Source organism: Dromiciops gliroides, chromosome 2, assembly GCF_019393635.1.
Source record: "Dromiciops gliroides isolate mDroGli1 chromosome 2, mDroGli1.pri, whole genome shotgun sequence".
Lineage (NCBI taxonomy): Eukaryota > Metazoa > Chordata > Mammalia > Microbiotheria > Microbiotheriidae > Dromiciops > Dromiciops gliroides.
The window spans coordinates 176,346,165-176,417,852 of NC_057862.1; the positions used below are offsets into that span (position 1 = coordinate 176,346,165).

The following is a 71,688-nucleotide window of genomic DNA, read 5'->3' on the forward strand; positions in this document are numbered from 1 at the left end:
GGGCAAGTCACTTAACCCTCATTGCCCTGCAAAAAAAAATTTAACTGCTCTTTGATGTCAGAAATTCTTAATTTATTTAACCTAATACTGAAATCTGAGTCCTTATCATCAGCTTTCCTCACTGATAGCCTTTCTTATCTTCCTTCCTTGCTTTTTTCCCTTAGAAACCTGTTATTCTCTCTCTTTTCCCTGCAATACAAGAACACTACTCTTTGACCTTTCCCATCTTTCCAGATCTCAATTCTCTCATCTGATTTCTTTTTCCATGTCTCTGGGCCTGATCCTCAGTAGGCTCAGGGGTTCCCCTCCACTAAAAGTTCAAAAATGCTCTCAATGTCTGTTATTGAGTGGCTGTCAGATCCAGTTTTAATCTAAGTAAGTTACATTTCATTGTAAAGGAAAGTCCTTCGGGATTGTACTGAACAGAAGCAGCTTAAAACGAATAAACCTAGTTTATTCAAAGTCAACTAAGCAGCTTTTCCTTATTCAAAAATCATCTCTGAAGCCTAACATTCAAAATCTCAGACCTTTGAGAACAGAAATCTAGTAATTTTAAAAAGTGGAATGAGTATTTTCTGTGATATTCTCATTATTTTATAGGATGAAAAATCATTGCTCAAACTTTCCACCAAAGATTCCCCTTGGGTTCTGTCCAACTCTGAGATTTCAAAGGAGGAAAAAACTTGGAAAAGAAATAGCTTTGCAAACTTAAACTGTGACTTCTGCTGTCATGGGACTATAATTAAATTACATCCTAGGGATCCTTGAAATGGAGCTTATAGACATTCTCTCTCTTAGTCACCAGAGCAAAGACAAAGCTTTTCTTAGTATATGGTGTGTGAACTCATAACAAGAAAAAGGACAAGTGAACAGCACAGCAAGGTGTAACTGATTTTAATTTCTATCTTTCTTTTTCTCTTTTCACCTTACATTTTTTAAAGTCTCACCACTTGAGTTTTAGGAGTTCTAATATCCTGTAATACACTATGTTTTTCCAATCTTAAAAGTATTTTTTCCCAGTTACATGTAGAGAGAGTTTTCAACAATTGTTTTTATAAAATTTTAAGTTCCAAATTTTTCTCCCTTTTCCCTTCCCCCTTCCTTCCCTCCTCCCCAAGACAGAAAGGAATCTGATATAGGTTATATATGTACAACCACATTAAATATATTTCTGCATTAGTCATGTTGTGAAAGAATCAGAACAAAAGGGAAAAACCTCAAAAAAGAAAACAAAAAAAATTTGAAATACTATGGTTCAATCTGCATTCAGATTCCACAGTTCTTTTCTCTGGATATGAGACCATTTTCCATCCTGAGTCCTTTGCAATTGTCTTAGATCATTGTATCACTGAGAAGAGCTAAGACTATCACAGGTGATCATTGCACAATGTTGCTGTTACTGTGTACAATGTTCTCCTGGTTCTGCTCAATTCACTCAGCATCAGTCCACTTAAGTCTTCCTGGAATATACTATTAACTGCCATTTACTAAGCAAACACACTAAGCACAACATAGCATATATCACAATTTATGACCAAATGTGCTATGGGGTTTTTAAAAATCATGTAGAAAAAAAATACAGAAAATGTACAAATTTTAGAAATAGAGAAAATACAAATGCCTTTTATGTTTCAGGTAAAGAGTGGGACTTGTATAGATTTTAACATGGACCAGGGTTACTGTCACATAAAAAACCAACAACAATAATCGCAATAAGCTAGTTCTAATTGAGCAGGATGAATAGCTTATTCTGGGCTTCCTTGACATTTCATCATATAAGAAAGTTTATAAGAATCTACATATCTGGACTAGGAAGGATGCTGGATACTAATATAGAAAGATGAAGTTTGCTTTCTTCCTTTGAACATCTCAGGGCTTTTAGACACAGTTTGGGACTTTTGGCTGAGAAAAAAATTAATCAACAAGGATTTACTGATCATTTACTATATGTGCCCAGTTTTATGTTAGGAACTTTGGGAGAATGAAAAAACAATTAAATAAAATAAATTATGTATTGAAAAAAGCAGAACTAACACATGAAATAAGCAGAATAAAATCCAGGGATAAATTATAATACAGAGTATGTGTAATTTAAGTTCAGAGAAGAAATAGCTCAGTATGGGTTGGAGTTGCTGGAGAAACTAGGATGTGAACTGGATGAACTGGACCATAAAGGATAAGTAGAATTTAGATAAATAGTAGAAGAGAGAAAGTCTTCTAAGTAGACACACACAATAAATTCAAGAGACAGTGAGACCGTCTTCACTGAATTAAAATACACGGACATTCCTTGTTTTATTGGACTTGGCTTTTCTGAGCTTCACAGATACTGCGTTTTTTACAAATTGAAGGTTTGCGCCAGCCCTGCATTGAGCAAGTCAGCTGGGGCCATTTTTCCAACAGCATGTACTCACACTGTGTCTGTGTGTCACATTTCAGTAATTCTCTCAATATTGCAAACTTTTTCATCATTGTTATACCTGTTATGGTGATATATGATCAGTGATCTTTGATGTTACTATTGTAATTGTTTTGGGGCACCATAAACTGTGTTCACATAAGACAGAACTTAATCGAAAAATGTGTGTCTTCAGACTGTTCCACTAACAGCTATTTTCCTGTTTCTCCCTTTCTCCTCAGTAAGCCTCCTTATTCCCTGAGACACAACAATATTGAAATCAGGCCAATTAATAAATCTACAATGGCCTCTAAGAGTTCAAGTGAAAGGAAGAGTCAATCCAAGTGGCAAATTTCATTGGTGGCTTATTTTAGGAAATTGCCACAACCACTCCCAGCTTCTGTAATCACCACCCTCATCAGTCTGCAGTCATCAACATTGAGGCAAAACCCTCTACCAGCAAAAAGATTATGACTTCCTGAAGGCTCAGATGATGGTTAGCATTTTTTAGCAATAAAGTATTTTTTAAATTAAGGTATGTATTTTTAGACATAATACTATTGCACACTTAATAGACTACATTATAGCATAAACATAATTTTTATATCTACTGGGAAACAAAAAAATTGATGTGACTCAATTTATTGCAATATTTGTTTTATTCTGGAACCCAACTTGCAATATCTTCAAGGTATGCCTGTATTAGAAAACTAGACTGGATAGCTAGGGTCAGGTCAAATCAGAGAAGAACTTTCATTTGGACCTAATATAATAGGCAACGAAGACATTACAGGTTCTCTAGAAAGGAAGAGGAGGAGGGACAGCTAGGTGGTGCAGTGGATAAGACACCGGACCTGGATTCAGGAGGACCTGAGTTCAAATGTGGCCTCAGATGCTTGACACTTACTAGCTGTGTGAACCTGGACAAGTCATTTAACCCCAATTGCCTCACCAAAAAAAAAAAAAGAAAGAAAGAAAGAAAAGAAAGTAGGAGGAGTAGAGAATTCTGAGAACAGGCCCAGCAAAGATTTGAGTAAAGTTCATGTTCACTCTTCCCTTTGTTGCATTGACTCAATAAGAAATATGATCAAGTGCACTGTCTCCATTTTGTCATTTAAAATGTTATGGCCCAGAGGTGACTCAAGGTCATGCTCAAATCAGTAATGGATGTGAACGTACACTGTGTCTTCCTACTCAATACTTGCTTATAGTTCTATTTGACTAGTTAACCAGCTTAGCAGGTGGAGGTAGTCCAGTTGATTAGTTGATGACTGAGGCCTAGTTACTTCTGATGAAGAGAAACAGAGAAGTTGTTTTTTTAAGGTGAAATATGTGAAGGGCAAAAAAGGAATGAATGTGAGGGATGGATATCAGGGTCCAGAGAGCAGAGATGAGTAGTGCAGGAGGTGGCAGGGCCAGCCAGCACGCTGGCTGAGACGGCCCCTAAAGGAGCCCTCTTCAGGAATGCACCTCCCGGCTGGTGCGTGTGCTCGCTGGCTGAGATCCCCAGCTCACCACCCCACCATCCAATCGGGGCTCTGCAGAGGGGGTGGAGTGAGGCGGGGCTTGCTGGCTCTGGGCTCAGCGAGTCCTCGTTTTTGCACACACACGAATACAAAGAGCCATACGACCTTCGGGTATCCTTTTTCCATTTTTTTCCCTCCTTAATCTTGTGTGTGTGTATTCAAAATTAAAAGAAAAAAAATAGAAAGTTTTGGCAATGCTGGGGTGAGGAAATTGTTGTTAGGGGGAATTTGCTCTTTTCCCCATTTCTCTTTCTTTCTCTCTTTTCCTCTCTCCTATTCTTTCTTCTCTTTCCTGGTGAAGGTTTTAAATATACCACTAAATTGAGAGAAGCAGGACTACCATGTACAACTGTTTGCAGTCAAATTTGGAGGCATTTTTTTCCTCTTGAACTATCACACCTTAGGGTTGAGGATTTTTTTTTCCTGGTTGAAGGGAAGAAAAAAATGCAGTTGAAGTGTATATGGTGTTTGTATATATACATATATGTATAATATATACACATATGTTATATATACATAGTCTACTGAAAATTATCTCAATTTTCATCCCAGGTGAAGTCAAATTCAGAGATGTGAGATTCCCTAATTTCCAAAGCTGTTTGGTGTACATCTTACACACTCCCCAGTCCCCTAGCAACAAAATTAGGTGGCAATAGTCCAAGGTCAACAGGTTAAAAATACTGGGATATTTTTGTATCATAACTGAGATACCCTTCCTTTATCCCTTGGGAAAAGGTGAGGTGACTCTGCTTCTTAGAATGGGAGTGCTGCATATGTGTTCTCTTTAGAACATTTGTTTCTCTGTGTTTTCTTGGAGCAAGAATATTTTGAGGTTATGTGTTCTTGTGTATATATGTTCAGTCTGTGTATATGTGCTGTATAGAGAATATTTTATTTTCAGAAGTGTCCATCTTTTGGTTTTATGTATACAGATTGGCCTTAGGGATACAAGGTTGTCCATGTTGTGATCCCAAGTGTAATCATAACAGAATTTCAGTAGGCAAATATAGCTAAGAAATTATATGTTTCTTAAAGACAGACCCTTCTGTGAATTTGAAATTCATAAGTTGTTTTCATGTGAATGTTAAGTCTTTTCTTTCCATTTTCTAAGGGGTCTGATTAGTGAGTAAATAATTGGGGGAAATGGAAGGTAACCAATGATTCAATGGTAGTAATCAAGCAATTGAATCTGTGGTTCAAAACTTTCTTTAAGGAACTGTTCTGCCTTAAGAGAAGTTTTTCCTTTTATTTCTCATTCTGAAATGTACAGCTGTGCATATTTTGGCCTTTATATGTGGTTTGGTTGGTGTGTTATGAACGGAAGTACTCTCTGGGTGATTTGATGAAATGGTCGTTTATAGATTGGAATTTAGTTTGAAAGGCTCTGCAGTTGGCAGAATTTCAGGAAAATAATCCAGGCCAGTCCAATTCTCAAAAAATTCTCATATGGATGGAAGGAAGAACCAAAGGCAACATAATGAGAGGGGTGAGAAATGTATTTTAGTTATGGTGTCACATTTTTGGAATGAAAATTCTTCCTATGTTGAATATTCCCAATGAGGAATATGTGAATTTGGGAAGGAGGAAGGGACTGGCAAAACAGAGTTATATTGGTAAGATGGAAAATGCACACAGCCTTCTAGGTATCACAAGAGCCCTATCCACGTCACTCTGTTAGAAAAGAGGGAAGAAGCTTTCTTAAGCAAAAAACTGCCCTTGCTCTTAGTTAAGCAGTAAGAGCACCACCTGAATTGGAGAATTCACATGCCTGAGAGGAGATACAATGTATCCTCTGGGTGATGAAGAGGGAATCGAAATGTCACAATTGTAGGAAAGCCAGTTAGGCAAAAACAGGTAAACAGGTCAGATCTCATCATGATGAAAAAGATTTCCAAGCCTCTACTAATGGCTTCATTAATACTTAACAAAATTCCAGGAGAACCCTTGAGAATCTGGACAAGCCGCTGGAATTTATGATGGTATTTGACCCGTATGACTTTCCCAAACTTCATTTTCCTATGTCCTCCTAGGGGCATATCAGCATTTTTAAAAAATGGCTTTTTGGCATTGCCCCCTCACATGCATGCCAGAATAGTATTTGAAAAGCACATCAGTGCACGCCTGGGCCTGAATGTCTTAAGAGAGCTGCTCTGTCTGTGGCTCAGATCATTACTGCCACCAGTCTTGGGATGATGTTGGTAGTGGGAATTAAAGAGCTTGGTTACTCGTATATTAATTCCTTCTCTCCCTCCCTCAGCATGGCATGTCAGGTCACCAAATTAAACTCAGGTCTGACATTAGCTTTGCCATGGCTTGTCAGAAGGGAGATGTAAGAAAGGAGGGTTCTGCACAGCTGGGCACTTGCACCCTGTCCCTTGACTCGAGAGGGGGCTGGCACCTATCCTTCCTTCTAGACACCTGGAATCTTCCACCGGGGCCTCTCCCACAAGGTTTCCCGGCCCAGGGCCGAGCTGATTCTGTCTGGAGATTCTCATGGTGACCAGAGAGCTCTTTTTTGCTCTCAGGGAGGCTCGCCTCTTTGTTAGGGAATTATTAGGGAGCTGTGCGATCGCAACCGTACAGAGACCCAAATTATTTCACGGCATTCAGCCAGGATTTGTTAATGGTATTCTCCAGCCACCACCCCCTCCCCTTTTGTTTGGGGAGCCACAGACAACAGGAGCGCGTAAACAAACACTCAGATTCAAGATGGCGCCGGGCGGCCATGAAAAAGCCGTCGCCGTCGCATCCCTCCCTGAAGAGGCCCCCTCCCCTCCCTGGCCTGTTGAGTGACTGCGAATCGCAGCCAATTGAGTCCCTTCCTGCCTCCTTCCTTTCCCTCCCTCGCGCCCCCAGCCACCTAACTGCCAACCAGCGGGAGACAAAGGGAGGGGCTTCTCCGCGTGCGCGCCTAGGTACACGAGCCGGCGGCGGCGGCGACAGGCGCGCGCGGGCCGAGGGCCCTTCCCCTTCCTTTGCCTGGCGGACCCGGCGCGCTCCTGGGTTCTCGCGCGCGCGCGCAGTTTTCTCCGGCACACGCCGTGGAACACTGCGGGAGCGGGAGCTGGGCCTGAGTCCCTCGCGGCAGGCGCTGGTAATGAGCCTTTTAGCAGCCCGCCGACCCACACCGCCGGCCTCCTACCCGCCATCCCTGGGTCTGTCTGGCCGAGGTGGGGACCCCGGACCCTTCGGTTCATAACCCGACCTTTCTGGGAGGATTTAGGTCGTGCGCGGCCCTCGCTGCCCCCGGCAGCCTGGCCGGCAGCTTCGTCTCCGGCCTCACCGTTGTCAAACTTAACTAATATTTAATCGTCTAACATTTACTGCCCCCCCCCCCCCCCCCCGCCAAGGGACTACGGCACCAGGCGCCATGTGCCAAGAGCTAGGATTTCAGTTTCTCTAGTAAACAAAAAAGGCATATCGGTAGGAAAAACTCAAACCGAAATTTAAGTGAATCCTAAATTACTGTATTTTTAGCAAATCCTGTTTTGGGATTTTGGGGGGGGGGCGGGAGTAGGAGACAGTCTTTTACTGCAATGAGTTCAATACTGTATCATAGTTAAATATGCCCCAAAAAATGAATTTCTCAAGTCATATTGCAATTCTTTCTCCCTCCCCCCATCCTCGAAGTCTACCCCTTGTCTTCCTAGTTTCCCAGGTTTTATGTCTTTTTGCTAATCCCAAATATAAATGAGTAAGTATACTTTTTTCAAAAATTTTAATCCAGTAAACAATTATTAAGTGCTTACTACGTGCCAGGCGCTGTGCTAAGCTCAGGGCATAGAAAAAGAGGCAGAAGAAAAAAATCATTTTTAAGTATCTGTACACTGTAGAAAGTATTTTACGGTAATATTTGGTCATCTGCTTGTGGTGTTAGCATCTCCATTCTGACAGAAAAAGACCTTTGAGCTGTCTTAATGTAATCTATTGAGTCATTTTACACCTGTAAATGGATCAGCAGCAGGAGCTCAGAAAAACAGTTTGTAGACTCAAATGTCCATTTGCTTATTTTAATAAGGTTTGAGGTATAAATGTTCTCTGCACATTTAAAAAAGTCCATTGCCAGCTTGACCCTGAATGACTAAAGGACCCAAGATATATTATCATGGCTTGAAAACTTTTATTTTTCATAGTTTGGAGGTGAAATCATTCGTGCAGAAAATGCAGACTCAAAATGGGGAAAAAAGTGAGGGAGCTGCCAAGAGTGTGATATATTTAGTTCTAATACTAGACCTGTGACTGGTGGAAAAGGATGGTTAAAGTTAGGGGCAGTCACACCCTGAACCACTTAAAAAAGATGAATTTTTTTCCTTTTTATCTAAAATAGTATTTATGAGAAAATATAAAAATAAAATGTTGAAAAATATATTGAGTTGCTAATGCTGGCCTGCATCAGTGAAGGGAGTCTTCACATAGGAAGCTCCTTACACTGGACAAGATTTAAAAAAAAAAGATAGTATCTGTATTTAGGGGCTGGAGCTATGTGGAGTTCATAGCTTGGAGAGAATTTGCCTAAGAGTCAGAAGATGTGTAAGTCATGACTACCATTTCCTAGTTTTATCAACTTGGAACTTAACCTCGGTTTCCTCACCTATAAAAGGGGGAATAATATCTGACTTACCTACTTAACAGGCTTGTTGTTAGTATCTAGTGGGACAAGCTATGTTAGAAGTGTCTTGAAAATTGTAGAATGCTGTGCAAATATAAGGTACTAAAGTGGAAGATCTTTTCCATAGCATCTGAGCTAAAGACAAATATATGACTTTAGGGTGATCAATTTTCTTAATTCACTTTTTTTCTTAAAACAAATTATATCTTATAAGAGAATTGCTGATTTTAAATTACCTATAAAATCAGTAAGTACAGAAATTAACGTTTTACATGTTAACTAAGGGACCCAGAGTTTGTCTCAATAACTAGCTTTACCATTGTCTTACTCAACACTTCATGGTTGGTATAGTGTGGATGACTTGACTATGCTACAAAAGCTAGACCTACACATATTCCATATGCCATAAATTATATATACATACACACACAAACATACACACACATATACACACACACACATCAGGCATGTATGTATATGTGCATACAATAACAATAACAGTAGCTGGGTGGTGCAGTGGATAGAGTGCTGGACCTGAAGTCAGAAAGACTCATCTTCCTGAGTTCAGATCTTCCCTCAGATACTAGCTGTTTGACCCTGGGCAAGCCGCTTAACCCTGTTTGCCTCAGTTTCCTTATCTATAAATGGCAAACCACTCCAGTATCTTTGCCAAGAAGATCCCAAATGGGGTCACAAAGAGTCAGCCATTACTGAAAAAAGACTGAACAACTGAGACCAAGTTTTGCAAGGAATTTTACATATATTATCTCATTTTATCCTTAAAACAACCCTGGGAGGTAGGTGTTATTATTTCCATTTTACAGATGAGAAAATTGAGGATGACAGAGGTTGTGACCTGATGAGATTTACACAGCTAGTGAGTTTCTGAGGCAGGTTTTAAACTCAGGTCTTCTTGACTCCAGGTCCAGTGTTCTATCCACTATACTACCTGATTCCTCATATATAAATATATGTGTGTATACTCACATATCATACATACCACATACACATTACATACATGCATACACACATACATATATTTTCCCAAAGCATATCCATCGGCTCACCTCTGCAGGAAGCATCTGTGTCAGATGTAGCATTCCCTTTGCTTGGTTTTTCTTCTCTCTCTGCTAGGTCATGTACCTTAACCTGCCCTTTCATCATCAGGTCTATGGTATTTTTACAGAAAGGAGAGAGGGAGTGACTGACCCCCTCTCAGAATGTCTATGACTAAATTGTGTGTGTCAGGGAGGGTGGGGAATTCATTCCTATACCTGACACTTTATTTCCTGAGTTCTTGTGAGTGTGCTTCCCATTTATACAGTATCACTAACAGTGACTCTATTGATTCAAACATAAAACATTTACTAAACTGTAAGGCAAAAACAACAATAATAACATTTGTTAAATTGAAGACAATAGTAATAATATATAGCATGGTTCCTCAAAAGACAAAAAAAAGGGCAAGAATAATCAAAACATTACAACCCATCCACAAACTTTGTTTAAATTGTCCCACCAATGTATGCAGGTTCTGTGGGAAAAGTGAGCATTCACTTAGAAACCTAGGAGAGGGACATATGTGTAGGGAAACTCATGCCTGGGACAAGCCATAACTCTAGACTTCAGATTTTGCTTTCTTTTATCCCTTCAGGAGCCATTTGTGCCGCCCAAAACCACTTCTGCAAGTTGCTATCCTTCTGGTCTTCACTACTTTCAAAGCAAAGAAACTCTTCTATTCTCAAGCTTATGAAGCAGTTAACAATTTCATTTTTTAACTCACAGTCTCCCTTAGCAGAGTGCTAAGAAAGTGTTAGCACTTTTTAAACAAAAAGATATATCAATATTGAACTTGTTCAGTAACAAGCAGTTCCCTTAAGCCAGATAACTGCAAAGTTCCTCAACTTGACTTTCTGGGCAATGCAGACAAGCCCAACTAGTTCTTCATTTCACAAGATTCTGCTTTCTCCACTTAGCCTCTAGCAAAACCAAGCCTTTTTTAAAATACGAACAGCTCACAGCAAAACAGATGCAAAACCTGTCTTTCCCCTTAAATGTTTCTCCCTCATACTTAGAGCCATAGAGAACAACCAGGCACCCTGCAGAGATTTTCCTTACTCAGGCTCTAGATGGCACTAGAGAGCAATAAGCAAAGCCATCTCCTCAGAAGTTAGATTTAGCTCTCCAATCTCCATAGCAGTTGTATTAGTAATGTCTCTTTTTATTTCAGCAGGTTCTCTCCAAAACAATTGAAGAGTCAGCTTTCTCAGCTGGATGCAGTTTCTCTAGTAGTCTTTATGGCCTCTATCCTTGGCTTCCTGTGACTCTCCCTGTTTTGAGCTCACTCTCTTGCTTTAGCCTAGGTCTTCTCTGACTTCCTATAATCTTATAGGAATCTTATTGCCTTGTAACTCATTTTTACCTTAAATATGAATCAAGAAATTCACCTCTCTATCACTTCTTATATAATCTTCCCATAGTCTCCAAACAAGTTATTTGATTTATAGTTTCTCAGTTATAAATTTCAAAAGTCTAAAAGCAGTCACGTGCAAACAAACCAATGTACCACAATTCCTGCAACCATCATTTACTCAGTTATTGCTCCACCTTCAAACTGGCCCTCTGAGTATATTCATCTGAGAAGAAGCTCAAAACAATTTGTGTCTCATCCACATTTTATTAATTTCTTTACAATTTATCAGTTTCCCTTACACAAATGTTCTTTTTCTGCCCCTTTGAGTAACCAAAATGTCCTTACACAAAAGGGGCAATACCACACGCACACACACACACACACACACACACACACACACACACACACACGGTTGATGAGTTTGTCAGTGTGAGCCTTTGGAACTCTCCCTACCAGTACAGGCCAATAACTACCCATTTGTGACTTAGTAGGTAAGTAATAGGGAATTGTTTGAAGCACATAGAGGTTATGATTTGCCCAGGATCACAGGGATAATTGTCAGAAGTGAGATTTGAATCCAGGTTCTTCCTGATTGTAAAGCCAACACTATCTACTATGCTGCACCACCTAGCTGCCCCCATAACTTTTTTAGAAGGAGATTATGTGTAGTGTATTTTTTTTGGGGGGGGAAGGTGGGGAACATTATGTGAAGAAGAACTTCTGGTCTTCCTTTCACAAGTTAACTTCTCTACCTTTGCATTAGATCCTAAACCCTCCTATGTTTGAAGGAATCTTGCTCCCATATTTATCTCCTCTCTAATGTTTTTATTCAGTCCCTTCTTCCTGGCTCCCTTTCTTCTGCTTTTAAGCATGTTCAAATTAGTAACATAATGTTAAGTGGAAAGAGCTCTGGATTGGGATTCAAGGGACCTAGATTCTACCACTGGTTCCATCACTGACTCACTATGTGACCTTGGCAACCCTCTCTGGGGACTCAACTGTAAAATAAAGAAGCTAGATTAAACTATCTCCAGGATCACTTTCAGTTCTAAAATTTTAACTCTTTAGCTTTATTTATGCTGCCTCTTTAAGATACTTTCAATTTCTGTCCTTCCTTTCATAGTTAAACTTGTTGAATAAATCATTTATACCTTCTGCCCCTGTTTCTTCACCACTCACTCTTTTTAAACACATTAGAATGCACTTTAATGTCATAGAAATGTCTTTGTAAAGCATCCAAGACCCTCTCCTTAGCCACTTTAATTCATTTCAGTATCTCTGTTGTGTTTGTCATCATTCATTAGCCCTTCATTCTTGAAACTTTTTCTCCATTCGTTCCTCTCATTGCACTTATCTTTTACCTCCCTGACTACTGTTTGTCTCTCTTATTATTAGTTCATCCTCCTTCAGCACAGTGGATAGAGAGCTGAGCTTAGAGTCAGGAAAATCCCAGAGTTCAAATCCAGGTTCACACACATATTAGCCCTGTGATCCTGAGCAAGTACTTAGGCACATAGTAGGCACTATATAAATCCTAGTTATTATAATAATAATAATTATTATTATTCTTTACCCTTGTGCCACTCAAAGAACAATTCTTCCTTTGCTGTTTTCCTTTGGAGACCACATTCGTCCTCACAGTTTCAATTCACACCTTCAAGTCTAGCATTTAATGCACTTCACAATCTGGTTCCAATCTACTTTTCCAGCTTTCAGCTCACACTTAGTTCCTTCACATACTCTATAATCCTACTAAATTGGACTCCTCGTCATTTCCTGAATTCTTCTTGCCCTTTTCTACCTTCCTGTATTTTTGTTCATGACATCCACTATGCTTGGAATGTACTCACCTTTCCCCGCATCCCCACCACTCTCCCCTCCAGCCATCTTGATTAATTGAAATCTTACTCATCTTTCAATGTTTAGCCAAAATGTATCCTCCTCCCTGAGGCTTTACCTTATTACTCTGTCCAAAATGTTTACCTCCATGGATCTCTTATAAGATGACCTCCCTATCCATCAGTCTTAAGTGGCAATGAAGCAGTAGGTTAAGATCTGTTGAGGTCTTCCAAAGAAGCCCACATATAAGGACTTTAAGTGATCCTGGGATTTAGATACATCTTTGGAATTACCCCCCTCCCTGCTTTTCCAGGCCATTACCCCTCCCCTAGCCTCTTTCTTCAATTCCAAATCCGAACTCTTGAGTTAACCAGTTCAACTTTACACTGTTTTTGACCCTTGAATTCCTTGCCACGTTGTTTTATCTCTGCTTATCTTTTTCCAAATCCTAACTATGGATTACTTCTACCATTTGACTTCTTTGTTCCTGCCGAAGGCTGCTGCAGAAAGTCACACAACTATACTGACCTGGTATGTTACAAATTCATGTAATCCAGACTCAGCTGAGCTGAGCTTTCATTACAGCATGACACTCCTTTTACTCCTCCATGACTGAATGACTATCAAATTCCAGGCATTTGGTGGTTCAGTGGCTAGAGAGCTGGATCTGGAGTCAGGAAGCTCTGAATTCAAATGTATCCTTAGACACTTGCTAGCCATGTGACCCTGGACAAGTCACTTCACTTCTGTTTGCCTCAGTTTCCTCAACTGTAAAATAGGGATAATAATAGCACCTACTTTGCAGGGTTGTTGTGAGAATCAAATGAGATAATGTTTGTAAAACCACAAGAGGCTTAGTGTAGTCCTTGGTACATTATATTATTCTCTTACTCTTCTTATTTCTTACTCTCTTTTCTTCCCTCACCACAGAGTGTTCCAAACCTTTTCTTCTTTCTTCTAGTCAGCTATACCACAACTTCCTCCTTTCTTCTTATCAGAGGAATTCATTTCATACTTCACTGAAAAAATGGAGGCTGTCTATTGACCCTCCATCATCCCCAACTCCACACTTCAAAAACCTCGACATGGTCCCTTATCCTTTCCTCCTTTCCTCTGGTCTCAGCATATGAGATGGCCTTTGCCACTGCCAGTCCTTCTACTTATGTCCTTCATCCCATTCCCTCCCAGTTTTCAACCTCTTCTTATCTACTGAATCCTTTATTGCATCCTTCAGTCATGCCAGATCTCTCCCATTTAAAAAAAAAAAATCTTCACTGGACTCTACTGCCTTAAGCTATCACTTTCTGGCTCTCTTCCTTTACGTTGTTTAACTAGAAGAAGCTGTCTATGGTCCTTGTCTGCACTTTCTCCCCTGACACTCAATTCAGTCTGGCCTATATAACTTGATGGAAACTTCTCTTCAGGGCCACCAGTGATCTCTTTTCTCCCAAACCCAATGGACTTTTCTCCTTCTTGACCTTTCCTCAGTATTTGTCTTTGTTGATTCCTTCCTCCTTGAATTTTCATGATATTGATCTGTCATGGTCCTCTTCCTACCTGTAGGACTTATCCTTGTCCATCTCTTTTGTAAAGTCATTATCCAGGAGGACCCCAGTTAAAGTCCAGCCTCAGACACTTGACACTTACTAGCTGTGTGACCCTGGGCAAGTCACTTAACCCTCATTGCCCCGAAAAAAGAAAAAAAAAAAAGAAAGCAGCCTCTCTCCTCCTCACACAGGGATGGATGGGGCCTTAGAAGAGGGACTATTGGGGCAGCTAGGTGGCGCAGTGGATAGAGCACTGGCCCTGGGTTAAGGAGGACCTGAGTTCAAATCTTGCCTCAAACATTTGACACTTACTAGCTGTGTGACCCTGGGCAAGTCACTTAGCTCTCATTGCCTTGCCAAAAAATAAAAAAATTAAAAATAAAGAAGAGGGAAGTAAAGTCATTATCCATGTCTATCTCTCTGGCTATCCTTCAAAACTGTCTTGGATCCTTTCCTCCTCTCTCCATACTCTAAATGATCTCATCTCTTGTAGATTCAACTATCAAGTCTATGCAGATGACTTCAAAATTTACACAATCCAATGCTCAGCTCCCTTCTGAGTATCAGTCCTACACCTATATCTGCTTACTAGACATTTCAACTTAGATTTCGTGTAGATATCTCAAAACTCAACATGTTCAAAACAGAACACATTATAATAATAACACCTATCTCCCAGGGCTGTGAAGTTAAATGAGATAGTACTTGTAAAGTGCTTTGCAAACCTTAAAGTACTTTATAGATGCAATTATAGTTATTATTTCCTATTTCCGTTGAGGGCAGCACCATTCTTCCAATCAGTCACCCAAGTTTGTAATCTATGCATTGTCTTCAACTGTTCACACTCCCTCACCACAACAGACAAGTTTTTTTGGTTCTACTTCCTCAACAAGAAAAATCCATACTCTTGATATAAAGCCTCGAGGAACTTAATTCTAGCAGAAGATGACATTGTTGAAGTTATGGAGGAGACGAAAGAGTGAGATACATTGGGAGTGTTAGTGTACTGTACCCCCACACACACTTTGATTTTATTATGTATTATCCTGTATTTACTCATCTCTGAACCTGTTGTATTTTTAATTCCTTGAGGGGTAGAAATAACTTACTCTTGTTAATATATACTCAACACCTAGCACAGTGCCTGGCACATAGTAGGTACTTATTAAATGTATTGATTGATTAGTTGACTAATGGTCTGTTCATTTTAGAAATTCTATTTTGTTTTCTGGCTTTTAACAAAACTTTATTCTGTAAAAAACTAAAAACAAAAACCCTCATAGCTCTTAATTCACTCTTTTTTTTTTTTTTTGGGTGAGGCAATTGGGGTTAAGTGACTTGCCCAGGGTCACACAGCTAGTAAGTATTAAGTGTCTGAGGTCGGATTTGAACTCAGGTCCTCCTGACTCCAGGGCCAGTGTTCTATCCACCACACCACCTAGCTGCCCCTCTTAATCCACTCATGCACTTGATCTTATATTTTGTATTAGTTACTTGTCCACATGCCTTGTCTCCCCTATTAGATTATAAACTCTTTGAGTGAAGTATATTTTATTCATCTTCATATGCTCTAACATTTAGCACAGTGAACCTTATACACAATAGGTGCTTTGCAAATGTATATTGAATTGATTTCAGAGATTTCAGAGCTACATCTCTAATTCTGACTTGTTATTCAGACCTTTATCTATAACTGCCTATGGTACATATCCCCCTGAACATCTTGTCATCACTTGAAATGCAGAATGCATAATCCTTTCTAGAATACTCGAATCTTTATTTAACCTTTTCATTTTTGTCAATGGTACCACTTTTCTCCTGTTCTCCTGGCTCACAGCCTTGGAGTCGTCAGTGGCCTCTTCAGCTTTTATTCCTGTCTTCCCTTATGGGGTACCATTGTCCAGTAATCACCAGATCCCACCAGTTCTGCTTCTATAATGTCTCTGTCAATCCTTGTTTCATTAAATCCAGATCTTTCACATGTGCCCAAATTCAGTCCCTTGCCACTCCCATCTGAATTACTTGCAATCATTGTCCAGCTATTTTTCTTACCTCCAGTCTCTCTGTTTGAATTCATTCTATGAATTGCTACTAGATTAATCTTTCTAAAATAGTTTTCATTACATCTCCCAGTTCAGAAACCTACAGGGGCAGCCTGTTGACTTATTAGATCAAATTCTAGTTTAAGGTGTTACTTATTATACCTTCCTTATCTATCTGATTCACTCTTTCACAGCTACCTAGCAAAGCCAAGTTGGTCTATCCATCCATTTCTTTCTTCCTTCCTTCCTTCCTTATGTTAGGATCTTTGCATCTCAGATTTTGTTTTGTTTTGTTTTTTGGTGAGGCAGTTGGGGTTAAGTGACTTGCCAAGGGTCACACAGCTAGTAAGTGTCAAATTTCTGAGGCTGGATTTGAACTCAGGTACTCCTGACTCCAGGGCTGGTGCTCTATCCACTGTGCCACCTAGCTGCCCCTCTTTCTTTCTTTCTATCTAATCTACCTCTCTATCCACATGCACTTATGTACTATCTGAAATTTTCACAATTATGAAAGATACCTTGAGTGTAGAAACTTTGTTTTCTATTTCCTTAATCTCAGTAGGTACTGCATAAATCCAGTCAATGTGTCACCATGTGTACACCTCCTTTTCTCCCTCAGTACTTCAGTAGATCCATTGTTTAATGGATCACTCCAACCAATACAGATCACAGTTGCTAACCCCCTATACCATACTCTATCATCCAGACTTTTGGTCTAACTTTGGTTAATTAACCACCACAATATATGGTTTCTTAAGTTACTAGTGGTCAGCCTTTTGAGCCTCTCTATACTGAACTAGGCTGGTCCTTAGAAAGCAGGCACGGGGGCAGCTAGGTGGCACAGTGGATAGAGCACCGACCCTGGAGTCAGGAGTACCTGAGTTCAAATCCGGCCTCAGACACTTGACACTTACTAGCTGTGTGACCCTGGGCAAGTCACTTTTTTTAAAAAATAATTTTTTTTTCGGGGCAATTGGGGTTAAGTGACTTGCCCAGGGTCACACAGCTAGTAAGTGTCAAGTGTCTGAGGCCGGATTTGAACTCAGGTACTCCTGAATCCAGGGCCGGTGCTCTATCCACTGTGCCACCTAGCTGCCCCCTTGGGCAAGTCACTTAACCCCAGTTGCCTCACTACAAAAAAAAAAAAAAAGAAAGAAAGAAAGAAAGCAGACACGTACCCCATCACTGAACTTGTACTCAAATCTTTTTCAGGACAATAGGACAGAACTCATGTTCCTGGAATACCCTTTGGGAACCTAGAATCAACTTCTAGGAAGTATCCACAATGAAGCATCAGAGTTGAAGCCCACCCTGTACATAGCCATATAAGAAAAGGCCAGGGGCAGCTAGGTAGCACAGTGGATAAAGCACCAATTCTGGATTCAGGAGAACCTGAGTTCAAATCCAGCCTCAGACACTTAACACTAGCTGTGTGACCCTGGGCAAGTCACTTCACCCCAATTGCCGCACCAAAAAAAAAAAAAAGGTCCAAAATGTATCAATCCATGTTATTTAATTTGCCCATTCTCTAATGGGGATACCCAGAGAATATAGTATACATGTATGTGAGTATCTATATGTATAAATAGATAAATATATATAAACATAAATGTGTGTATACACACATACGTATATATACATACATACACAAACACATAGTATTGCCAAACTACTTCCAATAGAGTAGAGAGACAGTTAGAATGACGATGAGGAATTCAAAAGGTAAGGAACACTCAGCTCAAGGTGCAGAACTAGAAAGGAGTAGAGTATATAGGAATCAAGTGGGAGAAGTGAATGCTGTGATAGACTGCCTGGGAAGGCCACTTTAGTGGAGGGCAAGAGCTGGAGGAAGGGACAACACTGGAAAAGCGAGAAGTGCTCTGGGGTGAGGAGCAAAATCACCAGATGTTACAACTGTCAGGTTGGGACCACAAAGGGGTTTGACAGCCCATGAAGCCAGCTGGAAACTAGGAGCCACATGGTAGCCTGAGCTGATTGAATGTTAATTCCTGGTTCTACCAGGGCTGTACATAGCCAACACAGCATTTTGAAGCCACTCTCTACTCTGTCAAAATGCAGAATCCAGCTTTTTCTCAGAACATTTGTGTCTAAGGGTTTCCCTGCTCATAGTATACTTTATTAAAATTCTGAGAGAAGGAGGTTATTTAGGAGGAAAGAGATAAGAACGACCACTATAGGAACTGACAAAAAAATCATATAATGTCCTGTTTTAACCTTTCGTTTTAATTTTGCTTTAACCTTTCATTTTAGGTTTTGTTGTGTCTTTTGGTGACTAATGACAAATGAAACAGTAAGTGGATTTGGGTTAAGCTCTTTCAAATGCACAGAGGCTGTTTCTTTGATATGGAGGTAGAAAAGAGAAAATTAAAAGCTATTCTTTAATAACCAAATGTAATTAAAAGGAGTCATCAAATTAAGTTTTAGTACCTCAGAGGCACAGACATGTTGGCTGTTTCAGAGATGGGTTGGTGGAGTCTAGAAAACTAGATCTACAAAATATTAGCCAAATTGTCTCCCGTCCTTTTAATTGTGATTCTATGATAAAATTAACAGAGTAAGATAAAAGTATATCTCTGGAGGATACGCTAAACCTACTTAAATTTTTGTCACTTGATGAGTTCAGGTAGGATTTTTCTTAACTACAACCCAGTATCATGTAGAAAACAATAATATTTATGATGTTCCTTGAGATTTTCCCAGTTATAGGGACTGGAATTTTTTTTGGGTGGGGTAAAGGTTTATCTACTTAACTACCATACTTAAAAGACTATAAGATTTTTCAGTAATATGCTCTCCTTTTTTCAGAGGGGTCAAGGATTATGTGAAAGGAGGGAACTGGTTTTACTGTTGGTTATACAGGGAACACTGATAAAGGGATTGAGGAATTCATGAACATTAGTTCTCTGTGGTGCTAGAACTAATGGTAGCAGGGACTGCTAGGTGGCGCAGTGGATAAAGCACTGACCCTGATTCAGGAGGACCTGAGTTCAAATCTAGCCACAGACACTTAACATTTACTAGTTGTGTGACCCTGAGCAAGTTACTTAACCCCAATCGCCTTACCAAAAAAAAATCACTGGACTACCTAAACATAAATGAATGAATGAATGAAAAGATGTTGGTTTTGGGTTTTTTTGTTTTTTTTTTAAAAGAACTAATAGTAGGAAAGATTTGACAGCTACCTGGATATATACAGCAGCAGGGAGGATGGCCATTTTTTCTTTTGGCGGGACAATGAGCGTTAAGTGATTTGCCCAGGGTCACACAACTAGTAAGTGTCTAGTGTCTGAGGCTGGATTTGAACTTAGATCCTCCTGAATCCAAGGCCAGTGCTTTATCCACTACACCCACCTAGCTGCCCCCAGTTTGCCATTTTAAAATAAATGCAACCATCCTATTTTTTAAAAATAAGTTTTTATTGATATTTTCTGTTTCTTAAATCACCATAGTATTCCATCTATCCCTCCCATTCTCTATCCCAGAGAGCCATCCCATGTGAGAAATAGTATTTATGAGAGATGAAAAAAAAAGTTAGCACAGCTGATCAATATATTGAAAAAGTCTGAAAACATGTGCAATGTGTTATAGCTGTGGCCTTCCCACCTCCACAAAGGGGTAAGATGAGCCTTTCCTCTCATATGTCTTCATTCAAATTCCTTTTGATCTTTATAATTTTGTAACATTTACTTTTGATATTTTTGGTGTGTGGTTGTTCTTTCCATGTGAATTGTTTTCTTGGCTCTGCTTACTTTACTTTAAATGCATATATTCTTTTTTTTTTTTTTCCGTAAGGCAATTGGGGTTAAGTGACTTGCCCAGGGTCACACAGCTAGTAAGTGTTAAGTGTCTGAGGCCGGATTTGAACTCAGGTACTCCTGACTCCAGGGCCGGTGCTTTATCCACTGTGCTACCTAGCTGCCCCTAAATGCATATATTCTTAATGCCTGAAAATTCTTCACCTTATGACACACTTTTATTTGTTTTATGATAAATCATGCTGCATCATGTTGCAGTGAAGAATCTAAGCCTTTGCTAGATGGTAATTCAGTTCGATTCAACAAGCATTTATTAAGCTCCTACTATGTGCTAGGCACTGGAGCTACAAACACAAAAAATGGGGAAAAAATCCTTGCCTTCAAGGAGCTTACATTCAACTGAGTTGGGAGGGGTGGGGGGAGAGAAGCATATGTATAAAAATAAATAAATACAAATATATACAAAGTACTTGGTGGTAGGGGTGAGTAACAATTGGCAGAATCAAGAGGTAGCACTTATGCTGGATCTAGGAAGGATTCCAAGAGAAGGAAATGAGGAAGGAGAGCATTCTGGTCACAAGGTATGCCCAGCAGATGCAGTTCTCAAACCTCATTTAGGATACACAAATGCTGCCTTGGTTCTCTGGCCTGTTGTTTCATCCTATCACTTTGAAGGGTTTAGAGGGACAAAAAAAACCTTTAAAAAGGGGCAGCTAGATGGCGAAGTGGTAAAGCACCGTCCCTGGATTCAGGAGTACCTGAGTTCAAATCCGGCCTCAGACGCTTGACACTTACTAGCTGTGTAACCCTAGGCAAGTCACTTAACCCTCATTGCCCTGCCAAAAAACAAAAAAAAATAAATTAAAAATAAAATATAAAAAAACCCCTAAAAAAGCCAGCTCTCTGCTCTAACTTCTCATTTCATTTCTTTATTATCTTCTCATCTGCATGCCCCCAAAAGAATTATTGATAGGGTGATTTCTGTTATGATATGAGAAACACTAGGGGCAGCTAGGTGGTGCAGTGGATAAAGCACCAGCCCTGGATTCAGGAGTACTTGAGTTCAAATCTGGCCTCAGACACTTGACACTTAACTAGCTGTGTGACCCTGGGCAAGTCACTTAACCCTCATTGCCCTGCAAAATAAATAAATTAATTAATTAATTAAAAAAAAAAGATATGAGAAACACTATGTGTTTGTGGTATTCCTAAAGTCTGAATACACCTTTAATGTCTAAATATACCTTTAATTTATGAAAGGGCTAGTGTTTCTGACTCCCCATGATACTAGGAAGCAGTAGTAACAATAATGATAAGAATAAGAATTAATAAAAAATAATTAACATTTATTATTCACTTTAAGGTTTAGGGTTGGAAGGAATATATTCTAGATCGAGAGGAACAAAACCAGAGTTCTGTTGGCCAAGCAATGCTCCCTGAAAGACACTTAACTTCTTTTCTTTTCTTTCTTTCTTTTTTTTTGATGAAACTGTTTCATTGTGAACCTTTTTGGTTCAACTTTGTCTTTTCTTTTAATTATAAAAGTATTTTATTATTTTCCAGTTACATGTAAAGATAGTTTTCAACATTTGTTTTCATAAGATCTTTAATTCCAAATTTTTCTCCCTTTCTTCCCTCCCCCTTCCCCAAGACAGAAAGCAATCTGATATAGGTTATATATGTACAATCCTATTAAACATATTTCTGTATTAGTCATGTTGTGAAAGAAGAATCAGAATTTAATTTCTATTTGCCTCATTCATCTAGATTCGGGGTAAATGTGTCTTATAGGCAGGACTCTGAAGATAAAATAACCTTTGTGAGGTATTTTAAACTCTTTAAAGAATGATGTTGGGGGCAGCCAGGTGGCGAAGTGGATAAAGTGCCGGCCCTGGATTCAGGAGGACCTGAGTTCAAATCCAGCCTCAGATACTTGACACTTATTAACTGTGTGACCCTGGGAAGTCGCTTAACCCTCACTGACCCATCAAAAAAAACAAACAAACAAATAAAGAAAGAAAGAATGATGTCATGGCTATAGGAGATATTACTGTTGTTATTACAATGATGATATTAAGGAGACAGTCCTATATTTTCTTCCTTAATCTTCCAAATTTTTCAGATGATGGTGGATCCTCTTTTCTATTCTATAGTCAGGTTTTTGGCAAGGTTCCATGACTGATCCAGCAAGAATCCTTCTCATCCCTTGAAAAGTGAATTCATCAGAAAAGTTCCTGCAGGCCTTATCCTTATATGTAATCAGTGTTTGTGATACACTGTGGTGTGTTCGGAGACTGTAAAGTGACCCAAGAACAGGCAGCCCAGGGGCTGCAAATAGAAGATAAAGACATCTTTCACACTCCTGGCCAAGCATAGGCAACAGAGGGGCTAAGGAAAACACTCTCCCACCATGGACCTACTTCTTGCTGGCTCTTTCTTTACAGAACTGATTGCTTGGTGCCCGAGTTCTTTCTGACTGCTTTTGAATGAGACGGGGAAACGTTTCCAGAGAGCCCAATGTTTATTTTCAGTCTTGTGAAGCCAGGCTTGACCCTGGACAAATTTTGGAAAGCCCTATTGGTATAAACACAAAGAACTATAACATTGTGTCAGTTAGACATGTCCTTCAGCGCCACCATCTTGTTTTCCCCACCTAATGGCAGTGAAGCCAAGTGTTGCTGTTGTGCCTGTAAAAGTGAGCCAAATGGGGGCACCTCAGGGCCTCCAGGGGGTGAACCTCAACCTTGTACCCCAATCACAGTGACAGGACATGGCCTAGCCGTGCAGAACTCAGAACAGCTCTTACACATCATATATCAGCGGGTGGACAAGGCAGTGGGATTGGCCGAAGCTGCCCTGGGCCTTGCAAAAGCCAACAATGAGTTGTTAAAGCGCCTCCAGGAGGAAGTGGGTGAACTGAGGCAGGAGAAAGGCCCTTCTACTGAGGAGGGTGCAGAAGATGGGGCACACTGTACTCCACCTGAGGAACCAGGATCTCTCAAGGGGAGTCCAGGAGAAGCCTGCAAGGCACTGTCTGCTGTGGAAGAAGAATGTGACAGTGTGGGCAGTGGTGTGCAGGTGGTGATTGAGGAGCTAAGGCAACTGGGAGCAGCCTCTTCTATTGGGACTGGATCCTTGGGCTTCCCATCAACTCAGAGGGACATTCGGCTACCTGGGTGTGCCTTGGCTTCCAGTGAGGTAGCCCCACTGCTCAATCCTGTATGTATGGCAACAAGGGAAGGGACAATATTACCTTTCCCCTACATACTTTCCATGCCCTCTTTTCTCTCTTTCCTTCTCTCTTTCTCTTTTTTCTAACCCCAAACCTTTCTTCTGGTTCTGACTGTAATAGAATGGAGAGCAGTGTCATGTTTCTCTTACTCCCAGGGGAAGTCATCCCTAGAGCTCATGCTTTCTTCCTGAACCATGGTCTCTTTGGCAGGAGGCATTTTTGGTGTGTGCATGGTGATAGGGTGTCCTTCCCTCCCTCTCAATAGCTCCACATGGCACATTCTCCTCAGCAGCTGTCTCTGCTGCTCCATAGGCTCTGCCTTTCCTGGCGAGAGTGCCTGCCGTGCACAGACGGCTCATTCATATTTTATCACGGGCCCTCTGCTTGCCAAGAGGAGTTCAGTAGAGAGAGGGGGATGTAAAGAAGAGGAGAGGGAGACAGAGGTGGAGAGGAAAGGTAGACAGAGGAGAGGGAGGAGACATTGCTTACAAATTAAGAGAAGATAGAATGCGGAAGGGGGAAAAGTTGAAAGTAGATGAGGGTGAGTGAAGGGAAATAGTGAGGAAAGAAGAAAAATGGGGAGGAAAATCTAGATGGGATGGGGAGAAGAGAGGAATTGGGGGAGGACAGGCAGGAGTGGTAGAGTTGGAAATGCAGAAATATTGAGGAAAAGAGATGAGAATAGGTGGGAATCATCAACAGGTGTAGGGAGAGAGAAGGGAAGAAGAAAGAATAGGACAATGACCTAGAGAAACATCAAAGTGGGATGGGGGGGTGGGAGTTGGGGAGAGGAAGTCTGTCCAGATTTCTTTCTTCCTTCTTTTCCACTGCTCATGGTTACATGTAGGTAAATCTGGGCTGGGTAGAGGAAAAGAAGAAAAAAGCAAAACAAAACCCAGCAAAGATATGCCACCTTATTCTACTGAGAGATAGGAAATATATAAAACTGCCCTCCTCTCTGTCCTAGCTCCACCCCACCCTCAGCTTATACATTCAGTAATGAGTGAGGGTGAAGGAACAAAATATACAGGCTAGATGGGAAGAATGAAACTCCCAGACCATCTGCTGGTTCTGACAAATGAAAATATAAACTCCCTTTATCCCCCTCCCGTATGACACTGCCACTGGCCGGCTCCCTGGTCACAGCTTTGTCCTAAGTATGGAATTGTGGATAATGGTCAGTTACCTGAACCTGCTCATGACCACCAATGAAGTGGGAAGGTAGTAATGGACTGAGCTGGGAAAGTCAGGGAGGTGGGGAGGTGGGAGGGGGCCAGACCAGGCAGTGCCCCAAGCTGTGTGTTTTCTTTCAGGCAGGGAAGGCTTCCAAGCCGACAGGATGGAATTAGATTTCACAGCGCAGAAAGCAGCTCACAGGTCTATAAATCTCAGCCTCCTCCCCCGCTTCTTTCTGTGCTTTTTTTCCCCCTCACTTTCACTGTTTTGTTTTCTTGGCTGCAGAAATTCCCCCCTCCTTTCTCCTTCCCTCTGCCTCCCTTCCTGCTCTGTATGTCCTTGGGTGAGGGCACAGGCAAGTCAAGTGGATGTCAGGGCAGTGACATTCGGATGCTGCCAGGTCAGGCTCCAGGTGAGAACACAGTACTGGCCTAACAGGGAATGGAGGGCAAGAGAATAGAGCCTTCAAATAGCTTCAGCACTATTCAGCGTATATCTCCTCTAGAGATTTCTGTCTTTAGCCCTCCCTTTTTCTGTCTCGTTTATCTTATTTCTCCCTCTGTCTGTTTCTGTCTTCTCTTGCTCCCTCTCCTGCTTAGTCTCCTTCTCCCACCACCCCACCCTCTCTTAGACAAAACATTAACCTAGATGCATTCTTATGCCCAAGAGCAACCATCCACAAATAAGTACAAGTAAATAAATGCTTTAAAATATGCCCCATCCATATTACTGATGTTACATATATAACAGGAGAGACCCTCAATACACACAAGGCATTTGCCAACCTGCTTCTGCTGAAGTCCCAGGAGAAGCAAGCTAGTGGTCATACGAGACCCCTGTGAGGTGCCTCTGTGACAAGGCCACTCCAACATTACAACTGCATGTTCATTATCCTTGCTTAGGGAATAATAAATAGGTGATGAACCCACTTCCCTGCCTATTCCTTGCCATCCCCTCTCCCCCGCCCCATTCCTCTGGACCCTGATTGCCTAACAAACTCTATTTTTCTGTTGTTAGCTGGATGACTACGTGGCCTCTGAGGGGGCAGTACAGCGGGTGCTAGTTCCTGCTTATGCTAAGCAACTCTCTCCAGCAACACAACTGGCCATCCAGCGGGCATCCTCAGAGACAAGCCTGGAGAATGGGACCAAGCTTCCACCACCTCGACCAGAGGATGTGCTCAGTGCTGCAGCTGCCTTGGACAGTGCCTTGGACGATTCAGTCCCTAGTGGGACTGGGGAGCTGAGATTATCCTTGGGGTTTGCAGCTTCTCCTGGCAGGGCCAGAGGTGGGGGGCAGAAGAATTCCAGGCGCAAGCGGGATCTGGTGCTCTCTGTGAGTGTAGAACTTCGACAGTTCTCTTTAAACCTGAAAGGGCAAGTGTAGGGTGGATTGATCCGAAAGGGCAGGAAAGTCCACAACCTTTTTCAAGTGATTTTACAATAACCCTGACAGGAAAACCTTCCTTATGGGATTATGACAAGTTGGACTCCCCAGGAATTCATTGGAACCAGTCTGCAATGTATCTGGTAGCTCTGGGTAGGTGCCAGGGCCTCTCAAGTTATAGGTGTTGATCAGGAAGGGCCCATGTAGGCTTATCCTTAAGACCAGAAGTAACTCCAAAGGTGTGAGTATTTCCAGACACACACAAGTCAATTTCTAGATCCTCTTCTTCAGAGATGTTTGTCAGCTTTTTTTTTTTTCCTCTTTTTTTTTGGTGGGGCAAGTAAGGGTACCCAGGGTCACACAGCTAGTAAGTGTCAAGTGTCTGAGACCAGGTTTGAACAGAGATGCTCCTGAATCCAGGGCTGGTGCTTTATCCACTGCACCACATAGCTGCCCCAGATGCTTGTCAGCTTTAAGAGACTCTCAAGGAATTTGGTTTGAAGTAGGTCTTCCAGAGATTCCTCCTAAAAATGGTCTCAAATCCTAAAGGGGTTTTATCCTGTCCAGTTGGATGTTCTCCAGACCAGCAGCTGGATGCCAGCTAGAGAATAGCTGGATACAACTGAAGTCAGTTTTTAGTTCAACTGATACCCTTCTGTTGCCCTGTGAGGAGGGGTTGGTTTCGGGAGCTGGGGGTGGGGGTGAGGGGAGGAGGGGGAATCCCATACCTGGTAATGGGATAATGTTCACATTGGAATGTGGTGGACTCTAAACCTGCTAGTCATTACAGTCCCATCATTAACATAGAAACCCTGGGAGTACACCTCTCTTCCTTTGGTCCAACAAAATTTTCTTGTCATAGCATAAATCCATTTCCCCATTATAAAATCTCACTATTAAGATCCTACATAATATTTTAGCCTTCCTGCTCCATCCTTCTAATCTTTTCCCACCCCAAAAATACTACTTTAGGCTTAATTTTAATATCATTTACCTTTTCTCAAAAAAACCTATTTTTAACTCTTTAATTATCTCTCTGATTCTTCTTTTTACCACTTCTCTCAGGTTGGGGTATCTGATCATGGGCCTTGGACTTCAGATGAAGTCACCTAGGTCTGCTATTCCTTTGGAACCCCAACTCTGCATTTGATGGAGACAAAAAATCAGTGAACTTTCAGGGTCTCTCCTTCACACCTTCAGCAGTACCCTAAAAGATCTTTCCTGCCAAGGAGAGAGATGTTTTGTCTCTCCTGTGTGAGTTTCTTGTCTAATACAACTACTATTCCTGACTATATTAGAAATGGAACAAGGGACTTAGAAATGCATTTTCGTGAATGGTGGGAAGAAAACAGTATTAGGAAAGCAGAAGAGCAATATGATGACTCCATTAGTAGTCTGCTGAAGTCTATGACCCCCCTCTCAGAATAATGTTTTAAAATGCATAAACAAAAATATGGAGGATTAACAAAGGAAGCCAATTATATTGAAATCGTGATCACACACACACACACATATATATATATATGTATATACATATAAAGAAAACATGTTCACTTACCCTAAGTTAAGGACCCATTGGTCACCAGAATGAAGGAGCCAGAAAGCACAGTAGATACTGGGCCAGGAGTCAGGAAGACCTGAATTCCTATCAGCTCCAGACACTTACTAAGTGTGTGACTTTGGGCAGTCACAACCTTTGTTTGCCTCTGTTTCCTCACCTTGAAAATGAGGATAATAACTATCTACCTCCCAGGTTTGTTGTGAGGATCAAATGAAATAATGCTTATAAAGCACTAAGCACAGTGCCTGACACATAATGGGCACTTAATAAATGCTAGCTATTAATATTATTATCAGCTCAAAAAGAAATAGGATCCCGCACTATAGGTTTTCAAGCAGAGGCTGGATGTTACAAATGTTCTGAAAGGGATTTGTGAACTGGGGGTGGATGGGGAGGGGGAGGAGGAGTTTGAACTAGACAACCTCAGAGGTCCTTCCAAGTCAGGGTTCTAGGACTCAGGCTAGTGGTAATAACACCCAAGAGGTGATTTGGGAGCTCTAGTTGATCCCTTATCTCCTTCCCTAACCTCTCTCCAATTAGGGAAAAAAAAATTTCCATTGGGAATTCGGGACTAGAGAGCCTTTCCTGCCAAGAAAGAACACCCATATAATAGTACCAAGCCACAGAAAGGTTCATGCAGAAGACCCCAGAAAAAGGACCAGTCTAAAAGTAGCCTGCCCTGAATGGATAGCAACAAAATAATTATAATAATAATTATATGAGCTCATAATAGCTAACATTTATATAGTGCTTTAAGGTTTTTTGTTTGTTTTTTTCAGGGCAATGAGGGTTAAATGACTTGCCCAGGGTCACACAGCTAGTAAGTGTCAAGTGTTAGAGGCTGGATTTGAACTCAGGTCCTCCTCAATCCAGGGCCAATGCTTTATCCACTGCACCACCTAGCTGCCCTCTGCTTTAAGGTTTATAAAGCACTTTACATATGTTAATATCCACCAAGTTTGCTGTGATTCTGCTTTTTCTCTTGTTTCTAGAAATTGGTCCACAATGTACATAACCACATCACAAATGACAAGAGGTTCAATGGGTCAGAAAGGTGAGTTCCGTCTAAATGGAAGGCACCAGGAAAAAGTAGCTAACTCTTCTAAAGGAAAGGTGGGGGTAGGGAAAGAGGACAGAAGGAAGGCTTGAAGTGTTGTGACCACCACTCCCTAGTAGAAGGTGATATAAGTAAATGACCCTAGTAGAGGGTCCCATGTTGAAATGTAGAGAGGGCTTTGTCCAGGTAGAATCCATGGATACCCTGGAAATGTGAAAAAAATTACTTTGGTCCATCGAGTACTGGGTAGTTTACTCTATCCAGCATACAGTGAAAACTGCTTACTCTCTTTTTAATGTGGCAGTATCAAGTCGTCTTGGAACATTTCAGTGGTGAAATTCCTCCTGGAGAAACTCAAGCAGGAGCTGGTGACCAGTCCCCACAATTACACTGATAAGGAATTGAAAGGTAAAGGAAGCCTGGGGAAACCTCTGTCTCCTACTTGTGTGTTTGTTGCTCCTTAAGTCAGCCAAGGAGCATGGCTGAGGGATGAGCCGGTGGCAGGAATTGGGTTCACATTTACCCTCTTCTCAGCCAGAGCCACCCAATTAGCTCTGGAATGCCTATTTATCATTCCCTTCCTCAAAGTTGAAGGTGAAGTTAGGAGATAAGAACTAGAAGATCACCAAGCACTCTGATTTTGTATAGAGCATAAATCTAACGTCGGGAGTAGTAGAAATGAGCAGAAAGCCCTCTGGCAGAGGTCTGACCCTCTGTCCGAGGATCAGAGGAGCAAAGATAGGTTGTCAAGTGTGAACCCCTCATTTTACAGGCCCTAGAGAGTAAGTCCAGGCTTTTACCTCTTTGCTTCCTTCTCTTTTTCACCTCGGGCTTATGAATTAAGACAGTTCTGCTGAAGGGTGCCTTGTAAATCTTCCTTCTTAGGACTCCCATTAGCAGCACGTAGCAGGTGGTTAGCCCAGGGGCACTGGTATATCGTTGGGGTGGAGGAAAAAGGCCAAACAGAAAACGAATAAGTTACATGCTAGCCCTGGCTACTTGGGGAACACAACCTCTAAAGGACTTTGCCTCTATTCTGCCTCAGAGGCCTTTAGGAACCTCTTCTCTTCTCCCACTGTAGGGGCTTGTGTGGCCTACTTCCTCACCAAAAGACGTGAGTACCGAAACTCCCTGAACCCCTTTAAGGGCCTGAAGGAGAAAGAGGAGAAGAAATTGAGAAGTCGCCGGTACCGGGTAAGAGGTCCTCATGTTTTCCATTCATGGTACCAAACTCTTGATACTCCACGCTATGGAATTAGGCAGAGGAAAAAGAAACTGGTAATAGGGCAGAAATCAGGAAAAATAAGGCTAAGGGCCACCAGGAGAGAAGGAAGGGTAGAGCTGCCTCCTCTAAAGTTGATCTGCGGATTGGGATCCTACTGGCCACAGCTTCAGATACGGGCAAGCAAACAGAGCAGCAAGATGCAGGGGAATGTAGACCATTGCAAGTCAGGCCTTCTGTGTCCTAGAAAAGGCTCAGAGCCTTTTCAGAGGGGACACTAATTTCCAAAAGTCGCTTTAAATGCCATATTCTCCATCTCTCACACAGATTTCATTCATTCTTTCCCAAACATCCTTATACCCCCTGACATTTCCTAAAATTTGATCCACACTCTGGTATCTCTTGCTAACTTCTGTCCTGTGATCCTGTCTTTAGCTCTTTGCTAACCGATCCAGTATCATGAGGCACTTTGGAGCTGAGGAGCAACGCCTGTGGAAGGATGTGACAGAAGAATTAATGTCCGACGAGGAGGACAGTCTAAATGAGCCAGGGGTCTGGGTGGCCCGCCCACCTCGATTCAGGGCTCAACGCCTCACCCAACTTTGTTACCACCTGGATGCCAATTCTAAGCATGGCACCAAAGCCAACAGAGTATATGGACCTCCTTCAGAGCGACTGCCTTCTGCTGAGGCCCAGCTCCTTCCTCCAGATCTCTATAATCCCAACTTCCAGGAAGAGGATGAGGAAGGTGGTGATGAAGATGCACCTGTTTCTTCACCTTTTGACCAATCCCACAAAACCTTTTGTCCTGACTTGAACTCATTCATTGAAATCAAAGTAGAAAAGGATGAATGAACGGGCAGCTAGGTGGCACAGTGGATAGAGCACCGGCCCTGGAGTCAGGAGTACCTGAGTTCAAATCCGACCTCAAACACTTAACACTTACTAGCTGTGTGACCCTGGGCAAGTCACTTAACCTGAATTGCCTCACCAAAAAAAAAAAAAAGGATGAGTGAATACAATGACCAAAAGAAGCAGCTTTGGCTCCTGCCACTCCTTATGCACTGGAAGTGGGGCAGTCGAGATTCCTAGATTAATTGGACATTCCTTCCTTTTTTGAGAAAGAGATTCTGCATCTCCATCCTTCATCACTGATGAAAGTGGGAGTTGCTCATTGGATAAAGTGGACAACAAATGGGGGTGGGGGGATGGCATAGGGAACAGGGTGATGAGAAAACTTTATATTGAAGGAAAAAAGTAATACCTGGAAGGGGCAAGCAGGAAAATACCAATTTTTTTTGGGGGGGGGAATAAACCATGCCCAGAAATAGAGAGAAGGGCTAGGCAATGGGAGGGAAAGGAAGGAAGGGAGGGAGGTTTCTAAACATGAATGTGATGGATCTACAAAACAAGAGGCCTTTTTGTTCCTCGTCCAAACTTCTCTGAGTTTCTCTTTTCTGATTTCACCTCTAGCTCTGGGGAGCAGTACTAGTTTCCCTGGTCTTGCTCTGCTGCGGGAACAATATAAGGCCAACCCAGGCTAATGCCGCCACCTGGTGGGCAAAATTACTACTGTGACTCTGAGAAGATGGTCTTGTTTCATCATAGGGCAACTAGGATGTCCCCTGCTGCATGGGTGGTTACTACTACTCATAGTTTCCAGAACATGACCTAGCATTCAAGCTTCCTTGGGGTGGGGCTATTTCTGCACTGGGCCTGGACTGGTTCAATACAACTTAACTAATAATAGCTCACGGAGTTATATAGCAACAAAGTGCATTCACATATATTGTCTCATTTGGACCTCATAACTCTTGGAGGTACATAATTTATCATCATTCCTATTTTACAGATGAGGGAACAGGCTCAGAGAGGTTAGAAACTGGTCTGAGACCAGGCTTAGGAAGCTAATAAAGGGCAAAGCTCTGATAAGAATCCAGATCTTTTGATTCAAAGTCCTGGCACACTCTGCTGCCTCCCCTAGACTGAAAAATGTAAATGGCCTACTTCAGAAAGTCCCTGCTACTTCTCTACTCTAGGCCAGACCAAGGAGTCATCTGGGAGTAACCACTGCAAGAGTTATTCCTACCAATGCTTCTTCCTCTGATTACCTACCATTGATCTTTGTGCACATCTCCGTTAGTGGTGCAATGGAATGGAACCCCCAGTTGACCACAGCAGTGCTCTATCTTTCCTCCTCTACTCCATACTAGATGAATCTATCAGTCCCCATCTTTGCTCAGACTCACAAGATGCTGGACTGGAAGGAGACCTAGAAAGTCTCTATTCTTTGGCATCCTGTCTATCTTTCCCCAGAAAAGCAATTTAAGGGATAGAAGCACTGATGCTAGATACTCACTGGCATTCATTTACAGTTTGCAAGACTTTATATACATTAACTCATTGGAACCTCAACAATCTTATAAGGGAGCTACTACAGGTATTATTGTTCCCATTTTACAGAGGTAACTGAGGCTCGGAGAATTGGGGTGACTGTGAGAGGCAGGATTTATTTTTGTTTTATTTTTGGAGGCTGAGTCTCCATATCTTGCCCAGGCTAGAGATAACAGTAGCCACTCACAGGTTGATCCCATCACTGATCCCCATAGGAGCTTCTCTGTTTGACTTGCTGTTTCCAACTTGGGCCTGTTTGCCTGCCTTAGGCAGCCTGGTGGCCCTCTTGTTCGTAGGGTCTCACTATATTGTTGCTACACTTAGTGTATACCTCACACTGGCTTAACTAACTGCAGCTTAGAACTAACTCCTAACCTCCTGTGAGGCCACAGACTCAACCTCCCCCAAAGCAAGGATTATAGGTGTTTCCTACCACCACTGGCCGGAGGCAGGATTTAAACAGATATTTTCTTGACTCCAAGCAGTTTAGCACTTGAATCTCTGTACTATATATCTCACTGCTCTCTGGATAGTTTAGGTGATATCTGTTAAACTGAGTGGGCTGGGCAGAACACTTTGTCAGTTCACACTCTCAGTTCCCTTTCCTGATCCTGATTTCTCAAGCCATCCCTGCCTACCACTTTCTGATATTAGAGCAGTATCAAGCTCAAGGAGAGATCCCCAAAGCCTGGCCATGGAAACAGGATGTCTGCCTAACAAGACTACGAGAGGAGGGAGGCAGATCACTAGGTATGATTAGGCTATAACAAATTAATTTCCTAAAAAGGAAATTATCATACAACTTTCCTTCCCCCTTCCCTGGGGCTACTTAGTGTACTATAATAAAAAATGTCCAAAATGTTGACACAGGAATAGCATCCAGGTACCTATGTATAATTTGCATAGTTGTTTAATACCTACTGCAAACAAATCTTTCCTCCATATGTCCCTTCCTCCAGCTTCTAGCATGCTAATTTAAAGAAAAATCAATCTGGAAGAAACAACTAATATCCAGTTAGGTTTATTCTGCGTTGACCACTATTAATTACTTTTTCCCCTCACCCTTCTAACTGCTAATCTGGTCTCTCCTTCTTAATGTCCATTCTGATCACTTTCATTTATTTGCATTTCTCTTGTCTCCGAGTCCTATTTGCTTATTGCCAAGCTGCTACAAGCTATCTAAAATGGTACCCAGCAGCTGACGGCTCTTCCCTGACACACCAAACACCTGAAACCGTCTTGAGAAATTCCGTTTCTAAACACCAGGTGGTGTGCGTCTCAGCGTCTCTTCATCTCTGCCCCCAGTTTTTCTAGGCTCTCTCCCTTTTTGCTCCTTTCCCTGCTAATTCCCTCTGCCCGTCTATGTCTTTTCCCCCAGACATATATATATATATATATATATACACACGCCCTCTGAGTCCTTGTGACTATCTCTAGGTCAAAGTTTTCTTTCTTTTCCCTCTCTTTCCTTGTCATCATAGGATCATAGATTTAGAGCTGAAAGGGAACACTTTCTACATGATCTAGTCCAGCCCCATCCTTTTATAAATGAAGAAACCAGCCTAGAGAGAGGTTAGGTGCTTTGCCCAACGGCACATAGGGTAGTATGTGGCAGAGCCAAATTTCGAACCCAGGTTCTCTAACTCCAGAGCAAGCTCTCTTTCCACGCTGCCTCTCCTTTCTAGCCTTATATAGGTCTTTATTCCCGTTTCTGCATATCTATTTCTGCCTCACCTGGCCTTTTTCTTCCTCTAGAGAAGACTCCCATTTCCCTCTTTCACATCTGTGTCCATCTTGCTTGTGATTCTTATTCCTCCCTTCGTGTATCTCTGAGAGCTCTTCTGTTTCTACCTTCCTTTTTTCACTCTATTTCTGTCTCTAGCTGTTCAGTGAGTTCTTGTTTTTCCATCTCTCTCCGTCTCCACGCTGGGAACAAAGTGACCATGTTTGCGCAGGACGTGCCTCTCTCTAGTCGCTTTCACTCCTTATCCTTGGCTTCCATCGTGCCCCTCCGCACATTCCAACTGCAGACAAAGAGTCCTCCCACTGGCCCCGTACACTCTTTTCTCTACAGCGTCTAAGGAGATGCAGTAACGACTCATTACTTGTCTCCAATTCCTCTACCGTCTCCACTATCAAAGACTTCACTATGCCCAGAAGAGAGAGTTAACCCCAGTCTCCCTTCCTTAGAAAGGGTGAACCAAAGATTCCTGCGCGGATACCCCCACCTCTTTTCCCTTCCTACAGGCACACCGCGCTCCGCCCTTCTATGAAAGTAGGTCCGGCTGGGCAGACAAAAGTTTAGGAGAGAAGTTCGAGTCGGTGCTTAAGTGTGGAAGCTGAGGTGGGGGGGGGTAGTTAGGGGGGCGGGGGCCAAAGGGATCCGGGAGCTGGGGGAGGCAGGGCCAGCCCGCAGACGGATGAACAGATAGACTGTTGGATAGAACAGCTGCAGCCTTAGGTCCCCCTAACTCCGTATATTCCCTGATGGGTGGGGGAACTGTACCCCTCTCCCTAGGGGATGCTGTGGGCTCTTGGGCGCCGGGCACCCGGGCCGCCAGCTGAGCCCCCGTGCCCGTCCAGTGCTCCCAGGGGTCTAGATTCCTGCGGCCAGGGAGAGGGGGAGCAGCCCGAACACAGCCCGGGGACGGCGCTGGGAAGGGGCTCGAGGCCCCGGACCCGAGGGCATGGAGCGACTGGGAGAGAAAGCCAGCCGCCTACTGGAAAAGCTGAAGCTCTCCGACTCCGGCAGCGCCAAGTTTGGCCGCAGAAAGGGGGAGTCGAGCCGGTCAGGGTCTGATGGGACCCCTGCTCCTGGGAAGGGGCGATTGAGCGGGTCCGGGGGCCCCAGGAAGCCTGGGACCCGGGGAACTCTTGGAGAATCCGGGGATGAACCACTGGAAGCAGCCCGTGAGCAGGGCCCCCTGGAGGCTGAGCGAATCCGACGCTACTCCTTTGAGGCACCGCGCTACGAAGTTCCTTTCCCCGGCGGGGCGCCCCAGCCCCGGGCCTTGCCTCTACCCCAATCGCTGCTCCCCGATTTGCGCCTGGAGACACTGGCCCCCGCCTTAAGCCCTCGTTCTAGCTTCGCCAGCAGCTCCGCAAGCGATGCCAGCAAGCCGTCTAGCCCCCGGGGTAGTCTGCTCCTGGACGGGGCGGGGAGCTGCGGTGCTGGTGGCAGTCGGCCCTGCAGCAACCGAACCAGTGGCATCAGCATGGGCTACGACCAGCGCCACGGAAGCCCCCTGCCCACTGGGCCATGCCCCTTTGGCCCTCCCTTCGCTGGGGCTCCTACAGGCTTTCCTCCGGGAGGTGTCCCCTCTGCCTACCCCGACTTCCATGCTGCCCTAGACCGGCTTTGCGCTCACCGGCCCACGGGTTTCGGCTCTCAAGAGAGCCGTCACTCGTACCCACCAGCCCTGGGCAGTCCCGGGGCCCTGGCTGGGGCTGGGATGGGAGCGACTGGGCCCTTAGAAAGGCGAGGGGCGCAGCCTGGACGACACTCTGTGACCGGCTACGGGGACTGCGCGGCAGGCGTCCGCTACCCAGAGGAGCTGGCAGCCTTGCTGCGGCTAGCTGTGGGAACCGGAGGGCGGGAAGCAGGCGCCCACGGGGAACCCTCCGCTACAGAATCCTCGGGGCCTGAAGAGCCGTCTAGCCCCTTCCCTCAAGACGCAGGCCGGGGTCGGGCCCGGGAACTTGAGTCTAAGGAGGACTACTTCGGTGAGTTGAGGGTGGGGAAGGGAGGACTGGGGCTGGAGGGATACGGTGCCCTAGGGCCAGCACCGTGGAGTGTGGAAGACTCTCCACGAATTTAAGTTGGACAGACAGTGATTGCCAGAGGCCTCTACCCATTTGGTACAGTTTCTGATGGACCAGAATATCCAATTCTTCACATCTTCAGGTCCCCAAGTCATCTCGTGGGTCCTTCACCCCCACCCCCAAAGGAGTCACTGCTCTAATTTTTTTGGCCGCTGGAGGTGTTTCAGAAGAACAGGGCAGGAGTGGGATAGACAGAGCAGCAGCACCCCCATCCCCCCCATCCTGTTTCCCCTTTTCCCGGCCGTGCCCGAGCAGGCGCCTGCCCGCCTTGCCCCCACCCCATCCCCTGTCTCCGCCCGCAGGAATGCGGGGAATGCAGGGGGGGTGGGGGTGGGGAGGGCAGACTGCGTGCTGGCTCCTGCCCGGCCCGCTCCAGGTGCCCGCAAGGCGGGGCGGTTTGGGAGGGGGGTGCCTTCCTCCGCACACGCCTTGCGGCCCGTCGGGGAAATGGAGCCAGTGAAGCTAGAGGGAGTGCCTTGGGGCGGGAACGGGGACCCAGGTGCCTGCCCCACCCCACCTAGCCTGCTTTCAGACTTCCAGCATTTACTAGTAAGTAGACCTGGCTTGTCCCGGCTTCATACACACTCCCCCACCCCCAATCTGTCCCCACCTTCCAGAGGTCAGGGCAAGATCAGAGAACCACAGGGACTGATGCTTAGAACATTTACACCATCAGCACTGAGGTAGTGACCTGGAGTGACTGCTAACAACAATCAGCTTGGCAGTGACCCTGGGTACTAATCTACATTTGCGGCTGGACCCAAAGGCCAGAAGGCTTGATCATCTCCATACAGCCTTCCCACCACCATCCCTAGGGCTGAGCCCCTAGACTTCCGAAGGGCTTAGGGAACCCCCATTAATCTCCTCCAGGTTTTTCCCTCCTCAATTTAATTCAGCAAATACACATTGATTGAAGACTATCTTTTCCCCAGCTGAGGGAGACCCCAGTAGTGTGCGACCTGACTTCAAGGAGCTTATCAACTGCTAAGAAAAATACTAGCACCGAGGATGCTATTAGAAAATGTTAGAGCATGCAATCAAATGCCTAGACTTGTGAGACCCAGGCAAAGAGATCACATTGAGATGTTGAATCCTTGAATTTGCATATGATTTGCCTGCATTCTTATCTACTGGGTGGTTTGTCCCCTAGCAATTTTTCTAGTTAAAGGTTTTATTCTTGGTCCCGTGAATGCCTTCTTTTTCTCTTTCTCACCTGCTTCTATTATCATTGACCCACCCACCCCCCATCCCCTTTGGCCCCCATTAGAACTATGAGGGTTCTACCGCCACAGTGGGGAAAGGGATATTCAAGAGTAGGGTTCCAGGGATAACTTGAAGCCAGGCTGGCTTAGAGGGCATTACAGAGTTCATCCCCGGCCCCCACTCCAAGCCAGAGGCTGGGAGAGGAAAGCAGGGGATCTGATTCCTGATCTTTTGGTGGAGAGAGCAGATAGAGCAGGCAGGCAGGCAGAAATCACCTGGCAGGGCCTCTTGGAACATTGCTTTTGGGGCCCAAGGAAGGTGGATGTTAGGTAGAATCAGCCTCTTTCTTTAAACCATTAATGCCCAGCAAATTAAGGAGGAATCCAGAAAGGATGTGATCAGTCGGAAAGGACTGGGGAGTAGGTGGGGGGGGGTTAGGAGTGTGATGCAGTGGAGGAGGAGAGGTGAACATGCCTGAGCGCACTCCCTGGTTTCCCATAATTTCCAAGGCTTCCTGATGAGGTGGCTCTGACACATGGCCCCGTGAGGCATAGCTCTCCTGGTATGGATCTTCCCTGCCAGGGCGGTTGTATTCAGAACCCTGAGGCTGAGGCTCATACCTCTGTACCCTGGGCACTAGATCTACTTCCCCCACTGAGGACCCCCTAATATCTTTTCCCCCATCCCCCCCTTATGCCTTGTGTGATCACTGCTATGTAAGTGCCCCCCCTCTCCCCGATAGCGAGTCCTGGCCCATTTTTCCCTAGCTGTATCCTTGCCCAGCTGCTGTAGGGTGGAGGCAAAACAGGTCCAGGCCCATCAGTTGCTACAGCTGCAGCACGAGGCTCCCAAGCCCCTGGGCGAGGGCTGGGATGGGCCTCAACTTGCAGGTCGCAAGGCTGTGCTTGGGCAGGAGCGCGCCACACCACAGGGGGAGGGACAGGCCCTGGTCCCATTCAAATCTGATCTCTTCACGGGGCTGGCTCTGAACCTGGGGGCCCTAGGCTTTACATAGGCTTGGCATGGAGATGGGGACATGGGTGAGAAAGAAGTATAGTAATATTTCCCTGTCCCTGGGAGACTTGCAGACATTCAGCCCCCTTCTCTCAAAAAAAGGGGGGCGGGCAGGAAGGTCTCTCTGTAAACTTAGGCACATCCTACCTATATCCAACCATATTTTCTACCACTTCCTAATCTTCATTCTCATTCTTTACTCCACAAAGACTTGTCTCACTGTCCACCTCACTACCACTATGCTTCTTCATGCCCTCCTCCCTATCCAAAAAAATTCTACCCATCCTTAAGAATTGTAGAATATTAGACCTGGAAAGGACCTCAGACACGACTGAGGCCCAGATAAACTATTAGGAGAGAGTCCATGCCCCCAAATCCTTGATGAAGACTTCCCTGATTACTTCTGCTCCATCTCTTCTGAATTCTAGGAATTCTCCGTCTTGTCTATGCCCTGTGGTTTAGGATTCAATAATATACTGTATATGCTGTCATATTGTTTGGGATTGTTTTACATATTGGTCTTTGCTTCTCTTCTCCTGAAGCTTAGCCAGGGCTGGGCATGTCAAAACCCAAGTGATGTATTGAATGTGTGACCGGTCTTAGGCCCGCTGGCTGTGCTTCTCAGCAAATCCAGGACTTTCTGCCCTCTCTTCCAACAAGGAAGAAAAAACCTGTAAAACCATTTTCTGGCCTCTTTTTTCAAGCCTTTTCCCTGTGCCCAACAGGGTAGAGGAAAGGGGAGAAGGCAATGTTATTTGAGGGTCAGAAGAGGAAGGCTACTGATGTGGTGACTTCTTTTCTTTTCCCTTCTCACAGGCACATGTATAAAGTGTAACAAGGGCATCTATGGGCAAAGCAATGCCTGCCAGGCCCTGGACAGTCTGTACCACACCCAGTGCTTTGTCTGCTGCTCTTGTGGTGAGTGAAGGCCTCCCCTAAATAAGTATGGATGGGGGCAGGTACAAGGGTCTCAGAGAGAAGCAATGGCAACATCTGGGGCAGTAGTACAAGGGTTGGAGCAACATGAGAGCTCTTGATCATTAAATTCCTCAGTGGAAAGCTATTGGGCACCCACCAAGTATTAGCACTATTTGTTTCCCATCTTCCTTCCTTCTTTGCCTACGTGTCTTTATTTCCCTCTCTTTTTCTGTCTTCTCTCACTGCATCAGGTAGTCTTGTACCCCCTTCCCTTTCTTCCTCTATTGATCTGTTGCCCCCTCTCCTTCGGTCAGCCATCCTTTTTTTCTTTTCCCTCTTTTCTCATGTCTGTCTTCTTTTCTCTTCTTCCCTCCCTCCCTCTTTCTCTGTTGTGTTCCCTGTCTGCATAGCCAAGGCTCTGGGCTCTGGGCTCTGGGCTCTGAGCTTTGGGTCCGGGCCTGCAGCCCTGTACTTGGTGGGGTTTAGTCTTGGGCAGCCAAGTTGCCTGGGGCGACGGTGAAAGACAGGAATGTGGAAGGGGAGGGGGGGTGGGCCTAGGGAATGGGGAGCTGTGGGGGAGCTGGGAGAGGGGTTTTCTCTTGGCTGGTCAGAGTTCAGCCACCTCTCTGGAGCGCAGGCCACTGGGCCATGCCAAGCTGATGACATCACGCTACAGGAATGCCCACTGTTAGCTCAGGAGGCTGTGCAGGGGCTCCCTGTCGGCACTGACTCCCCCTGTCCCTCCCTCACTACCCCCTCCACTGCTGGTCTCCTATTCTGATTCCTTTGCTAAACCTTTAATCTCCTATCTCTGTCTGTCTGACGCTCTGACTCCCTCTCTTTTTTCTCTTTCTTCTTCTCCCTTCCCTCCCCCATTTGACTCTCAGTAGTTGTTGTCTTTTTCAGACTGTATCTTGCTTTCAGCTTGCACTCTTGCCTCCAAACCCCACCCCCACCCTCACCCCCTTCTGTTTCTCTCTTTAGTTTTCAAATCCATTTTTACAAACTGCCCAAACAGAGCTATGAATGGAAGCACTAATGGGAAGATAGCAAAGGTGGGAAATATGCCCATTCTTGCTTTAGGGCCTCTCAATTGCCTGAGCCCTCAGCCCCCCATTCCTCACCACCCACCCCCCCAGATCACTGAGACTCTGCACTAGCTTGTGGGATGCTGATGGAACTGAAGGAAATCATTGGAGCATTCAGGGTGCATCTCCGGGCTGTCCCTGATGGTTGGGAAATTTGGGGTGACTGAGATCAAAGACACAGCCCAGGATATCAGGAAACACAGCCTGCTTTACTGCTAAAGCATTTTGTCCTGGTTCCAGTATCCCTAGAACCTCCCTAGATTCATTCCCAGGAGGGAGTGAGCTATGGGGAGATATAGGCACAGGACCAAGCTATTCACATAAGCAGAAATGCAAACTCTCTGGTCATTCTTTTTTACACAACTCCCAACACAGTGTAATATGCAATAGGTACTATAAAAAATATCTGATGATGGTGATGATAATGATAATGATGTCTCATGAAGAAGAAGAAAGCTCTCTTTCCTGACATGAGGGTTGGGAGAGATTTCAGAAAGGTTTTGTAGAGAAGTCTGGGGCTTGGCCAATGAAAGGAAGGGAACAACAAGCATTTATTAAACACCTACTAGATGCCAGGCACTATGCTAAGCACTTTATAAGCGTTATCTTATTTGATCCTCATAACAACCCATTTTACAGTGAGGATACTGAGGCAGACAAGGTTAAGTGATTTGCCAAGAGTCACACAGCTAGTAAATGTCTGAGGCTGGATTTGAACTCAAGTCTTTCTGACTCAAGCCCTTTGCTGTATTTAGCTATGCCACCTGGCTACCGGGGGGGGGGGGGGGGGGGGCATAGGTGAGGACAGGTGGAATGAGGGCAGAGTGGGATTTCATGGAAGGAGACAGGATAATTATGTTTTTGTTGCTTTAGGAGTTGGGTAGGACGGCTTACCTTGAGTCTGGCAAGGTGACTAAAAGCTAGATCATGAAATACATGGGCTATGGGCTATGGGATATGGGGGAGGGAATAAAAGACTGAAGGATATAATGTTTTCTGGGAGGAGCTTCTTTCCTGAAGAGGTAGTCTTCAATGCCTCTTGCATGCTGAGGGAAGTTGGGATTGTATAGTAGATTCACAATCCCCCTTACCTCTGTTCTCTTTGGGCTCCAGGGAGGACGCTTCGATGCAAAGCTTTCTACAGTGTCAATGGCTCTGTCTACTGTGAGGAGGATTATTTGGTGAGTAAGGACTGATTTTTTTTTTTAGTTCATTGTACTTAGTACTGAACCCCACTTTATGCATGTAAAGGGTCCCCTTTGTTAAGTCCCTTTTTACCTTCTGGCCACTTCACTTTCATTTTGATGACTACCTTTTCTCTTTCTCCCTCTCCTCACCTCCCACCCTTCTAGTTTTCAGGGTTCCAGGAAGCAGCAGAAAAATGTTGTGTCTGTGGTCACTTGATCTTGGAGAAGGTAAGGAAGATTTAACTGGAGAGCTGTTACTGGTGGAATGTTAGGAGGAAGCAAGATAGAATCAAGGGCAAAGGGAGACTGAAGAGTCGGGATGACTTGGAAAGGGTTTGGGGCAGATGGTCTAAACCTTCCCGTAATTCACCTTGGTATAATAGAAAGAATACTGGTTGGGAATCAAAGGGCCCACGTTCAAATCCTGGCACTGATGCTTAGTACCTGTGTGACTGGGGGCAAGCCACTTAACCCCTCTTCTACTGCTCAATTTCCTTGTCTACAGAATGAAGGGGGGGCAGCTAGGTGGCGCAGTGGATAGAGCACTGGCCCTGGATTCAGGAGGACCTGAGTTCAAATCTGACCTCAGACACTTAACACTTACTAGCTGTGTGACCCTGGGCAAGTCACTTAACCCCAGTTGCCTCACCAAAAAAAAAAAAGTCAACAGAATGAAGGGGTTCAACTAGATGTCCCCTAAGGTCCTTTGTGGCTCTAAAAACTGTCATTCCTATTTCATTCCCATCCTCCAAAGCCTATTATAACTTCCTGTTGCGTGGCACTCAGATTTCCTCCACGATATGACCTGACTTTACCTATCTAATCTTATCTTTCCCTGCTCTTCACCATGCACATCTGCTTCCATTAGGCTTGTCTTCTTTAGTACTGCACATGTATACTATTATGTTCATCTTTGCTGGTCCAGTTTTTTCCCAACTGCCATATCTTCCCCTCTTCTCTCCTCCTTCCCCCAGCCCATATATCCAGCTCCATCTTTCTCAGTGTAAATCAAGACCCTTCCTCCATGAAGCCTTTTCTTTTTCTTTCTTTCTTTCTTTTTTTTATTTAGTGAGGCAATGGGGTTAAGTGACTTGCCCAGGGTCACACAGCTAGTAAATGTTAAGTGTCGGAGGCCGGATTTGAACTCAGGTACTCCTGACTCCAGGGCGGGTGCTCTATCCACTGCACCACCTAGCTGCCCCCCATGAAGCCTTTCTAACCCCAACTCACGCCGATCTTTTCTTTCCTTCCCTAAGCTCCTGTGGCACTAGAGTCTTTGCCACAGAATCATATAGCCTAATGTTCTTTAAGGTTTCATTTGTGTGTATGAAAACTTTAATTATAAGTTCTTTGAGGTCATTCACTCAGCAGACTTTTATTAAGCACCTACAATGTACAAAAATGCTATGCCAGATGCCTTGGGAAAGTTCCTTGACATTACAAATCTTGTATTGGTATAAGACACAAATACAGGTAAAACAGTTGTATTTTCAAGGAAGAAGCTTAAGAACCATTTCTTTGCCTGCAGTATAATGAAAAAAGTACACTAGGGTGAGAATCGGGAGACTTTTGGGACCTTGTACAAGTTACTGAATGAATCTTTCTAAGCCTTAGTTTCTTCTACCCGTAAAATGAGCCTGTTGAATCTGGTGGTTTATAAGGGTCCCATTTAAACTTCATATTCTCTTGGATCCTCCACTGTGCTTTACTGTGTGTGTGTGTGTGTGTAAGACTGTGCTGACCTTTAACAAATGCTTATTGGAACAAACAGGAGAGAAGGAGAAGGCTGGGTTAGGGAGAACGGGAGGAGAAGGCTGTTGAAGACTTTGGCCTGCTGGAAGTTGGTACCTGGTAGGGTGGGATGGTACAAAACTCTGGGCTCACATCCACACTCATAACACTCCTTTCCCCTCCTCCCACTACTGAGTCAGATCCTTCAGGCAATGGGGAAGTCTTATCACCCAGGCTGCTTCCGCTGCATTGTCTGCAACAAGTGTTTGGATGGCGTACCTTTCACTGTGGACTTCTCCAACCAGGTGTACTGTGTCACTGACTACCACAAGTGAGTTCTGCCTGGGAGGCTGGGGGAGACAGAACTGGGACCTGAGATAGGACTGGTTCTCTGAGGCCCAAGATGTGCTCCCAGTTTGAACTTGCCCTCTCCCTTCTCTCTTCCAGAAATTATGCCCCCAAATGTGCTGCTTGTGGCCAGCCCATCCTCCCATCAGAGGTCAGTATGCCTGGGTTTATGTGGAGCAAGTAGATAGAGCTGATGCCGATGTTTAAGAAAGACCTGCTGATTCCGGTCTGGCTCTGCATTTCACATTACAAAGCACAAAACGGTCACCTGGAAATGTTTTCCTCCTCAGAAACTTTGTTTTCAACAAGCCCTCTCCCCGCACCTTAGGGAATACATCGCAGAACCTTTGATCTGACCACAGTTAAGTAGGTTCAGGAAGAAGGCTGCTAGGAGGTTCAGGAAGAAGGCTCCCAGTAGCTAGGAGAGCATCCTCAAATTCACATATTAGATGGAATGTGCTGGAGAAAGAACTGAGGTCCTAAGCAAGGAAGCTGGTCTAGAAATCAGAGCCCAGCAGATCTTACTGTTCCCTGGGCAGGGCTTGTCTCCTGTCCCTCTCCTTTGGGCTAAGGCTACTTTCTTTGATCAAGCTCAACCCCCTTCTTCCTTGCCCTTCCCCTGCTCCCTCCTACCCACTGATGTACAAGGCAGCACTGTTTGAGAGAGGAGACCCCTTAGCTTCTAGAGGGACAATAGCAGTAGGGCCACAGAAGTGAAGCCAGCTGGCGCTTAGCTGGGGTGGGGGGGGGGGTTTGCGGGATCCACCAAAAGGTATGTTTCACCTCCCAGTGGCAGTGGCGGCAGGGGGTATTTCTGTGACCTCGCAGTCGGGGGGGGGGGTGTGTGTGTGTATGTGTTTGTGGGTGAGCTGTAATGCCCTCATTCCTACCCCTATGGTTGGTGAGTTTTGCCTTTTGTTTCAGGGCTGTGAGGAGATAGTGAGGGTCATATCCATGGACCGAGATTACCATTTTGAGTGCTATCACTGTGAGGTGAGTGTGTAGGGCTGGGGAAACAGCGAGATGACTTGGGGTTAAACTCTCTAGAGTGAACTTGCACTTATGAGGGAGATGATAATAACTGCTCACATTTACATGGTACTTAGAAAGCCTAAAAGTACTTCCCTCACAAGTAACCTGTGAGATAGGTAGAATATGTATAATTACTGAGTGCCCATTTTACAGAGCTTGAACGGGAGCTCAGGTCTTCTGACTCCCGAGGTCAGGTTCTTTCTCCTCCACAATGCTGAAAGCCAGGTAAGCTCACTGCTACCACTCTTCAGACCCCGAATGCTCAGGCTTCTTTCTTGTTTTTCTGACCTGGCTCCCTTCTGGGGCAATAGGGGCTCCAGGGAGACGGCCTATCCTAGCATTTCTGCTGCAGCAGTGACACCTGGTGTCCAGCTGGAGCATCGACTCTTTATGTCCTTGAGGAAGTTTCCTGGCAAACCCATCCACTGGGGAATTAGAGATTGGAAGCTATGGTCAGATTGTTCTGAACGCACCTGTAGTAGTCCTGTACTAGATGTGATCTATGCTCTTGTTCCAAAGGACTGTCGAATGCAGCTGAGTGATGAGGAGGGCTGCTGCTGCTTCCCCCTGGATGGACACTTGCTCTGCCATTCCTGCCACATGCAGAGGATCAACGCTCACCAGGGCACTGCCAACTACGTCTGAGCTGCCACCTCCATCAGTTCCTTCTGGCTCCCAAACTCTAGCAGTCAAACCCCTCCCAGGCAGTGAGCAATGGAGAGCCCATAGGGGTGGAGGTGAGGAATACAGGAAAGAAGGCAGAGCGGGTGGGTGGACTGCAGGGCAGATAGAGGATAGGCTGTAGATCTAAAGACCCAAAGAAGATGACGTCCTATTTAGGTTGGAGAAGGCTCTTTCCCAGTACCAGAAGAATTCTCAATGCAGTGAACAACTAACTATGGAACCTCTCAGAGCCAAGAATTAGTCCCGCTTCTGGGTCTGAGAACAGCGATGTGACAAATTAACAAGTACACACAAAGAGTCACGTCCCAGCATATGCTGCTTCCTTCAGGTCTTCCCCAATTTCCCTTGTGGACATATTTGCAAATCCAAGTGGAATTCCTGTTCGGAAAACTAGGAGAAAGCAAAGACCTCCTGAAGGTTTAGACTCTTACCTCTGTCCCTTGCGCATGGTGTCAACTACCCCTGGGGAAAGGGGAATGGGACCTGTGCTCCTACCACCAAAGTTACGGGGTCAGCTAAGGGACACAGTAAACCTTTCAGCCAATGGAAGAAAAGAAAGTTCTCCCGACTCTGTGGGACTTTCTGTCTCCTAGTGCTGCCCAATATATAAGGTATTATGTTGGTGCCAGTCAGCTTCCTATTTCCTGCTGCCTGTTTCTCAGGGACTCCATGATGCAGGCTCTAGGGAGCTGGGAGAGCACATGGACGGAATATAGCTGTGCTCTTTGCTTCCCATCCTAAGGCTGGAGGACATAGGGAAGCTGCCCAATGAAAACCATTCCAGGGTGGGTGGTAGTTAAGCCCCATAGACTGCTGTCCCAGAAAGCCTCACACCAGCCAAATGCACCCTCCCCCCTTGTGCTCCGGTACACCTCATATCCATCTCATGGTGTCACATTATCAGTTAGTTTCAAAGTATCCTGTCACCCTACTGATCATTCAGGAATCCCCGGATTACATACACTGGTACCCTACCCCACCCCAGATCCTGGCCTGGGCTCCAAGGAGCCAGAGGGAAGTAAGCACTTTGAGACTTGGCCTCTCCTTAGTCATGATTCATTCTCAAAATGATGATTCCTTGAGATAAAAATCCCATGTTTTGGGGATGTTCAAGACAACCTTGCCAGCTGAACAGGGGGTTAAGGAGGTGGGGATAACATTGATGAGGATTTTTTCTAGTGGCTGGAAATGAGAAATCAACAAGCTTGACTATAGTCAAGAGGGTCAGGGACCTCTGGGCTTCTGTACCCAGAAGCCAAGCAGCCCTGTCCCCATGGCACCTGGGACCCTAAAATTTTACCATCATCTTTCTTTCAAAGAGGCTGTTTATATTTTTTAGATGATTCTTTCCATTTCATTTTCACTTCCTCTTGCCCTATAACTCCACATTCCAAGAAGTGGCAGGACGGGCAGAATGCACTTTTTGGAAATGCGTCAAATTAAGATCTGTTCTGTGTCTTTTGTTACTGAAAAAATTAAGAATAAAAACAAACAAAGACTCTTGGCTGAGAAACACTGACTTAACAGCTTTTTGACATGAGAAGAGCTAAACGATATATGTTCACAGTTTCTCACCCTCTCTTCTCAATCTTGTCTTCTCTTCATCTCTAACTATTCCCTGTCTTCCCCTCCTTGTCTTTCTTTGTTTTTGGTTTCCTATATATTTGGTTTCCTCTTTCATCTCATCTTTTTTATATTTCTTCTGGACCTAAATAATCCATTTGCTGACAAGGAAGAGTTTGGTCTTCCAGAGCTCTGTGCTGACCTGCATGCCATACACACACACACACACACACACACACACACACACACACACACACACACCCCCCATTCTGACCACTCTGGTTCCACATCCCTGCTTCTGCTTTTGCGCTTTACCCCTTCTTGAGCAAAGACAGGTTGGCACATCTGGGCCAGAGAGAGCCAAATGAAGGGCAGCCTAGGGCAGAGAAGCAGTCACAGACACGTCACCACTGACAGGCTTCCAGATCTTTCCTCTAGTTGGGCAGCTATCCTTTCCCTTTGTTGCTAGGAGTTCTCTTTTCCTCATTAGCTCTATTCTAATAGAGAGAAAAGCATGGGAGGCTGACTGGAACACAAAATAGGTCCTGCTTGGTCAACTTAACACTTGAATATGACCAGAAGACAAAAATGTGGAAAGCAGAGGAATATGATTACTCCAGTTATCTCAGAAGCATATACCTAAGAGAAGAATCCCAACTCAATCCACCTCGTAGATTCACATGATTGAGCTAGCTGGTCACTACTGCTATGCTCACCTCCATTTTCCAGGGTTTTCATCAGAGAAGGGCCCTTAATGGTGCCTCTTTCCCAGAGTGATCAAGAACTTTAATATATTGACAATGAATCTCGGGGCAGCTAGGTAGCGCAGTGGATAGAGCACTGGCCCTGGAGTCAGGAGTACCTGAGTTCAAATCCAGCCTCAGACACTTAACACTTACTAGCTGTGTGACCCTGGGCAAGTCACTTAACCCCAATTGCCTCACTAAAAAACAAAAAAACCCCAAAAAGACAATCTCTTCCATCACTCAGTGATATCATCAAGGAAATAAAAAAGTAACTTCTTTTAGAAGAGGCTTTGTTCTAGGGAAAAAGACAAGATGAGGGTATTCTAGGCATGTAGAACCATCTGGCAAAAAACCATATCAGAGAATTTCAGAGTTGACCATCTAGGCCAAGCCATTCCTGAAAACAATTCCATCTACAACATAACCTAATTTGTTCATCCAGACTTTCCTTGAAACCTGCCAAAGAAAAGATACCCCATTCATTACCTTCTGAGGCAGCTCATTCCATTTTTATAATAACTCTCATTGCTAGGAAGTTTTTCCTGGTATTGAGTCTCAATGTGCCTCTGCAACTTCTGCCAATCATGGCTCTGAGCTTCGCCTTCCGGGCCAAGGCAGCAAGGCTAATCCCTCTGCTAGGGAAAGTCCTTTGGAAACTTGAGATCAGCTATTGAGTCCTCACTCAAAGTATCTTCCAAACTAAACATCTCCAGTTATTGCAACTGAGTCTCATATGGTATGAACTCAGGGTCCTTTAGCATCTTGGTTGCCTCTCTGTCTCTGCTCCCCAACTTATTAACTTTTCCTAAAATCTGGCCCCAAACGTGAATATAAAATCACATGTTGTGGATACTCATGTGTGATGTATACACCCGAGGCAGAGGGCAACACTACTGTCACATCCTTATTAAGCTATGTCTCTAAATGGGGCCCCAAAATTACATTAGCTTTTTTGGGCAGTCATGGTGCACTCAAGCTTATATTCTACCAAATTCCCTTCCCTCTCCCCATATGGAATGGCCTATGGAAGAAGGGAATGGAAAAATGGAGGTGGGGTGGGAAAAAAACAATAGAATTGAACAAAAAGTGAAAAGAAGGTGGCTGGGTGGCACAATGGATAGAGCACTGGAATCTGAAAGACCCGAGTTCATAACTGACTGCAGCTACTAGCTACAGGACCCTGGGCAAGTCACTTAACCTCTACCAGTCTCTGTTTCCCATTCTATAAAATGGAAGTGATAATAGCACCTACCTCCCAGGGATCTTGTGAGGATTTCATGTAATAACTGGGGGGGGGGGGGCAATGAGGCTTAAGTGACTTGCCCAGGGTCACACAGCTGGTAAGTGTCAAGTGTCTGAGGAAGGATTTGAACTCAGGTCCTCCTGAATCCAGGGCTGGTGCTTTACCCACTATGCCATCTAGCGCCCCTACATGTAACAATTTTAAAGTGTTTTGTAAACCTTAAGGTGCTATATAAATGCTAGCTATTATTATTATTTATTATTAAAAAGAGGCAGCTAGATGGCTCAGTGGATAGAGTGATGAACCTGGAATTAGGAAGATTTGAGTTCAAATTCGGTCTCAGACACTTACTGTGTGACTCTGGGCAAGTCACTTAACCTCTGCCTTACTCCACTGGAGAAGGAAATGGCAAACCATTCCAGTATCTTTTTCCAAGAAAAGCCCTGTAGGGTCACAAATCAGACACAAGTGAACAAATTATTAAAAGAAACAGGAGGCGATACATAGTCCTGGGGAAGAAAACTATCAGCCACAAACTTGATAACCAGTGGGACATAGGGAGATGGGAGATAGGTCACTAAACCCACTTCCCTTCCTCTCCCTTAGAATAAAAAAGACCAAACGGAAGGACAGGTTTCAATTAGTCTTTTAGTTTACTTCTGGTACTCTTGCAAGTCCCTGGTTTAACTCTGGGTAAGGGGCTGCTAGGTGGCACAGTGGGTAGAGCACTAGCCTTGCACAGCCCTCCCTCACTCAAATCCAATTCAGTGCAAGTCATGACATCACCCCAATGTCATGGTCCTCTTTGAAAACAAAGGACTAACAATATTTGACTCTGGGTAGCATTTGATGAAGCTATGAAGGTTTGATCCTAGGGAGAAAGCATGTGTGAATTCAACTAAGGGATTATGATAAAATCAGATATTTGGTGTAAGGAGCTAAAATTCTAGCTATGATGTCTAAAATCTAATGGGTGGTCGCCTTAAATTAGAAGCTTTAGCACCAGTCTTTGGGCATTAAGCATTTATTAAAGCATACTAGGTATTAGAAAAAAAAAAAGAACACGTGGAGTTAAGAAAAGGCCTATCTAGCCTAGAGTTCCAGCCTGGTCTGGTTCTTCCTCAAGTCCTCCACCACAAGCCTGCTTCAACCATGAACTCTTCTCAAACTGAGTGTGGAAGCTTTTTATAGGTCTGGAGCAGAGGTGGTCCTTACACACTGCTTCAAGCTGATTGGTGTCATCCAAAGCCATTGGTTCACTGGACTTGAAGGTGGTCTCTAGTTGAGTTCAAAGTCCTTAGCTTCTGAGAACAATACCTCCTTAAGAGCCAGCCAGGTGTGGTTACAATCTAATTAACTTGAAGTAGGCTAATCAGCAAAATCAATCACTCTCACTCAATTCAATCAGTTTAGATTAATCTCCAGGTGGGCCTTTGAGTATCTATCTGCCAAATCCCATTATTTTCTCACATTGGAAAGTCAGGGATTGGAAAAAAAAATCTATATGACAATTAAGAGTTCTTCCATCCAGGAAGGACAGCAAAAGGAGGTGAGGAAGAATACTCAAAGGGATCCAGTTAAGACTGAATGTTTGGATCATTGAGTGTTAGCTCTGAAGGTCCTGGCTAGTAAAAATGGAAAATTACCAAGACATTTTTGAAGAGCTAGTTATTCCCATCAAAAGTACTGATCAAGTATTGTGCTAAGCAAACACACCCCGAAAGATATTCCCCTAAAGGAGCTCACAATCTAATTGGGAAAATAAAATCTTCAGAGCAGAGTCCATATCTTTTTGTGTGTGTTTGCCTAAAGGCTTAGTTCCAAGGCAGAACATTTAGTGGGCAACTACTATGTGGCCTGAGGGTATACTTGCCTTTTCCTCCCTTTCCTAGCCCTACCACCCACCCAAACACAGCTTCGACTTGAGGAATGTTTTCTTCCCCTTGTGGTTGGGAAATGTAGAGTGCAAAGATAGCATCATCCACCCACCCTTTTCAGATCTTCCCTCCCCACAGTGATAGCCTCAAGGAATGCATCCTGCCACCCACACTTAAGATGACTGCCACCCAAACTTCTCCCTTCCTGATTTTATCCCCACCTCCTCCTGAACAGCAGCAGAACGGGGCCACTTAAACTTTTTCCACTCGTGACCCCTCTTCACCTGAGAAATTTTGTGCAACCCCTGGGTATATAGGTATATAAAATAGATATACAAATCAAACATTTACTGCCAAATTTTTCACGACCCCCACTTTCAGTTACAAGGTTGCCACCCACAGTTTAAGAAGCTTTGAACTAATTGCCTCTTTCTAGGGCCCATTTCCTCCCCAGTAATATGGCAACACCCCAAGTGACTTTACCCGTTCTTGCTCCAGGTGCAAAAATAGCTAATTATAGTTCCCCGAGAAGATGTGCAGGAACATTATTCTGGACATGGGGAACCATCCATGAATTCATGGAGACGGAAAAGGGCAGATAGAAATGGAATTAATTCAATCTTTTTTTTTTAATAGTGAAAAAAGTGAGTTGGGATGATAAGACACACAAAAATCAGTGGCAAGAATTGTGTCCTTCAGCATTCTGTGTCAGTTAACATATACTTAGCCATCACCATCTTAGGAAGTAAGAGAAGTAGAAACATGGGACCTGCTCTTGAGTAGCTTGCAATTTAGTCAGGGAGATAAATATACACAAGGGCTTGAGAATAACTATAAGCAGCATGCCCACAAATGTGAAATAATGGAAGGGGGATACAGTGCCTGGCAGTGTTGGGAATGATTTTGAACTCATTGCTTTCCATTTCCCTGAGCATTAGTCCTTTTTTTTTGTCTTTTTTTTTCTTTCTTTCTTTCTTTTTTTTTTTAGTGAGGCAATTGGGGTTAAGGTGACTTGCCCAGGGTCACACAGCTACTAAGTATTAAGTGTCTGAGGTCGGATTTGAACTCAGGTACTCCTGAATCCAGGGCCGGTGCTCTATCCACTGCGCCATCTAGCTGCCCCCCCCCCCCCCCCGAGCATTAGTTATGGCTGGCTCCCTATCTAGATACACCTCCACTGTTAGTTGATTCTGAGCAACCAAAACTGGAAACAAAACAAAACACCCAAACACTTGATATAAGATGCTCCCTTAGAAAAAAACACCCTGTGTTTCAAAATGACCTCTCCTTGTGTTCCAGTTTGTAAGGTAATGAAGCTAAAGGAAACCCAGGGGAGATGTCTGACTCATTCTGCTGCCATAGTTTCCATTTTATAGATATATTTAGCAAAAATCCTTTTGGACGAATGGGATCTCAGGGATCTGCTCAATTGTTAATAGCTTCCCCAGGCTCTTGCTTCCTTCTATGGTTCCTTTGTTATCATAAGCATTTAAAAAAATCAACATACATCCTTGAGTTGGTCAGTAGGGTGAAATATAAATTGTTCCTTAATTTATGTATTCCTCAGCTTGGTCCTGATTATCTTCTTTAGGGAGATAATCAGAGCACAGTTATCCCTTCCACATCATGGGGGTTAGGGACAAGGCACCCCTGAGATCTGAAGAATCTGCGTAAAATGTTTTGGCCCTCTCTTCATACCAGAGAAGACGTCTGAATGATTATGGTGTTAAAAGATAAAATATGTTGATATTATACAGTACTATACATATATTTTATGCATTTTTGAGTTTCTAAATTTTTTCTGCTGGACTTCACATGTAGTTCGCAGCTTCCACAAAACTCCCCCAAAATTCCCATTTAATTTCTTTCCTCTTTTTTTTCTTTTATTTTTTTGTGGGGCAATGAGGGTTAAGTGACTTGCCCAGGGTCACATAGCTAGTAAGTGTCAAGTGTCTGAGGCTAGATTTGAACTCAGGTACTCCTGAATCCAGGGCCGGTGCTCTATCCACTGCACCACTTAGCTGTCCTCCCATTTAATTTCTTATGCTGACCCTCAAGAGATAGATCAAAACCACGATGGGGAAAGTTGTGATGTGAAAGGGATAAATGTATGTATAGTGGAAAGAGCCATTGACTTGGTGTGAGAAGACCTGGATTTGACTCTGGGCTCTGCCATTTACTATCTGTATGGCCTTGGGCAAGTCACCTAATCTGAGTTTCAGTTTACTCATCTGTAAAATGGGGATAATGGATGATCAGTCCCAAGAAGCAGATCATAAAGCTGACACAGTGGCAAGATAAAGTAGGGACTGGGGACTTCAACTATCTGGAAGCTATAGGAACTTTCCTCTTCTAAAAGCAGAACAACTGTTTAATTTCTGATTGGTATCACTGATTGCCTTCTGAAGACAGGAAAGGGAACTATTATTCTGGGCCTAATTCTGACCAATAAGGAGAAATTGGTTGCTGAAATACAAGTATAATTCAATTCAATTCAACATTTATTAAGCCCTAAATATGGTGAACCTTGAGAGAAATGGATCCTGATAGAGATAAATATATCTAAGAAGCACTTATTGTGTGCCAAACGCTGTGCTAAGTGCTGAGCAGAAAGAAAGGTAGCCCCTGCACTCAAGGGGTGGGGGAAGATAATACATAAAAGGAAGCTGAAAAGGTGGGGCAGTGAAAAGTCTAGAGAGTGAGGAATGAAGGAGAGAGGTCTGGGTAATTCCTTAATGGTTCTGGGAGAAACTCATCAGTTGGAGGAGGGGGCCCCAAGGGCAAAGGGATCTTCCAGGGTGAGATAGAGTTCATGACAGATAAAAAAGGAAATGCTAGGGATTTTCTGACAAACCCTAAGAGAATAGATTTTAGAGATCAGAGAAAGAGTAGATTGAATTCCACAGCCTAAAATTCTACAGAATGAAAAGCTTGCAAGAACTAAATTCTGATGACACAAATACAAATGATTCCACTGAGGAAGAAAAGGGGGAACTGTCTGAAGAGACTGATGTGGCTAAAGAGGGAACTCATCAAACAATTCAGATTTTCAGAAGATGTGTACAAGAAGATGAAAGTATGGACAGATAACTGAGGATGAACGCAACAGAGTAGCACAGTCTTGTAAAGAAAATATCAGGAATACTAAAGGCCAGAATCAGCTGAAGTTTTATGTTGAATCCAAACCAATACAACAAGCATTTATTAAGTGTATCCTATATGCCAGGGAAGGAAGGGAATAAGCATTTATATAATGTCTACTTTGGGGCAGGTAGGCAGCACAGTGGATAGAGCACTGGCCCTGGATTCAGGAGGACCTGAGTTCAAATTCAGCCTCAGACACTTGACACTTGCTAGCTGTGACCCTGGGCAAGTCACTTAACCCAAATTGCCTCAGTTAAAAAAAAAAAAAAGATCTTATATAATGCCTACTTTGTGCCAAGCACTTTACAAATAGTATCTCACAATAACCCTGGGAGGTAAGTGCTGTTATTATCCCAATCTTACAGTAGGCAAGCAGAGGTTAAATGACCTGGGTTAAGTCACACAGCTAGTAAGTGTCTGAGGTCAGATTTGAACTCAAATCTTCCTGACTCGTGACCTGGCACTCTATTCACTGTGCCTCCTAGCTGTCTAAGGCACTATACTAACTATATGTTGGTGACTAATGCAGAAATGTGTTTAATATGATTGTGCATATAGAACCTATATCAGATTACTTGCTGTTTTGGGAAGGGGAGAGGGAGGAGAGGGAGGGAGAAAAATTTGAAACTAGAAATCCTATAAAAGCAAATGTTGAAAACTATCTCTAAGGGGCATCTAGGTGTTGCAGTGGATAGAGCACCAGCCCTGGAGTCAGGAGTACCTGAGTTCAAATCCGGCCTCAGACACTTAACACTTACTAGCTGTGTGACCCTGGGCAAGTCACTTAACCCCAATTGCCTCACTAAAAAAAAAGAAGAAGAAGAAAACTAAATGTAACTGGAAAATAATAAAATATTTATATGAAAAAAAAAAAACCAAAACTATATGTTGGGGTGACAAAGTTGAATGAGAATCAATCCTTTCCCTCAAAGAGCTTACATTCTACTGGGAAGGATCAATATGTAAACAGATAAATATATAAATGAACATTTAAGAATACAAAAGAGATCACTAATAAATAGATCAGGATAGATTTCTGAGGAATGTTGAGTTGTTTGGGTTTTTTTTTTAAACATTTAAAGCATTAAGATGAACATCAAAGAAGGGCATAGAACTATTGCTTGGGGTGAATGGCAAAAGAAATAGTATTTTTATTATTTTCCAGTTACATATAAGGATAGTTTTCAACATTTGTTTTCACAGGATTTTTAATTCCAAATTTTTTTCCTCCCACCCTCCCAAAATGGAAAGCAGTCTGATATAGGTTGTATATGTACAATCTCATTAAACATATTTCTACATTAGTTATCTTGTGAAAAAAGAATCAGAGCACAGGGGAAAAACCTCAAAAAAGAAGGGGAAAAAAAACCAGTCCAAAAGTAGAAACAGTATGGTTCAATCTGCATTCCTAATTCACGGTTCTTTTTTTCTGGATGTTGAAAATGACATAAGAAATAACAAAAGAAGATAAAACTACTAAACTCTTATTTTCTTTCTATTTTGTTTACCAAAGAGAGTGACCTTCAGATAGGAAAAGATGGAACAAAGATAGATAATATGGACTTCAAACCCAAGTTAAGGAAGATACTACCTACCATTTATCTATAAGTTCAAGTAATCAGGTCTGGATGAACTATGAAAAGATTTACTAGTGTGATTGTTGAGCCATCGTTGATGATCTTTAAAATATCCTTAATATAAAAAACCACCTCTCCTCATACTTGGGTTCTCACATTGAAGGTCCCTTGGATACTCTGACTGATGACCAAGGTTCATCAACCTGACTGGGTCCACTACAAATTCATGTCTAATCTCAACTAGACCCCTATTACTGCTTGGCAATTCTTTTATTCTTCTTTGATTGACTTTCTATCGGTCTCTGTATAGCAGTTGCTCCAAATTATCTGTCTCCTATATCCCTAAGCAGTACTCCTACTGAACCCAGTCTCTCAGAAGATAATTTTACCTCCTTCTTTACTGAGAAAAATCAAGGCCGGCCATTTATCATCGACTCCTTAATTTCCCATACATCTTCATTAGTCCCCTCTTTTGCTCCAGCTTCCAAAGAAGGAGTGACCCTTCCCCAGTTAAGGCTACTCCTAATATTATGTACAGGGTGTTCAGAGATGACTAGCACCATTTGTTCTTGTAGAAAGGATTCCTGCTCAGTAAGGGTTAGGTTGAACTAGATGACCTTTAATGAATGTCCCTATTAACTCTGAGATTCTATGAATATTTATACTGCCTACCTCAAATAATTCTGAGAAAACCATTTTACAAAACATAAAGTGCTATGTAAATGTGCTAGGGTAAACAGAAAAAAACACCTTTCATATGTAACTTGGATAGGAATCAAAATCAGTTCCTTCTGACTACCACCTCCCTCAGTCTGCCCTGCCTTCTATCAACCCCCATCCTTTTCTTGCCCCCTCTCCTCCTACTTCCCTATGGGCAAGATAGATTTCTATACCCAACTAAGTGTATATATTATTACCTCTTTGAGCCAAATACAATGAGAGTAAGATTCAAGCAATGTTCACCACCCCCTCCCTTTTTCCTCTCCACTGTAATGGTCTTTCATGCCTTTTCATGTGATATATTTTACCCCATTCTGTCTCTCCCTTCCTTCTTCTCCCAGTGCAATCCTCTTTCTCACCCCTTAATTTTTTTTATATCATCCCATCAAAGTCAACATACCTGCACCTACTGTCCATGTATATACAGTTTCTAACTGCCCTAATAGAGATATAGTTCTTAAGTTTTTTTTCCCATTTACCTTTTTATCCTTCTCTTGAGTTTTGTATTTGAAAACCTAATTTTCTTTTTAGCTCTGGTCTTCTCATCAGGAATATTTGAAAGTACCCTATTTCATTGAATATCCTCTTTTTCCCCCTGAAAGATTATGATCAGTTTTGCTGAGTAGTTGATCCTTGGTTGTAATCTAAGCTCTTTTGCCTTCTGAAATACCATATTCCGAGCCCTCCAGTCCTTTAAAGCTGCTGAATCCTGTGTAAGCCTGACTGTGATTCCTCAATATCTGAATTGTTTCTTTCTAGATGCTTACAGTATTTTCTTCTTGCCTGAGAGTTCTGGAATTTGCCTATAATATTTCTGGGAGTTATCATTTTTGGATCTCTTTCTTTTTTTTAATTAATAAAGTATTTTATTTTTCCCATTACATGTAAAGATAGTTCTCAATTTTTCTTTATACAGGCTTTCCAATTTCAGATTTTTCTCCCTCCCTCCCCCCTCCCTAAGACAACAAGCAATCTGATTTAGGTTATATATGTACAATCACATTAAACATATTAGGAGATAAACATAATTAACAATAACTTACCCAGAAAAACTGAGTACAAGCCTACAAGGGAAAAAATGAACCTTTAATAGAGGACTTCCATGTATTTCTGATGAAAAGATCAAAGCTGCATGGAAACTTTGGTGTGCAAACACAGGATATGAAAGAAACACAAAAAGCTATTTTACAGTGGCAAAGAGATGCAAACTGTGGGAGGGGCTATCAAATGGCTGATTAAGTTCTGGCATGTGAATATAATTGGAATACTGTTGTGCTTTAGGAAATGGTGAAGGGGATGGTTTCAGAGGAACTTGGGAGAATTTATATGAACTGATGCAGTTTAAGTAGAACTGAACAAGGAGAATAATTTATACTAACAACAGTGTTATATAGACAAACTATGAAAGACTAAGGAATTCTGATCAATGTAAGGGCCAATCATGATTTCAGAGGACTCATGATGAAACATGCTACCCACCTCTTGATGGAGAAGTGATGACTCAGAGTGCAGATTAAGACCTTTTTTTTGACACAGTCAATACAAGAATTTGTTTTGCCTGACTCTACATGTTTTAGAGGAGGTTTTTCCTCTTCTTTTTCAAGTTGAAGATAAAAGGGGAGGTGGGGGGAAGAGAAAGCAGATTTTTGTTGATTTAAAAAATGAAGTTAAATTTTAAAAAAATCATCCCAGGCCAGAGTTATAGAATTTAATGTTTTAATTTTATAACAACCCTCTCATCAGTTCCATTTATAACAAATATTATACCTATTGTTCATCTCTGACTCTACAAGATAACACTAATCTTTCCCTCTTCAGAAGCATTTTCCTTTTTAGTGTAATTCTTCTTTTACAAAAATTGTTTCAATCTGTCCCACTGCTAAACCACCTCTCCAGGTTAGTATTTGCAATCTCAAATTTGCTAACAGATCTTGTCTGATTATTTTTTCACAGTAGTTTATCAAAATGAAATCTAATTCATTCTAGCTTCTATGATGACAAAAGTTTCCATATTTGAATCCACCGAGGTGTATTTTTAAATCTCTCTAGGAGGTATTAAATAACCATATCCAATATCACATCATGGACATTTGTTCTGAATTGAGATCATAGGTTGATTAAGCATTTTATCCAACTATTATGTTTTTTTCTTAAGTCTTATGCTTATCTTGGGCAGGGGATTTTTCTTTTTCTTTTTTTCCCCCATTTCTTTAGAATTTTATTTTTCCCCAATTACATGTAAAAACAATTTTTAATGTCCATTTTTAAAACTTTGTGTTCCAAATTCTCTTTCTCCCCCACCAAGAACGCAAGCAATTCAATATGTTATACATGTGTAGTCATGCAAAACATTTCCATATTAGTCAGGTTGTTAAAGAAAAAAGACAAAAAAAATTAAGAAAAAGAAACTTTTAAAAATATGCTTCAATCTATTCAGACACCATCAGCTCTTTCTCTGCAGATTGATCGCATTTTTCATAAATCCTTCAGAGTTGTCTTAGATCATTGTATTACTGAGAATATCTAAGTCATTCACAGCTGATCATTTTACAGTATTGCTGTTACTTTATATACAGTACATTTCACTTTGCATCAGCTCCAGGTTTTTCTGAGAGCCTACTGCTCATCATTTCTTATAGCACAATAGTGTTCCATCATAATCTTATCCTATGATTTGTTCAGCCATTTCCCAATTGATGGGCATCTCCTCAATTTCAAATTCTTTACACCAGAAAAGGGCTATCATAAATATTATTTGTACATATAGGTCCTTTAAATTTGGGGGTTTTTATCTCTATTTGTATACTGACCTAATAGTGGTATTACTAGATTAAAGAGTATGCATGGTTTTATAGCCCTTTAGCCATAGTTCCAAACTGCTCTACAGAATGTTTGAATCAGTTTACAACTCCACCAACAGTGCATTAATTTCTCATTTTCCCCATATCCCCTACAACATTTGTCATTTTCCTTTGCTGTCATATTATCCAATTCAATAGGTATAAGGTAGTACTCTAGAATTGTTTTGACCTGCATCTTTCTAACCAATAGTGAGTTAGATAATTTTTTTTCACATGACTACAGATAGCTTTGATTATTTCATTGGAAAACCATTCATATCTTTTGATAATTTGTCAATTGGGGAATGACTCTTATTTTAACAACTTTGACTCAGTTCTCTATGTGTTTGAGAAATGAGGTCTTTATCAGGCAAAAGTTTCAAAATTTTTTCACAGTTACTATTGCTAACTGAATTTCCCTCCATACTACCCCCTCCCCATGCCATTTACTCTATTCTCTATCTCATCCTTTCCCTCCTAAAAGGTGTTTTACTTCTAACTGCCCCCTCCCCCAATCTGCTTGCCCTTCTTTCACCTCCCACCCCAAACCCCTTACCCTCCTACTTTCCTGGAGGTAAGATAAATTACTTTACCCAATTGAGTGTGTCTGTTGTCCCCTCTTTGAGCCAATTCTGATGTGAATAAGGTTCACTCACTCCCCACTACCTCCCCCATCTTCTCCTCCACTGGATAAGCTTTTTTTTTTTGCTTTCTTTATGTGAGCCCTTTCGACCTCTCCCTTCCCCTTTCTCCCAGTGCATTCTTCTTTCACTCCTTAATTTAATTTTTTAAAAGATATCATCCCAGGAGGAAAGGCAGTGAGCTCTCAAACTCATGACACAATCGCTCCAAAAAATATCCAAATAATGCCATAGGAAAATGCTCAGAGCAGCAAAACTCACAGAAGAATGTGCTGAAATCATCTTCTAACCAAGAACGGCTTGGAAGGTCAAAAGGAGGGAGCTGATGTGCTGATACAGGAGTCAAGCCCAACCCCACAGTCACCTTGACACAGATTCAGTCCCAGGGAAGGCCTCACCAGAGAAGGAGACCCCCAGAGCCTCTGAATCAGCTGAAGCACCAGTGTCATCTGGAACTAAGCTCACAGTCCGGTGAGAGGACTGAGCCCTGGACAAGGGGGGAGACTACAGGGATCTATGCTGGTGCTGAGACAGAACTTGGATTTTTCACCCTTGCTCAGAACCAGGAGGTAGGCTTGAGTAGCAGTGGCCCAGGTGGGGGAGGGGCAAAGGCTCATTGGAGCTAACAACCACAACACACAAAGCTGGTTGATTAGCAAGTTGGTCTGGGGTCATCTAAGGACCAGGAAACAGGTGAGTGAAGAACCTGTTCTGAAGCTTGGGATACTGCAGCCTGGAAACAGTGCCTCACTTTAAGGAGCTAGAAATCAAGTAAAAGAAAGGCAAGATGAGCAGACAGAGAAAGGTGAAGACCATAGAAAGTTTCTTCAGTAACAAGGAAGACCAAGGGGCACCCTCAGAGGAAAATGTCAACATCAGGGCTCCTATATCTAAAGCTTCCAAGAAAAATACAAATTGGTTTCAGGCCATAGAGGTGCTCAAAAAGGACTTTGAAGATAAAGTTAGAGAGGTAGAGGAAAAAATGGGAAGAGAAATGAGGGTGATGCAGGAAAGACATGAGAAAAAAGTCAACAGCTTGAAAAGTCAAATGGAAAAGGAGGTACAAAAGCTCTCTGATGAAAATAATTGCCTAAGAATTAGGATTGAACAAATGGAAGCCAGTGACTTTATGAGAAACCAAGACACAATAAAGCAAATACAAATGAACAAAAAAATAGAGGGCAATGTGAAATATCTTCTGGAAAAAACTGCTGACCTGGAAAATAGGTCCAGGAGAGATAATTTGAAAATTATTGGTCTACCTGAAAACCATGACCAAGGAAAGAGCTTAGACATCATCTTCCAAGATATTCTCAGGGAAAATTGCCCTGAAATTCTAGAAGAAGAAGCTAAAATAGAAATTGAAAGAATCCACTGATCACCTCCAGAAAGAGATCCCAAAAGGAAAACTCCTAGGAATATTATAGCCAAATTCCAGAGCTCTCAGGTCAAGGAGAAAATATTGCAAGCTGCCAAAAAGAAAGAATTCAAGTACTGTGGAGCACCAGTCAGGATAGCACAAGATCTAGCAGCTTCTACATTAAAGGACTGGAGGGCAAGGAATATGATATTCCAGAGGGCAAAGGAAATGGGATTACAACCAAGAATCACCTACCCAGCAAAACTCATCATAATCTTTCAGTAGAAAAAATGGGACTTTAATGAAAAAGAAGACTTTCAAATATTTGTGATGAAAAGACCTGAATTGAATGTCAAATTTGACTTTCAAATACAAGACCCTAGATAACCATAAAAAATTGGAGTTGGGGGACATACCTGGGGTCATACAGTGGGTGACTGTCTTGTGTCTGAGGCTGGGTTTTGGCTGGGATCCCCCTGGGTCCAGGAGTGATCCTTCTTTGTCCACTGTGTTACCTAGCTAGGTTATGACATCTTTAGGGTTAAATTGAGGGGTAAAGGGAATGCACTGGGGGAGGTGGAAGGGCAGAGGTGAAATTCTACATGAAAGAAACAGGAAAAGGCTTATGGAGTGGGGGAAGAGATGGGAAAGGACCAGGGCAGTAAATGAATTTTACACTCATCAGAAAAGGCTCAAAGACCTTAAATTCATCAGAGCTGTCTCAAGGAGGGACTAACACACAGACCCAACTGGGTGGAGTAATCTGTTTAATCTGGGCAGTAAATGAGCCTAACACTCATCAGAATTGGCTCAAGGAGGGAATAATGCACATACTCAATTGGGTGAAGTAATCTCTCTAACCTGCAGGAAAATAGGAGGGGAAGGGGATAAAGAGAGAGGGGCAAAAGAAGGAAGGGCAGAGTGGGGGAGGGGACAGACAGAAGCAAATCCCTTTTGAAGAGTGATAGGATAGGGGGCAGCTAGGTGGCACAGTGGATAAAGCACCAGCCCTGGAGTCAGGAGTACCTGAGTTCAAATCTGGCCTCAGACACTTGACACTTACTAGCTGTTTGATCCTGGGCAAGTCACTTAACCCCCACTGCCTTGCAAAAATAAATAAAGAAACAAACAAATAAATAAATAAATGCTTGTTCCTTCCTTTAAAAAAAAAGAGTGATAGGATGAAAGAAGATGGATAATAGAATAAATATCATGGGGAAGGGAATAGGATGGAAGGGAAAACAGTTAACAATAGTAACCATGAAAAAGAGAAAAGGGGGGAAAATTGTACAAAAAATACTTATAGCAACTCTTGGTGGAGACTAAGAATTGAGAATCAAGGGAATGTCCATCAAATGAGGAATGATGGAAAAAGCTGTGCTATATGATTGTAGTGGAATGGTCTTGTGCTATAGGAAATGACAGGATGATCCCAGAAAAACCTGGAAAGACTAATGAACATCGATGTATAGTGAAGTGAACAGAGTTGGGAGGACATTATGCATAGTGACATCAGTATTGTCCAATGAGCAATTGTGAATGACTTTAACTACTCTCAGCAATGCAATGATCCAAGACAATCCCAAGGAACTAATGAGGAAACTTACTATGCACCCCCACAGAAAGAACTGATAAAAAGAACACTTGTGGATTGTACATATATAACCTGGTTGCAATCTTGTGGAGGGGGGAGGAAAGGGAGGGAGGGAGGGAAAAAAATCTGGAACTCTAAATCTTTTTTTTTTTAATTATTCATTTATTTAATTTATTTTTTGTGGGGCAATGGGGGTTAAGTGACTTGCCCAGGGTCACACAGCTAGTAAATGTCAAGTGTCTGAGGCTGTATTTGAACTCAGGAACTCCTGAATCCAGGGCCGGTGCTTTATCCACTGCACCACCTAGCTGCCCCCTGGAACTCTAAATCTTATGAAAATGAATGTTGAAAACTACTCTTACATGTAACTGGAAAAAATAAAATAAATGTTGCTAAAAAAACCAAATAAATAAAATATATCATCCCTTTATATTCAATTCACACCTGTGACATCTGTCTAAATATACTCCTTCTAACTGCCCTAATAATGAGAAAGTTCTTATGAGTTACAAGTATCATCTTCCCGTGTAGAAATGTAAACAGTTTAACCTTTTAATATCTCTTATGATTTCTTTTTCCTGTTTTCTTGTATTTGGAAGTCAAATTTTCTATTCAGTTCAGGTCTTTTCTTTAAGAATGCCTGAAAGTCCTCTCTTTCACTGAATTCTCACTTTTTCCCCTGAAGGGTTACACTTAGTTCTGTTGGGTAGGTGATTCCTGGTTGTAATCCCAGTTCCTTTGCACTCCAGAATATCATATTCCATGTCCTCCAATCCTTTAATATAGAAACTGCTAAATCTTGTGTTATCCTGACTGTGGCTCCACAATACTTGAATTGTTTCTTTCTTATGTCTTAAATTTATGATAAGAATTGTTTTTTTCTGGCTGCTTGCAATATTTTATCCTTGGCCTGGGAGCTCTGGAATTTGGCTATAATATTCCTGGGAGTTTTCATTTTAGGATCTCTTTCAGGAGGTTATTGGTGGATTCTTTCAGTTTCTATTGTACCTTCTGTTTCTGGAATATCAGGGCAATTTTCCCTGACAATTTCTTGGAAGATGATGTCTAGGCTCTTTTTTTTTTTTTATGGCTTTCAGGTAGTCCAATAATTTTCAAATTATTTCTCCTGGATCTATTTTCCAAGTTATTTGTTTTTCCAATGATATATTTCACATTGCCTTCTATTTTTTCATTCTTTTGGTTTTGCTATATTGTTTCTTGATTTCTCATAAAGTTATTAGCTTCCATTTGCTCAATCCTAATTTTTAAAGAGTTATTTTCTTCAGAGAACCTTTGTACCTCCTTTTCCATTTGGCCAATTTGGCTTTTCTTTCTTTTTTTTCTTTTTTATTTCGTGGGGCAATTAGTGTTAAGTGACTTGCCCAGGGTCACACAGCTAGTAAGTGTCAAGTGTTTGAGGCCAGATTTTGAACTCAGGTCCTTCTGAATCCAGGACTGGTGCTTTATCCACTGTACCACCCAGCTGCCCCCTGGCATTCTTTTCCTCATTGGTTTTTTTGTACCTTTTTTTTTTTTAATACCATTTGGCCTAGTCTGTTTTTTAAGGTATTATTTTCTTCAGTAGTTTTTTTGTGTCTCCTTTACCAAGCTGTTGAATTTTTTTTCATGATTTTCTTGTATCACTCACATTTCTCTTTCCATTTTTTCTTCTACCTCTCTTACTTTATTTTCAAAGCCTTTTTTGAGCCCTTCCATGGACTGAGACCAATTCATATTTTTCTTGGAAGCTTTGGATATAGGAGCTTTGACTTTGTTATCTTCTTCTGAGGGTGTATTTTGATCTTTTTTGTCGCCATAGAAACTTTCTACGGGCAGCATTTTTTTCTGTTTGCTCATTTCTCCAGCCTATTTCTTGACTTAACTCTTTGTTAAAGTGAGGCACTGCTTCCAGGGTGGAGGGCACACTGTCCCAAGCTTCATGGTGTTTGTGCAGCTGTTTTCATAAATACTTCTAGGAATTTGTAAGTTTTTAGTTCTTCCAAAGTGGTATGATTTAAGGAAAGTTATGTTTACTACTCTTCTGGCCTGTGCTCTGGTCAGCAAGCAACCACAGGCGTGCTTTTCTGCCCTAGAACTATGAACAGAATCCTGTTTCACTGTGGCTGTAAGCTCTTGTGTGCTTGTGCTCCTCCCCTGCCTGGTACCACCATCCAGTACTGTGACCTGAATCCAAGTATGGGCAAAGCAACAGAGTCCTGCTTCAGTGCTAGCAAAAAGATCCCTGTAATCTCCTTCCAGCCAATTCTTCAACCTCCTTACTGTCTGTGGGCTGAGTTCCAGAAGCAGTTGCTACTGCTACTGATTCAGAGGCTCCCAAGGCCTGATCTTGGTTTGCTGTGGCTGTGGCTGGGATTGTGGTAGGGCTGGGTCTGAGCTGGCATGGCCTGTGCTGGGTTAAGATCCTCTCTCACCCTCTGACAACAGACCTTTCCTGCTGAACTTCTAAGTTGTCTTTGGCTAGAAAGTTATTATACCCTGTCTTTTTGTGGGTTCTGCTGCTCCAGGAATCTTCTTATGGCATTACTTGAAGGTATTTGGAGGGGTCTTGGGGAGAGCTCAGGCAAGTCACTGCCTTTCCTCTGCTATCTTGGCCCCTCCCCTGACCAGGAGATTTTTCTAGTAGAATGAATCATTGGGCTTTTGGACATCAAAATGTCTTATTTTTCCATGAACTCACTCTAAAATAATTCTAAAATTCCTAGACTTTGCCAATAATATTCTTATTTTTTCTTGAAACCAATCTGTTGGACTATAATATAGTTTGACATTTTTCTGTATACTTTGAAAGTGGTGTGATAGACTTAAACGTTTTCCTGAAACTAGTATCAAGTAAAATACCAAACCTTCAATCTCAAATGTCCTAGTTTTGTACATAATTAACTAAACCCAAGCCTTCATGGTAGGAACTTCAAAGTTTCCATTATTATCAGAAATAATGAACAAAAAGAACATTCTTCAGTGTATCACCTTATACTTCAGTAATAGAGTTTCAATGCCTGAAGCATTCACACCAGGTCTTGTCTTCTTCCCCTCTCTTCCCCCACTCCCTCCACAACTTTCAGGAAAATATGATGTAGAAATGTAACAGTCCAAATAGCTAAGCAGATTCTTCTGGCACTCACATTACATTCATTATCTTTTTTTTAATTTTATTTTAAATTTTTCTCAATTACATTTAAAGATACCTTTTGAGTTCCAAATTTTTCTCCCCCCGCCTTCCCTCCCCACCTCCTAAGGCCAGCAAGCAATTTGATATAAGTTATACATTACCATCATGTTAAATGTATTTCCACATTAATCAGAACAAAAGAAAAAAACACAAGAAAGAATAAACAAGAACAATAACAAAAAAGAAACAAGAAAAGTGAAAATGCTATGCTGCAATCTGCATTCAAACTCCATAGTTCTTTTTCTGAATGTGGAGAGAATTTTCCATCATAAGTCTTTTGACATTGTCTTGGATCATTGTGTTGTTGAGAAGAGCTAAGTCTAATCACAGTTGATCATCACACAATGTTGTTGACACTGTGTACAATGTTCACTTGGTTCTGCCCATTTCACTTATCATCAATTCATGTAAGTCTTTTCAGGTTTTCTGAAAGCCATCTTGTCATTTTTTACAGTACAATAGTATTCCATTACATTCATATACCACAACTTGTTTAGCCATTCCCCAACTGATGGGCATCCCCTCAATTTCCAATTCTTTGCTACTACAAAAAGAGCAATTATGTATATTTTTGTACATGTGGGTCCTTTTCCCCTTTTTATGATCTCTTGGATATAGACTTAGTAGTAGAATTGCTGAGTCAAAGGGTATGTACAGTTGTTTTTGTTTTTGTTTTATTTAGTGAGGCAATTGGGGTTAAGTGACTTGCCCAGGGTCACACAGCTACTAAGTGTTAAGTGTCTGAAACCGGATTTGAACTCAGGTACTCCTGACTCCAGGGCTGGTGCTCTATCTACTGCACCACCTAGCTGCCCCGTATGTACAGTTTTATAGACTTTTGGGCATGGTTCCAAATTGCTTTCCAGAATGATTGGATCAGTTCACAGCTCCACCAACAGTGCATTAGTGTTCCAATGACAGATACTCTTAAGGAAAGCTCCATTTATGCCTATGCTTTCTAGTGTTTTTAATAGGAATGGGTGCTGTATTTTGTCAAAAGCTTTCTCTGAATCTATTGAGATAATCATATGATTTGGGTTAGTTTTGTTATTGATGTGGTTGATTATGTTGATAGTTTTTCTAATATTGAACCAGCCCTGCATTCCTGGCATAAATCCCACCTGGTCACAGTGTATTATTCTAGTGACAAATTGCTGTAATCTCTTTGCTAATATTCTATTTAGAATTTTTGCATCAATATTCATTAGGGAGATTGGTCTATAATTTTTTTTCTCTGTTTTTTCTCTTCCTAGTTTAGGTATCAGCACCATATTTGTCTTATAGAAGGAATTTGGTAGGATTCCTTCTTCACATATTTTTCATTTTTGTTTTTGTTTTTGGTTTTTTTTGTGAGGCAATTGGGGTTAAGTGACTTGCCCAGGGTCACACAGCTAATAAGTGTTAAGTGTCTGAGGTCAGATTTGAACTCAGGTCCTCCTGACTCCAGGGCCAATGCTCTATCCACTGTGCCACCTAGCTGCCCCTTCACATATTTTTCCACATAGTTTGTATAGTATTGGAATTAATTGTTCTTCAAGCATTTGGCAGAATTATCTTGTAAACCCATCTGGCCCTGGAGATTTTTTTCTTAGGGAGTTCACTAATGGTTTGTTCAATTTATTTTTCTAAAATGGGCTTAGATTTTATTTCCTCTTCTGTTAGTCTGGGCAGTTTATATATTTTTTACATATTCATCCATTTCGTTTAGATTGTCAAATTTATTGGCATATAGTTGGGCAAAATAGTTCCTAATTATTGCTTTAATTTCCTTTTCATTGGTGGTGAGTTCACTCTTTTCATTTTTGATGCTTGTAATTAGGTTTTCTTCTTTCTTTTTTTAAAAAAATTCAAATCAGGGGGCAGCTAGGTGGTGCAGTGGATAAAGCACTGGCCCTGGATTCAGGAGGACCTGAGTTCAAATCCGTCCTCAGACACTTGACACTAACTGTGTGACCCTGGGCAAGTCACTTAATCCTCATTGCCCTACAAAAAAAACCAAAAAAAAATCAAATTAATAAAAGGTTTCTCTATTTTATTGGGTTTTTCCCCATAGAACCAGCTTTTAGTTTTATTTATTAATCCTATAGTTTTCTTACTTTCAAATTTATTAATCTCTCCTTTAATTCTCAGAATTTCCAATTTGGTATTTAATTGGGGATTTTTAATTTGTCCTTTTTCTAGCTTTTTTTAGTTGCATGCCCAATTCATTGATCTCCTCTTTCTCTATTTTATTCATGTAGGCATTTAAAGATATAAAATTTCTTCTAAGAACTGCTTTGACTGCATCCCATAAGTTTTGATATGTTGTCTCATTGTTGTCATTCTCTTTTTGTTTTGTTTTTTTGGGTGAGGCAATTGGGATTAAGTGACTTGCCCAGGGTCACCAGGCTAGTAAGTGTCAAGTGTCTAAGGTCAGATTTGAACTCAGTTCCTCCTGAATCCAGGGCCAGTGCTCTATCCATTGTGCCACCTAACTGCCCCTAAATGCAGGGGGTTTTGTTTGTTTGTTTGTTTGTTTGGTGAGGCATTTGGGGTTAAGTGACTTGCCCAGGGTCACACAGCTAGTAAGTGTCAAGTATCTGAGGCCAGATTTGAACTCAGGTCCTTCTGACTCCAGGGCTGGTGCTCTATCCACTGTGCCACCTAGCTGCCCGTTGTCAATCTCTTGGATGAAATTATTGATTATTTCTATGACTTGTTGTTTGACCCACTCATTCTTTAGTATGAGATTATTTAATTTCCATTTCATTTTTGGTCTATCTTTCCATAGCCCTTTATTACACATAATTTTTATTGTCATGATCTGAAAAGGATGCATTTAGTATTTCTGCATTTCTGCATTTGACTGTGAGGTTTTTATGTCCTAGTACATGGTCAATTTTTGTGTATGTGCCATGTATCATTGAGAAAAAGGTTTATTCTTTTCTATCCCCATTCACTTTTCTCCAGAGGTCTATCATATTTAATTTTTCTAAAATTCTATTCACCTCCTTAACTTCTTTCTTATTAATTTTGTGGTTAGATTTATCTGGTTCTGAGAGGGGGAGGTTGAGGTTACGCATTAATATAGTTTTGCTATCTATTTCTTCCTGTAACTCACTGTGAGAATTGGAATGACACCCCTTGCTGGGAGGGACATTGTGAGCTCTGGCCTGAAAAGAAAACATGACCTTTCTGGGGTTTTGAAGGTTGGATTGGCATGCAGAAGTTGTGTCTGCCACCTGTGGGTCCTGTCAATCAGTGTTACCAGCCAATTAGCTTGGAGCTCTGTGTGTGGATGGTCCTGTTTCCTGTTTCACAGGGGGCTTCTGGGATAGGCCGTGGAGAAGCAAGGTCTTTTGATTTCTGGACTTCAGCTTGGCGGCAGGGGCAGGTAAAATAGGGAGAGCAGACAGATCTCATTCTTTATCCACGTTTCTCTTTACTAACACCTAATATACTTTAATAAATACTTAATGCCAAAGGTTCGTGCTGTACATTTCTAATTTAAGGTGACCACTCATTAGATTTTAGACATCACAGCTAGAATTTTAGACTTTATACCACTTAACTTTTTCTCTAAGAATTTGGATGTTGTACCACTTGGTGTATACATGTTTAGTATTGATATTACTTCATTGTTTATAGTACCTTTTAGCAACATGTAGTTTCCTTCCTTATCTGTTTTAATTTGTTCAGGTTTTGCTTTTGATTGCTACCCCTGCTTTTTTTATGTCAGCTGAAGCATAATATATTCTGCTCCAGCCTTTTACCTTCACTCTGTGTGTATCTCCCTGCTTCAAATGTGTTTCTTGTAAACAACATATTATTTTAGGATTCTGGTTTTTATCCTTCATTCTTATTTTTTTAAAAATGGGACAGTGAGGGTTAAGTGACTTGCCCAGGGTCACACAGTTAGTTATTGTCAAGTGTCTGAGGCCGGATTTGAACTCAGGTCCTCTTGAATCCATGGCCAGTGCTTTATCCACTGTGCCACCTAGCTGCCCCAGGATTCCATTTTTTAATCCACTCTGCTATCTGCTTCCATTTTATAGGACATTGACAGTTATGATTACTGTGTATTTCCCTGCATCCTATTTTCCCCCTTGTTTGTATTTTTCTCTTTTATTTTCCCCTGTCCCTTCTCACTAGTGTTTTGTTTCTGGCCACCTCAGTCTACCCTCCCTTCTATCCGTCCCACCTCCCTTTTGTCTTTTCCCCTTTCAGTTTCTAGTTTTCCCCTCCCTTCTATTAGCACCCCACCCTTTTCTTTCCCATTTTCCCTTTTATTTCTAGAAAGGGTAAAATAGAAGTCCATACCTAATTGAGTATGTATGTTATTCCCTCTTTGAGCCAAATCAGAAGAGAGTAAGGTCAAAACAATTCTTACCCCTCCCTTCTTTCCCTCTATTGTAATTGGTCTTCTGTGCCTCTTCCTGTGATTTACCTCATTCTGCCTTCACTTTCCTCTTCCCCCAGTATAATCCTTTTTGTTTCCCCTTAAGGATGTTTTTTTTTAATATCATCACATCAGAATTAACTTATACCTACACCTTCTATCTGTGTGTACTCCTCCTATCTGCCTTAATAAAGATACAGTTCAGGGGCAGCTACGGATGTAGTGGATAAAGCACCAGCCCTGGATTCAGGAGTACCTGAGTTCAAATCTGGCCTCAGACACTTGATACTTACTAAGCTGTGTGACCCTGGGCAAGTCACTTAGCCCCCATTGCCCCACAAAAAAACAAACAAACATTCCCATGTAGGAATGCAAACATTTTAACCTCATTGAATAACATGTTTTTCCACCTTTTTATCTTTTCATGTGTTTTTTGAGCCTTGTATTTGTATATTGAATTTTCTATTCAGCTCTGGGCTTTTCATTAGGAAAGTTTTAAAGTTTTCTATTTCATTGAATGTCCATCTATTCCCCTGATTATGCTTAATTTTGCTGGGTTGCTTGGCTGTAATCTCAGTTCCTTTGCCTTCCAAAATATCATATTCCAAGCCCTCTGATCCTGAAGCTGCCAGGTCCTGTATAATTCTTATTGTTGTTCCCTAATATTTAAATTGTTTCTTTCTGGCTGTTTGCAGTATTTTCATCTTTACTTGATAGTTCTGGAATTTAGCTATGATATTCCTTGAAATTTTCTTTTTGGGGTCTCTTTCAGGAGGTGATTGGTGGATTCTTTTGTGGGAATTTATTTTGATATGGGGACCCTGCCTTTGGGCTGAGATTAAAAAGCCTTAGGCTCTCAGGGGTTTTTTCTGTGTGAGGGGCTGGTGCCCCTCCCCCTCCACTTCATCTGATCCAAAAAAGCCCCGTGGGCTTTTCAGGATGCCAGGTCAGATGGCTAGGGGGAAAAAAAAGAAGCCCCAGCTCCCAACACCCTGAGGGAAGCTGCCCCAGAGATCCCAGGCTTGTCCTGCCAGGCCCTAGCATAGCCTGAGCAAAGGTCCCAGGTGTGCAGCAGGGAGCACAGGCCCCTTGAGCCCCACTGGGCACAGCCCTAGTGTGGCCAGTGGATTAGCTTGGTGTAGTGGGGTGCAGTGAGCCCAGGTTTCACCTGGGAGAGTAGGTTAATAAAAGAGGGCTGACAGAGATGGAAGGGAGAGATATACAGAGCAAGTGAGACAGTGAAGGGGGTACTCTGGAGGAGTAGGAGGACGCAAAGAGTCCAGAAGATTAAGAAGACAGTAAGAGAAGAGACAGACAGAGGAAGAAGCAGTACAGAGTAAGGGACTTTTCAGGGGTTCATTGCTATGGTAATGAGAGAGCAGTAAAAGTGAAGCAGGGGAGGGGCAGCTAGGTGGTGCAGTGGATAGAGCACCGGCCCTGGATTCAGGAGTACCTGAGTTCAAATCCAGCCTCAGACACTTAACACTTACTAGCTGTGTGACCCTGGGCAAGTCACTTAACCCCAATTGCCTCACTAAAAAAAAAAAAAAAAAAAAAAAGTGAAGCAGGGGAACCAGAGTGAAGGAGAAAAAGAGTGAAAGTTGGAGAAA

General features: G+C 42.6%; 2 protein-coding genes across 2 annotated transcripts; both read left to right on the forward strand.

Annotated features, from left to right (window-relative positions):
* The first annotated feature begins 4,005 nt into the window (after positions 1–4,005).
* C2H14orf93 (chromosome 2 C14orf93 homolog) lies at positions 4,006–31,084 on the forward strand. The gene is made up of 7 exons (XM_043986918.1): positions 4,006–4,035; positions 22,273–23,369; positions 25,576–25,893; positions 28,498–28,559; positions 28,867–28,970; positions 29,644–29,756; positions 30,220–31,084. Exons 2-7 carry the CDS (start codon positions 22,770–22,772, stop codon positions 30,637–30,639), a joined length of 1,617 nt encoding a protein of 538 aa, XP_043842853.1. The 5' UTR covers positions 4,006–4,035; positions 22,273–22,769; the 3' UTR covers positions 30,640–31,084.
* A 3,500-nt stretch (positions 31,085–34,584) lies between these two features.
* Positions 34,585–46,706, forward strand: AJUBA (ajuba LIM protein). The gene is made up of 8 exons (XM_043985800.1): positions 34,585–35,901; positions 39,034–39,135; positions 41,337–41,404; positions 41,576–41,638; positions 43,342–43,472; positions 43,589–43,640; positions 44,414–44,482; positions 45,041–46,706. The coding sequence occupies exons 1-8, from the start codon at positions 34,866–34,868 to the stop codon at positions 45,164–45,166; spliced, it is 1,647 nt and encodes a 548-aa protein (XP_043841735.1). The 5' UTR covers positions 34,585–34,865; the 3' UTR covers positions 45,167–46,706.
* The last annotated feature ends 24,982 nt before the right edge of the window (positions 46,707–71,688 follow it).

Bases quoted from the DNA above. Each gene is read 5' to 3' on its own strand.
- AJUBA (XM_043985800.1), top strand. From the start codon at position 34,866: ATGGAGCGACTGGGAGAGAAAGCCAGCCGCCTACTGGAAAAGCTGAAG. The intron at 41,405-41,575 runs GTGAGTAAGGAC...CCACCCTTCTAG, and splicing joins ACTGTGAGGAGGATTATTTG to TTTTCAGGGTTCCAGGAAGC. The intron at 44,483-45,040 runs GTGAGTGTGTAG...CTTGTTCCAAAG, and splicing joins TTGAGTGCTATCACTGTGAG to GACTGTCGAATGCAGCTGAG.
- C2H14orf93 (XM_043986918.1), top strand. From the start codon at position 22,770: ATGTCCTTCAGCGCCACCATCTTGTTTTCCCCACCTAATGGCAGTGAA. The intron at 25,894-28,497 runs GTGAGTGTAGAA...TCTTGTTTCTAG, and splicing joins AGCGGGATCTGGTGCTCTCT to AAATTGGTCCACAATGTACA. The intron at 28,560-28,866 runs GTGAGTTCCGTC...TTAATGTGGCAG, and splicing joins AGGTTCAATGGGTCAGAAAG to TATCAAGTCGTCTTGGAACA.